Source organism: Scardinius erythrophthalmus (assembly GCF_964197995.2).
Source record: "Scardinius erythrophthalmus genome assembly, chromosome: 10".
Classification (NCBI taxonomy): Eukaryota; Metazoa; Chordata; class Actinopteri; order Cypriniformes; family Leuciscidae; genus Scardinius; species Scardinius erythrophthalmus.
Window position 1 is genome coordinate 20,485,137 of NC_138230.1, and position 72,089 is coordinate 20,557,225.

Genomic DNA, 72,089 nt, shown 5'->3' on the forward strand with positions numbered 1-72,089 from the left:
GCGGGTCCCCAAAGCCCGTCTACGGAAAGCCTGTTCACTCCAACGCCCTATTAAGTCCTATTGGTTGTAGTTCCAATCAGAGTTCCACTGGGGGCGCTCGCCATGAGTGAAAAATGAATGGGAGTCAATGGGGCTAGACGGCTAAATTTGTCTCCCTCACCCGATTGCTGTTGAAAAATCTCAGATTTGATTGTAGGTTTTGCGAGTTCAACATGGGTTATAGATCGAAAGTTGAATGAACGAGTACTTATTTCTTTTCGATTTCTTACAGGTTGAGTTGTTGTTGCCCATAACACGCTAGCATTCTGCTAATGACGTCAGCATTCTGACGTCATTGACATTTTGAAAGACTTTTTAAAGCAAATAAGTGACTCTAAAAAATCTAACACCAAGCAATGTGTAATTTCTTTGCATCCCCTTTCGAAAACATTCAAATTACTAGACAAAAAATTATATCCTAAGAAAAGTGGATTTTGAGCGGTATAGCTCCATAAACCTCCATTCATTCTGCACTCGTCATGTAAGCGCCCTCATATGGAACAAGAGTGGAACTGCAACCGGAAGTCTATTGAGTGGCACTTCTCCCCTCATTAGACTTTCTCTGGGGTCCCCTTACATTGAAATGCGCCATTTTGCGACGACGTTTCTACAGTGGCCCTAAACGGACAAACGCGTTTCGTCACTGTTGTTCTTCATGCAAAGAAGCTAGCTAAAGTCAGCAAATAAAACAGACACTATGATGAACAAATAACAATAATATTTGCAATAAACATATCGTTTTATTGAATAACGAAGTAAACATCATTTCTTAATTTATCTTGGTAAAGAAACCTCATTGCTTGACTGGCTACTCTCTGCTGTCTCAGAGGACAACATCTCCTGTCGGCCACCGTAACTTTTGACGGTTACAATTCGTAACCTCACCACTAGATGCCGCTAAAAATCACACACTGCACCTTTAAAATACTAAAATATATCTGTATATTTTATATACAGCTATATTTTAAATTTCTTTCCAAGCTAAAATTACCATTTTGTAGATTATGCAAGGGTCACATCTCAGAAATCTTTTCACATGAAATTTCATTCAATGTCACAAACACTCGTAATAGGCGTAAAATAAACTGCATAGGCGACTTTAGACAAATGACAACACTGCTGACATCAAAAAAATGAAAAATTTATTCTGAAAGTTAACTTAAACTGTAAAAACTGTAAAGCACACTGGTATGCAGCTTAAGTCACTTACAAAATTTACAATCTGGAGATGCATCATGGTACTGAATGTGAAATATTAAACAATAACAGTTTTAGCTGAAAAGTGTACTTCAATGGTCAAGACTTCAGACAATATACTTTTGTTAAACTGTCCATTAACCTCCATTTAATTAAAAACCGTTCAAATAGCCTAAAACATAAAAAAATACACATAACACTGCTATGATATCAATAAAATTGGCAAAATATGTTTTGTACAGTACTCATCTGTATAGCACACTTTTAAATGCATTATAATCAAATTGTGCTTAACAATATCAAACCCTTTTAGAAATTCTAAAACTGTTAAAGTGACTACTATGTGAATAGAACACCTTATTAAAGCATGGTTATCTTCAAGCATGAAATAACAGTAAAATATCCTAGCATATGAATTAAATGTTCAGAGACAAATCCCTTTATGGTAAACAAGCAATGTTGGGACTGAGGATTGAAGGATGGGAAATGAGAGGTAATGTTATATACAGCAAATGTAACAGCACTTCCATGAGTTTCCTTCCATATTTCCTTTATGTATATCCCTTTTTTCTCCTTCCCTCATTTTCTCCTTTCTCATTGCACTTACTATGTGCATTTTTAGACAAAGACAGAGCAAAACATGTCCAATAACTTAAATGCAAGGCATGAATGTTACTGCAGCAGCACAGTCCACATCAAACACAGTACATACATATAAAGAGGAACTAAAAAATAAATAATTACACACATTGAAAAATAGAGATTAAGACCAAAACCCTTTAGCAAAATGAGAAATCAGGCACTGATGGTTATTCCTTATATTTAGTGTTTACCTTTCTATACGTATATTTTAACATATAATCAAAACTGAGATTGTGTCTCTATTGTAGAGACATTCAATGGGCACAGTAACAAATGTATGTTCTGATGCAATGCATTAGCATACTGTAACAAAATGTGCAAGACGTATGTATTCATAATATGTATGAATTAATAATAGAGAATGATCTGTAGTGATCATGTGTAGATCTTTGTGTAAGTGTGTCAGTATCTACATAAGCCATTTCTCAATGCAGGTTTTATACACGGTTTCATTGGAGTGCCAGAAGACATGTGCAACATCTGCCATTGAACAAAGAGCCAGATCTCCTCGAGCATACAGCGTCTTCAGCCCAAATAAGTCCATTAAAAACACCTGGAAAACATGCCAGAATCATGAGGAAAAGCTGATAAATATGACCTAAGCTACGGGTACAAGAAGCAGTTCTATATTGTGAATACAGGCATGGATAAGTAAGTGATAATCCACAGATACAGTAGATGTGCATTAAACAATTTTAATGAACAAAATTAATGATTTCAATTTTAATAAGACACAATTACCTGTGACAGCAACCAGCAATTTTACACTTACGTTTTTTTTTCTCACATCAATCAACCCTCCATTCCACATAAAACATAATTGTTTAGACTTTGTAACCTTTCAGGTTTTTCTTTTTAATAAATGTATGCAAGTATTCAGACCCTTTGCTATGATGTGTATATTTAGCTCAGGTTCATCCCATTTCTCTGGATCACCTTTTAAATGTTTTTTACTATGTTTTTCTGTTACTGCCCTGTTATCTCTCACTGGCTCTAATCTGCTTGTCTGTCTGACCTCCCCTCTTGCTGACAATTTGGATTTGGTCGCTGTTTAGGCAGATTTCTGGTTTGACCCTTGCCTGGGTGATTATTCTTCTGTCTATGCTCTTGAGTTGGCCTGGAGCCAGAAGGCTTACATTGTTTCAGTTTCTGAACTTTTCAATAAAGTCTAATTAAGCATCTGTCTGCTCTTGGGTCCTTCCTACCAGAAAACCTGAAAGGAACAGCCTGCAGAGATAAGACACAGAATTGTGTCAAGGCAGATCTGGGCAAGACTACAAAAACAAAAAACATCTTCTGCACTGAAGTTTCCCAAAGTGGCCTCTATAATTACTACATGGAAGAAGGACTCTTCCTAGAGCAGGCCTCCCAGCCAAACAGAAATTTGGGATTTATGGCAGAGTGGTGAGCCAAAAGACACATGAAAACCTGTTTAGAAATTGAAGGGGGAAAAAGCACTGATTCAGTGAAATGAAAACAGTTTGACCCCAATTCCAAGCATCAAGTTTTGAAGAAACCACACACCGCTCATCACCTACACAATACTGCTGGTAGTATCATGTTGTGGGGGTGTTTTTCAGGGACTGGTCAGCGTAGAAGTTGGACACAGGGCAATACAGAGATATCCTTAATGAAAACCTGATCTAAACCTCAAATTGGGTAAAGGTTAATTTTCTAACAGGACAATAATATGACAAAGACGCTTTGTCATTATGAGGTATGATGTGTAGATTGTAAAGGAAAACATTAAAGCATTTTAGCTTAAGGCATGAGAAACTCTAAATACTTTCTGAATGCACTGTAGTTCCTGAATAGGTTAATGTTTAACACCATGATAAGAAAGAAAGAAAGAAAGAAAGAAAGAAAGAAAGAAAGAAAGAAAGAAAGAAAGAAAGAAAGAAAGAAAGAAAGAAAGAAAGAAAGAAAGAAAGAAAGAAAGAAAGAAAGAAAGAAAGAAAGAAAGAAAGAAAGAAAGAAAGAAAGAAAGAAAGAAAGAAAGAAAGAAAGAAAGAAAGAAAGAAAGAAAGAAAGAAAGAAAGAAAGAAAGAAAGAATATATACATACATACATACAGTACATACATACATTTCAACAATGTTGTCAGAGGACATTAGGGCTGGGCGATATGGCCAAAAAAAAAAAATCACGATAATTTTTTTATATCAGTCGATATCGATAATTATCACGATAAAAGTCAAATCTTTATTTATTTCAAGTTTAAAGGCAGATTTTTGCTCCTAAGTGAAAGTTGTAGAAACCAGAGCGTTAATTGTGATTTTAAACTACTCTTTATTGTCAGAACATATCAGGACAAACACTCGCCAAACTGGTGAACATTTCACAAATCTGAGGTAGAACATTCAAACATTTGTCATTTTTCCTTAACAAAATAAATATCTTTATTGGACAATTAATTTCTTAGTTTCTGCATGTGCTAATTTTTATTTGGTAAAATGTAATATTCTGACTAAAACAAAAGGAATCGCCGGTGCAGCACAGATGTCTACTGATTAAATTATTTATTAAAGGTGCATAACAATAAATAAATGACTAACGTTTCGATGTGGTTACATCTTCATCAGAGTCCTTGGAGAGAATGAGCAATGAAGCCATTAATAAGGATCATCAACAGGTGTGATTAAGGGGGCGTTGGCCACCCAAAAAAGTACATCCCTCTGAACCAAGGTGTCACACTCATAAAACAATCATTAAAGGGCAAGTGCCCACATAAAAAAAAAAAAAAAAAAAAAAAAAAAAAAAAAAATTATTATAAAGTTCACAATACAATGGGAGTAAAAATATATTAATCTTAAACACTGTATTTTAATATGCTTAGGTGTTTAAAGGAAGCATGTTAAACTCAATTCATCATTTAGACCTAGAGGTTCTCGAGTGTTAAGTGTATGTATCCAAAACGTTTCCCTGCATAGGAGTTTATTAATAATGTCACCACCTCTGGGTGAAGGTAAGATTTTCTCAATTCCCCAAAACTTCAAAGAAGCAGGGGAACCATGATTGGCCTGCTTATAGTGCCTCGCCATGGCATATGTTAAGTTCTGAGTACGAATTGCTGTTTTGTGTTCAGCTATCCTCAGTTTAAGTTGACGTTTTGTTTGACCTATGTACACCAGTCCACAGGGACACTTCAGAAGGTATACTACATGAGTACTGTTACAGTTAATAAATGAAGAAATAGAATATTTCTTACCAGTACGGGGATGTGAAAAATCTTTCGCATTGGTCGAGTTGGAGCATGATTCGTGACCGATTGGTTCATTCAGATATGAGTATCCCACCTTCTACTACTTGGCTTCCTAGCCCACCTCTGGGTTTCTATAAATGTGGCAATTGTGCGCAATGCTCCAACTCGACCAATGCGAAAGATTTTTCACATCCCCGTACTGGTAAGAAATATTCTATTTCTTCATTTATTAACTGTAACAGTACTCATGTAGTATACATGTTATACAACAGTCACACCTGTTGATGATCCTTATTAATGGCTTCATTGCTCATTCTCTCCAAGGACTCTGATGAAGATGTAACCACATCGAAACGTTAGTCATTTATTTATTGTTATGCACCTTTAATAAATAATTTAATCAGTAGACATCTGTGCTGCACCGGCGATTCCTTTTGTTTGAATTGTTTTGTCCTGCCCTGGTTGCACCAGATTGTCTGTGGATTACAGAAGCGCAGAGAACTCTCTTTTCAATTGACTACTACCAAGGCCAATAGGACAGGCCTCCACGCTCCCTGCTGCACGCTGTGAAAGAAAACAAGATGACCAGCTTTGAATCTATTAATGCAAGTACAAATGCACGATCAGAGACATTATCTTTTACTGATGAACAAGGTGCTAACATTATTGTGTCACACTCTTTATTCAAAGACACGTTTATGCCTCCAGTGCCTAATATACTGTCACTGACTAGAGAATTAGAAGATTTGAAAAAATCAGAGTCCAGATTTCTTTGGCATTCCATAACTTTATCAGAATATTGGAAAGCCAAGCGTATCCCTCGAGGTTTACGCATGAACAAAATCCCGTCATTTGGTCTGGATGATCAACCCTTCATGCAAAAATGGGAACACATTCTAAATAAATGCTCCCTTGATCTTATGCTCTTGATAATTGAGAAGACCAAATCTGAACAAGACAAAATAAAAACTGAAGTGAAACGGGTAGAAGATGAAATGAAGAGCAAAGTTAATGCAGAAAAGTTTGCTGAGGCTGCTGAAAAAATCTCTTCTACTCTATCTGGCTTTGTGAAGGACTTACAGAACTATAAGATAAGGAAATATGAACGGGACACTAAAGACTATGCAGACGGGACAGTATATGATTGGCAAGGAAGCAGAAGGAGGTTTCCTAGGAACAACCGTCCACCCATGCCTAAAACAAATAGGTACACGCCTCTTTCTACAGCGAGTGAGAGAGACTCCTCTGAAGATCTGAGTGACGTCGGAGGCGGCGCTTCACCATATCCCAACTCCACTTCTTTTTTGGATCGAGGTTACAAACGCGAAAGACAAAGACGAGGCGGGGCTCAAGGGGGAAGAAGAAGAGAAGCCCCACCACCCACGCGCTGGTCCCCGCGGAACCTCCAGAGGAGACTGTAATCAATATTTCGGACATTGACCTCACGGATACAGAGAAAGTAGTGCTTCGCAAAGGACTTTCCTTTGCCCCGTCGAATCAAAGTGACTCTTTCTCTCTTAAAGTGGACTCATTCAAATTCTTTAGACAGCTTCACCTTAAACATTTCTTTTCTAGGTCCAATGTCTTATCCAATGGTCATACTGTATGTAGAAACTATGATTCTAATACTAAGGAGACCCCTAGAGAAATGACTCCCTTTAAAAAGAAATCAAGGTTTTTACCCTCTTCTAATTTAAATCCTACCATTGTCACTTTTAGTCAGCTAGTTGAGCAAGACATGGCTAAAATAAGTAGGCCCTTTCCTCCCAAAAATAAAAATATGGAAAAAAGTGAACTGGATGCGCTACGCTCTTTGGAATCTAGACATGACATTATTATTCGTCCAGCTGACAAGGGAGGCGCTGTTGTGGTTATGGGCTTAAAGAACTACGATTGTGGTATATTTAAATTATTAAATGATGAAAAACATTATCAGCTCCTTCCTCACAATCCTACTTCCAGCACAAAAAATATGATTAATGAATTTATCGATACATCTCATAAAAAAGGCTGGATTACTGATAAAGAAAAGGCTTTTCTACTTATTGACCACCCTCGATGTCCAGTATTCTATGGTTTACCTAAAATTCACAAACGACTTGATGACCCTCCTTTGCGCCCTATTGTATCTAGTATAGGCAGCCTAACCGAACCTCTCTCACAATTTGTTGATTTTTTTTTAAGACAATATGTTCACAGTTTACCATCATACCTTGGGGATACAACTGATGTGTTAAATTTGATTGACAATTGGAAGTGTGAAAGCAATGATGTCCTTGTATCGTTGGATGTACAAAGTCTCTATACATGCATACCCCACCATATAGGCCTACAAGCCATATTGTATTACCTTACCAAACGCCCCATTGATGTTTTGCCTCCTTCAGAATTCCTTGTTAATCTTGTCGAGATCATTTTATCTAACAACTTTTTCAAATACTATGATAAATTCTATTTACAACTTCAGGGGACTGCAATGGGGTCCTCGTTTGCACCCTCATATGCTTGTTTGGTGATGGGCCTATGGGAAGAAAAATATATAGAGAACACTGAAAATAACCCGTTCCATTCCAAAATATCACTTTGGCGCAGATATATAGATGATATTCTACTAATATGGAAGGGCACACTTAGTGAGTTAAATAATTTTCTGACTTATGTAAATTCTACTACAGATTATTTGTCTTTTACTATGGAGTTTAACAAGCAGTCCATTGATTTCTTAGACCTTACCATTTCTAAGGATGTAAATAATATCTTACAATCTACTATCTACCGTAAACCTCTTAGCAGGAATACCCTGTTAAGAGCAGACAGTAATCACTCACCTCACTTGATTCGTAATATACCAGTGGGCCAGTTCTTACGAGTCAGAAGAAATTGTAGTACCACAAGTGAATTTATGTCAAAAGCAGCCCACCTAGCGCGTCTTTTTGATCAAAGAGGTTATGATAAATCTGATATTTCTAAAGCATGGGATAGGGCTTTTAACACAGACCGTGCCTCATTATTAAAGAAAAAACCTAAGCCTCATACGACATCTAAAGTATTTTTTTCAACTAGCTACACTCCAGCAGCAGGAAGAATAAAGAACATCATTCGCAAACATTGGCACGTTCTTAATAGTGACCCGACACTCAAAGACATCTGCGCTGAGCCACCCAGGTTCATTTTTAGACGTGCCCGTAACATTCGTGACCGATTGGTTCATTCAGATATGAGTATCCCACCTTCTACTACTTGGCTTCCTAGCCCACCTCTGGGTTTCTATAAATGTGGCAATTGTGCGCAATGCTCCAACTCGACCAATGCGAAAGATTTTTCACATCCCCGTACTGGTAAGAAATATTCTATTTCTTCATTTATTAACTGTAACAGTACTCATGTAGTATACCTTCTGAAGTGTCCCTGTGGACTGGTGTACATAGGTCAAACAAAACGTCAACTTAAACTGAGGATAGCTGAACACAAAACAGCAATTCGTACTCAGAACTTAACATATGCCATGGCGAGGCACTATAAGCAGGCCAATCATGGTTCCCCTGCTTCTTTGAAGTTTTGGGGAATTGAGAAAATCTTACCTTCACCCAGAGGTGGTGACATTATTAATAAACTCCTATGCAGGGAAGCGTTTTGGATACATACACTTAACACTCGAGAACCTCTAGGTCTAAATGATGAATTGAGTTTAACATGCTTCCTTTAAACACCTAAGCATATTAAAATACAGTGTTTAAGATTAATATATTTTTACTCCCATTGTATTGTGAACTTTATAATAATTTTTTTTTTTTTTTTTTTTTTTTTATGTGGGCACTTGCCCTTTAATGATTGTTTTATGAGTGTGACACCTTGGTTCAGAGGGATGTACTTTTTTGGGTGGCCAACGCCCCCTTAATCACACCTGTTGATGATCCTTATTAATGGCTTCATTGCTCATTCTCTCCAAGGACTCTGATGAAGATGTAACCACATCGAAACGTTAGTCATTTATTTATTGTTATGCACCTTTAATAAATAATTTAATCAGTAGACATCTGTGCTGCACCGGCGATTCCTTTTGTTTGAATTGTTTTGTCCTGCCCTGGTTGCACCAGATTGTCTGTGGATTACAGAAGCGCAGAGAACTCTCTTTTCAATTGAGTAATATTCTGACTGTTTGAGTTTTATTAAACTTAACCATTGGTCATCCAGTATCATGCATTTAGATCATGATAACCTCACTATCATGGCAAAATGTAACTTTATGGTTTCTATGGTATTTGAATGAAAAACAGTAGCCTAAATACATTATTAAATACTGTAATTATTCCATCAGTCCTTTAATACATCGTCTACATTAATAATATAATACAATTCAATATGTATATCCCACATTTCATGGTGCGTTTTATATTACTAGGCTAACGTCACAGTAAATCCATGGTAAATGATGGGAATTTGTAGACGGAAAAGCCTTCTGTATCGTTGCGCACAGTGTTTAACCTGTTTGTCAGCGCTGTTTCATCACATTTAAACTGGTTTAAATCACGGAGACATTGTGTTTTTCGCTGAATTCAAGCGCTTCTCACTGGATCTCGTGACGAGAGCGATCAGTAAACGCATCGGCTCAGTTTGTATACTGTCTATGATCGGCTCTAGTGAGCTCGCACTGCGCCGCCGTTTGGACTTTGTGCCGAGCGGATAAATGGTCCGTGTGGCGCGCGGTTCAAATGAGTTTCGTTCCGCTGTTGCCGCATAAACATTATCGAACATTTATCGAACTCTTGATATCGTTTTATCGAGAAAAATTATATCGCGATAATTATCGTTATCGTTTAATCGCCCAGCCCTAGAGGACATATCACTCCAGAATTAAAAAAAAGGCTAAGTAATATTTATTATGCTTACTTTCTGGTTTTTCATCTCAACGACCGTCTCATTATCATCATAGAAACCAAACTGACTGAAAAGCAAGAACATGAGACATCATAAAAATCCTTTGAGAAAAGGTAAAAAATGACCATCATGTTTCAAGCTTCCGAAAATCTGAGTTATAAGATAAAAGATTGACAAGTGATTTAAGCAACCTTGACTGCCATGGTGTGATGACCCCATCATCAGGACCACCAATCAGCACCAGCTTCTTAATTCGCAGAAAATTTTGTTTCCAAGCTGTGCAAGGAGAATATTACATCACACAGAAATCACAATTACCATCCTCTTACTGAAGATGTACTTTTTAAAAAGCTGGAACTGTGATCTGGTGTCTTACCAGTAGAGTTGGGATTTGGTCTTTCATTGTTCAGTAATGCCAGATAGTCACTGCTGTTGATGTACAAGTCTCTGTGATGAGGGTCTGAAAAAAAAAAACCCATCAGAAACGTCACGTATGGTCTTAAAGAGATATTAGAAATTTTCAACATAATATCTTTGCTGTAATAATAAATAACCACTCAGTGAATGATCAGGGCATTGCTAGTTACTATGTTGTTCTGAGTGCTTTTAGTGTGAGGCTATTTGGTTGTTCTGGGTGGTTGCTTACTGGCCCAAGTCAAAAGAGCCCACTCATTGTCTCATTGTGTGATATTCTAGATTTGCCTCTGGCCCCTAGTCCACCAAAAAAAATAAAAAAAAATAAAAAATATATAAAAATTATATCATCAATTACTCATCCTCATGTCATTCTAAGCATGCATGACATCAGGGATTTAAAGTCCCCCTGTATTCAATAATTTTATCCCTTAAAACTCATCTTTGATCACCAAAATGGCATATTTAAAGTCCCTGTAAAGGCAATTCTAAAAAAAATTTCTAAACACATTATAAATGTAAGAAATGTATTGCTAAAACATATTACAAAGACCGTGAACTGTGAAGTACTGAATTGTTGAGTTAGACTGTTAAACAATTTTTCACCGTTGCTGTGTTCCAGATTTTTTGGGCGGGGCTAAAACGGGGGCTCGATGACGCACTGGAGCCCCTGAGCTCCTGGACACGCCCCTACTTGATGACGCACTGGAGCCCCTGAGCTCCTGGACACGCCCCTACTTGATGACGCACTGGAGCCCATTCACATCAGTTTGCAACTCATTCGCGAGTTACTGTCAGTAGTACTATTAGTTACTACATCCTACAGTTTGCTAGCTAGCTATGCCTTCGTCACAGAAATGCGTATTACCTGGATGCGATCACGTACAAAACAGATCCGTGTCCTTATTTAAATTTCCGAAAAACTATCATATCAACAAGAGGTGGATTAATTTTGTGAAGAGCCACCTTGATGGAGAGCTGAGGATCACCGCCAAAACCCGCCTCTGTAGTGATCATTTTACACGGGATAGTTTTATAAACTTTCGTCGGAGACAACTGGGATTCATTCACTGATAATCCGCTGTTACTGGTGAATGTGGCCGAACCGACTATCTCCCGCCTCGGCCTTCATCCTCCCGACGCGCCGACAACTGGTGCCATCATCGGCAGTGCGTGCCCACCAATGAGTGTAAGTTGTCTTGTGTGCTTATGTTATAATTATAGTAGGTAGTCCAGGCTCGAACATGTATGGCTTTGTAAAACAAATTAAGCTGCTAGGAGCATCCTTTCCGGCTGTAGCGGTGACAGTTGAGTGTGGTGAGTCGACGGCAGCGAGCTTTCCCGCGAGTGGGCGTGGTTTCAGCGCAGCCAGCGGACACGCCCCCAGCGTTTGAGAGCAGAGACTACTGCTCATTTTTTCAAGATTTTGATCGCTTATTTTATGTACTTGTCTGCTTTTTTTATCATTAAAATTTGGCTGGGTGGCTAATAACACATTTTTTCTGTGGTGTGACAAACTCAGAACACATACTTAATTTTGACTTTACAGGGACTTTAAGTGTTTTTTCCTTGAAAAAATATTCTTAATTCCTTTTTACACTATTGCCTCATTTAGTATAAATGGTTTTATGAATATGTAAATTAGCCCCGCCTCGATTCACTTACACCAGCTCAGAGATCCACTCGAGGATCACACATTGACGTAATTGGTTACAAGGTAAGTTTGTGAAGTCAGAAACACCAGCGATTTCAAACCGCAATTTTGTGAATGTCTTTGGTTCACTGCAGTTTTAAGGAGAATATACTCAGCAATTGCATTTGGACTTAACATGAATTTGCACATGGACTTAACATGGTCTTAAACCATATTAAAAACACCACATTGGCATATAAACAACATTTAAAACTTGATTTTCACCACAGGGGGACTTTAAGCAATTTGGGGTAAAAAAATAATATATAGTTTTTTATTTAAATAAGACCAATAGCATCTTAAGGTAAGAAGATATGTATTGCCAGTTTGCATAATTTCAAAGCAGTTTCAATCTAGGAAATAAAACTGCCACTTTTTGCAATGCTTGACACACCTTAGTCATAAAAATAATCAACCATCTACATAACTTTTCAGTGCATGGTTTTTTTCTTGTAACAGCAAACAACGTTTCAAGTGAAACTTTTAACACAAAAAAATACAATGTTGTGCAAAAGTCTCTAGAGCAGGGGTCAACAGCCTATGGCACCACTTAATTTAGATAAAGTACCTTGCACCTGCATACAGATCTACATTTTAAGGTAATCATTCCTCATTGTAACACAGCTTGTTTTATCAAAGGCGCACTATGAAACTTTTGGTGCTCTAGCGATTAATAAACAACTGCATGCGTCTTGCGATAGAACATTGCAGCCGGAGCTTTTTCTCTCCGTTTATGTATATGACGAGTCACACAGGTACTATGGCTAAATCAGAATATTAAAACTTATTATAGGCTACCATAGTGATTCAGGATAAGATAAGAACACGGTTTAGAAGATGGATTCATGGTTTACTCGCTCATTATATCAATTTTACGTTTTTAAGTTAGGAGCTATAAATACTATTAAAGTGTGTGAATTAAACTGTGCAAATCAATGAAAGCACACAGCTCTGACAAACCATAAGCGGGACCGCTGCTTATTAAGATCCACTCAAAACAGGACACAGATCAAGACAGCAGACGTATCACACAAGTTAAATCTTTTTCACTGACAGCTTACAGTTTGTTCTGTTGTATTTGTTGCACTTAGCTTTGAGAATTAAGAAAATAAGCTAATAAGTTAATGCTATACATTTCTGAAGTATTCAATATAGATTCCTATTAAACATTCCACACACATCAAAATAACAGTGATGTGAAAACTTTGTTCACACGTAGTGGGGTTCAATAGGGTCACATTGGAAATCTGCGAAACTAGGAAACTTAAAAATGGCACTCATGACAAAAAGGTTGCCGATCCCTGCTCTTAATTTTTTCTGCTTTTTAGCAATGGAACCATGTTCCTGAAGCTTGGCGTACACCAAATTCCCCTTTTTAATCACTGTTATTTATTGCCCATAATATTGTAATAAAGAATATTAATATTGGTTTATTGAATAACCAGAAAATGTAATATTCTTGTGGGCTAAACAAGCAGACACAAACGGTTGAGAACTGTTTATGAATTAGTTTGTGCGTTTTTTTTGCATTAGAAAATCAAGACTTCATACTGGCTATCTTAGTTATTCAGTTATAACAGTTATTCAAACTAGAAATATATTAGACAGAAAACTACCAAAGTACATTCAGTCAGTGAGCGTGCACTAAAACTCCAGCGCTTTCAGCAGATTTCTTCTTCAAAAATGACTATACATTACTTCAAACATATCTGATTGGCCATTGCATTCATATGCTCAACAAAAATGTGTGATTAGTTGTAATGCTCAACGGCACGCTGCAAAAAAGACAAGCAAAAATAAATCTTTGATGCAACATGAGCACATCAAATGCAATGGCGCAATTGACACTTATTTAAATTAGTATATTTCACTTTAATCTTGACAGTCCTAAGCCTAGCCGATTTACTTTTATTGTGCTGGGGCTTTTTTTTTTTCCTAAACCCCCGTTATTTCTGACCCTGATCTGCACTGATATCATACATGGCCTCGTTACAATCCAATTGATGGATAATATCCATCATAATGACAGAAACAGTAAATAATATTCTTAAAAATATCTTCTTTTGTGTTCCACAGAAGAAAGAAGGTCATACAAGCTGCTCAGAGGGTGAGTAAATGATGAGAGAATTTAAGTTTTTGGGTGAACCATCTCTTTAAATTCGACCTCAACATATGTGATTTGTGTGATCATTCTAGCCATAGTACAAATGGTGTGGGCTAGTTATGTATTGGACTTTTTACTGTTTTTGCTCAAATCACTATGGAGGAACAATATTAACAGTGATGCAAGCACCATTAATAATGTAAAATAAAGGGTGAATTGTCATTAACTTATTCCTTAGCTCTTTAATATCACAGATCAATCATTTGACAAGGCAATATGCTTCCTCATTTTCCCCACAATTTTGACTGATGCATGATTTATGTGTCTATCTTCTGATCCTTCCATTCACTCACCATTCCAGTAGTTACAGATTGAGATTTTCTGGCCCACTGCAGTATAGCATACATGATACAAATTGGATTTGACAAACTGAGGGAAGAGGTACTTCAGATAGTCTGTGTCTAAAAAAAAAAAAAAAAAAAAGAAAAAAGAGCAAAAACATGAGCAAAACAGAACAATTTCTCTCAAAAGAAGTCAAAAGTTTCTAATATTGAATGGTTTCACATGACACTCGAGTCAAAGTTTTTCAATTTAATGTTTAATCAGGTCAGCAAGTTTGTAAATGTGCTCCTCAACAGAACTAAAGAAAGTGTGTTACCTCCATACTGTCCCGCCTGCGGAGAAGACAGAGATATGAAAGAGTGCACATTATGGTCTGGAAGAGTGGACAGGATTCCTCGACACACAAGGCCACCTGCAGCAGATTTAGACATGCCCTTGCTTTAATGTTTATATAAGTCAAGGTGACACACAAATGAGAGAAAAAAAATTAAAAATAAAAATGTTTTAATGAAGAAATACACAACAGAACTGATTGCACAGACTCTATAAACTATTTTTTTTTTTACTTTTACAGATAAACACAAAAGCAAGCCGTAAAAATCTGGGAAATTAGTTTATATATATAAAAAAGGTCCAGGCCATATTAATTCCAAAGAAAATTTATATTTTGCTTAATCCTCTTGTGCACCTAACTTATGGGTCACTCTAGCCCAGCGGTTTTTAATAGGTGAGGCACACCTCCCCATGGGGGCGCCAAAGAGCCACAGGGGAGGCACAACACGCAAAGAAAAAATAACTGTATGCAGCTCTATTGATATCGGTAATTGTGAGTACGAGTATTAGCTTTAAAATGCGTCGTTTCCTTGTCCCAAGTCAACAGTAGTCAGCATTAAGGGAGGAGACAGGACACAGCAAAAAATGTAGGAAAAATGATCCTGGGTACTTAAAGTTAGGTTTCACTGGTCAGGGTCTGAGGCTGCACCTCTGCCACAGTGTCTGGTCTGCAAGGAGGTGCTAGCAAATGATAGCATGAGACCATGCAAACTTCGTCGTCACATTGAAACTAAGCACACAAATTTAGTGAACAAGCCAGTTGAGTTTTTTTGGATGAAACGTGATGATTTGCAGTCACAAAAAAGCATAATAAAGTTGTTTGACACTATTAACATGAAGGCGACAGAAGCATCTTATCGCGTCGCGCTACATATAGCAAAGGCAGGCAAACCCCATAACATTGGCGAAACATTGCTACTCCCTGCAGCTAGAGATATGTGTTCAGTGATGCTGGGAGAAGCAGCTGCTGCTAAACTTGATGCGATCCTCATCTCTGACAATACCATCCAGCGATGAATATCAGACATGGCTTGTGATGTCAAAGAGCAGGTCCTGGACTGTGTTCGTGAAAGCCCCTTTCACGCCATTCAGCTGGATGAGTCCACTGACGCTGCACACTGTGCTCAATTGATGGTGTAGGTTTGGTTTATCAAAGAGCACAGTGTCCAGGAAGATTTTTTGTTTTGCGGCCCTCTACCCGCCCGCAGCTGACAAACTTTTCCAGGCCTTGAATAACTTTTACCAGGCTAATTGCCTTGACTAGGGCCGGTGTTGTGTGATATGCAATGATGGGACAAGAGCAATGACTGGCCGTCACAGCGGTCTCGTAAAACAGGTGCAGGCAGTTGTCCCTGCGGCTGTCTGGAAGCACTGCATTATCCATCGCCAGGCTTTAGCAACAAAAAGGATGCCCCAAGAATTGTGTGCCGTTCTTGATGAGGCTGTCAAAATTGTGAACATAATTAAATCGCGTGCCTTAAATGCCCGTCTGTTCTCAATCCTCTGCAATGAGATTTTGTTTGTTGTTTAAATCTGCGGTTTAATGTAGCTGAAATCATTAAAAAAATGTTCGTAAAAAATAATGTTCGATCTGATAACATGCCTTCAATGCAGTTGACTGTTAAATGTTATGTGTTCCGTGAACAAACAGCATTGTTGTTCAACGATCAGAGAGCTGTCCATTGTGCTGATTTTGTTTGAGACGATGTGCATCTCCTTCAAATGTGCGCTTAAAGCCCAGACACACCGTGCCGATTTCAGCCGTCAGGTGTCGTAGGCGGTAGCTTTGGTGCCGATTACACGTTAAGCATGTTTTGTTGACCTGTGGTTAGGCCGACTGATGTTCAGTGATTTTAAAAGTAGCCTCAATTAGACCTGCATGAAGTTGGAAATTATTTGCTGTTGCAAAGAATCGTTTATGAATGCACTTTTAAAAAAATTGTGGAAATAAAATATTTACATTTTATCAGTTGTTATTGAAACTCATCATTGCCTGGAACACACAAAAGATGGCATTTACTGCAGAGGCGTGTGTGGGTTAGGGCAGGTGGACGGGATTTTGGGGAAGGGGGGGGCTCGGCTGTCCTTACCTACTCTAAGGGAGGCTCACATTCACCCAATTTGAAAAACCCTGCTCTAGCCAGTCAAAAATGACCAAATAAGGTGTTTAGTCATTTTTGACTGCCTAGAGTGACCCATAACTTATTGGCAAAATTTTTTTTTCAAATTTTTCTGATAAAAAATAAAAAGTGCTTACACTAAAATGGCCACAATTTTTTTTCGCGATATTTCCGGCAGAGCAGACCCTCCAATTATTGGTTCTTAGGGTCAAAGTTAACAGAAAAAACATGAATAAAAAGTATGGCAGGCCATGTCAGGTTCAACCCATTTTATTGAGCTTTTGAGACTTTGGCTCCCAGACTAATACTAGGGCTGCACGATTTGGGAAAAATTTCATATTGTGATTATTGAGGTCAATAATGTGATTGTGATATGCAATTGCGGTATAATAAACAAATGGTTTCATGAGTCAACTTGCTTAACTCTCAAGGAAAATGCACACACAGATTAGTGATAATGCTGAAATGTGTATTTCTCAACTCAGTGTTTTCAAATTAAAATAATATTTTTTACAAAATTAAATAATGACTTCTTTGCATTACTGCAAACTTGTTATTGTCTCAATAGTAAAATAGTATAAAATAAATAGAACTATAAATAAGAACATTTGTATGCTCATGAAAATAAGATATTTTGAACATTCCGTCCAGACAAACAGGGACATTTAAGCAGGATGTGTATTGTGATTGTCAAAAAAAAAAAAAAAAAAAAAAAAAAAAAAAAACTCACCTAATGCTGTAAACATACAGAGAGCCCTGTCAGCTGTTATTATTAAAGGTAAAAAATAACAACTCAAATTAAATATAATTTGTTTTATACTAGGCTATAATAACAACCTTACAATATTTTAATGGTACAAGTAAAAATATAATAAATATTTAATATATTGCACATATTTAGCAAAATACTCCTCTCTAAATATAATTTGTCTAGCCAACTAGCATGCTATCAAATGGCTTTCCTGAGGTAAATGTAATGTTATGTGACATAGCCTATTGTTCTCCAGCTGTTTTAATGACCTCTTTCCGTGGTTGAAAAACACTGATTGATTGATATTATGTATGAGGAATAAACATTTCGGTAAGTTGTACTGTATCTTTCAACACACCTCTAGTTTATTCGTGTTTATTTACTATTGACTAGTAAAGAGTAAGAGATGTTCGGTTCATGACCACGATCTGTCACATTTACAAGCGCCAAAACACTATTGTTTGAATTTCGTAATAAAATTTACAGAATCTGAGAGCTGATGATTTGTTCTCTTACGAGAGGTCTCTCGTACTGCGTAAGATATCTTACGCTAGGGGAAAATCCTTTTTCCGCGAGATATTGAAGCCAAAAATTATCCTTAATTTTGTAATAATGCAAAACGCGTTGCGGCAGCATACAGACATAGGCGAGGCAGCTCGCGCGCCTATTGGCTGTTCTGCGGCAACCTATCGAGCGAGGCCTGGCGTGACGCCAGACCCAATGAGGGTGCTTCGCGCCCGCTGCGTCACATCTCGCCGAAACGGGCGTGGTTTAGGCCTATAAATACCGCTCGCAGGCAGCTATTATCTGATTTTTCATCCTTCAAGCGAAGCACACGCATCGCTGGAGCTGGAGAAGAAGCCGCGCCGTCTGAGAGCACCTTCAGCGGGACGAGTCACTGAAGTCGCTGGCTGCGCCGCCTTCCTTGCCTTCCTGCTGCGCTTTCTGGCGCTTATATCCTTTATTCTCTGTACTCTGTGTGTGTGTGTCGCCGCCGACAGCGTCGCCGGTTCGCCCGCCTGCTTCACCGGCTTCGTCAGCATCTCTTCCTGACGGACAGCAGCGTCGACATCGCTGACGAGGAAGCCCTGCTGGGAGAGGATGATTCCTGCTCTATCCTGGCGTCAGGCAGTGAGGATTGGGCGAGCTCTGAGGATCTCACGCCCCCTGCCCGCACATTGTCAGGCAAGAGAGCGTCCATCGAGACGGAGCTCATGCGGATACTCGCACAGGCCGCGGCGAGCCTCGGCCTCGAGTGGTCTTCGCCCGAGCAGCCCGCTCACAACCGGCTGGATGGCTTTTTCCTGCCTGGGGAGCGCGCTTCGCCTGCGTCCAATCCAGCGCCCTTTCTTCCTGACCTACACGAAGAAGTCGCTAAGTCCTGGAACGCCCCCTATTCAGCTAGAGTGCGTCCATCTGTTTCTTTGGCATTCTCTGCAGTTGACGATGCCAAGAACAGGGGATACCTTTCGCTGCCGCCGGTCGAAGAGGCGATAGCGGCCCACTTATGTCCGCCCTCCGCTGGACGGCGCGCTAAGCTGGCCCTACCCTCTAAAGCTTGCCGCACGACGTCAAGCCTGCTCCGCCGCGCTTTCTCCGCCGCCGGGCAAGCTGCGTCAGCGCTGCACTCCATGGCCACGTTGCAGATCTTCCAGGCCGATCTCCTCCGAATGCTGGATGAGAAAGGACCTGACGCGATCTGCGTGCCGGACCTAAGAAGCGCCACGGACCTCGCTCTCCGTGCCACTAAGTCCGCAGCACAGGCCATTGGACGGAGTATGGCCTCTCTCTCTGTGACCAAGAGACACCTGTGGCTGACGCTCTCAGAAATGGCCGAGTCCGAGCGCACCGCGTTCCTCGACGCCCCGCTTTCTCCCGCTGGCCTCTTTGGATCCTCCATCAAGGATTTTGTGGAGAGAGTCGCAGAGGTACAGAAAGCGTCACAGGCTATGAAGCACTTCCTCCCGAAGCGCTCCAGCTCTGCAGCAGGCCGTGCGAAACCGTCTGCACAGAGCTCACAGCCCCAGCCACCGTCCACTGCCGCAACTTCGCAGCGCCGCCAGGCCCGAAGCGCGAGACCAGGCTCCCACTCATCCAGCCGCTGCCCCGCCATGCGTGGCCCGCGGCCTAGGATTGTGGTAAAGCCCCGAAGTCGTCCTAGCACGCCTAGGAAAACGACGGTGTTCGAGTCCCGCTGCGGCCGGACTCCCACCAAAGTTATTCGCTCGTCCAGTTCCAGCAAATGTGACTGTTCCAGTGCTTTCTGCAGCCAACAAGCCGGTTCTGTCGCCTGCTTGCCTGCACACAAATGTTGTTTTCACGGCTACCCAGATAAATCCCCAAGAGAGTGTATTTTCTGGTGTCCCGGCCACGGCCGATGGGTCTCATGTGTAGTAAGAATGCCCACTGCCCAGTGCCCATCTCTACACACAAGCACAGCCTGTCACACAGGGCCCGCGCACATAAAATTGACTCAGATCGGTTGCGCTTCAAACGTGGTAAATGTGCCCACTACCCAGTGCCCACAAACACCACGTTATGCATGTCTCACGGTTTCTGTAAAAACGAAACCAGCGTGCATTCGCTTCACTCAAGCGAACAATGCTTTCGGTGTGATAAATGTGCCCGCTGTCCCGCGCCCACATCCACACATAGACATGACAGTCCCTATGGGACTCGCCCAGCCCTCCCCCTCGTGGTTGACCGCCGCAGAGGAGTCGAGCGCGGGCAATCTGCCCGCTGTTATCAGTGCGCCCCATGCCTCAATTGTCACGAGCGCTACGCTTGTGTTACAGCACACCGAAGCCTCTCCATCGTTGAGCGAACGGAGCGCGCTTCGTATTCAACCCCTCACTATTCATGCAGACGCATGGGCAAAGCTGCCCGGGGTTTCGAAGTGGGTGCTGGACATTATAAAAAGAGGCTATTCGCTACAGTTTCGCCGACGCCCTCGCTGCTATACGGCGCGCGTCGAGACCACGGTAAAAGCAGAAGTAGCACATTTACTTCGAGCCGAAGTGGCGAAACTATTGAACAAAGGGGCCATAGAGCCTCTCTCTCAAGTTCAGAGCGAAGGAGGGCTATACAGCAGATACTTCCTGGTACCGAAAAAAGACGGGGTTCTCAGACCCGTACTAGATCTAAGGCAACTGAACAGAGTGCTTGTGAAGCGACAGTTCAGGATGCTCACGACCAGAAAAATCCTCGCGCAGATTCGCCAAGGAGATTGGTTCGTGTCAATAGATCTGAAAGGCGCGTATTTTCAAATACAGATAGCGTCACGTCACAGGCGATATTTGAGATTCGCCTTCGAGGGCCAGGCATATCAGTACACAGTCCTGCCGTTCGGTTTATCCCTGGCACCCCGTACATTTACGAAGTGCATGGATGCGGCGCTCGCACCCCTCAGAACGAGGGGCGTGCGAGTACTGAACTATTTGAACGATTGGCTGATTCTAGCGCAATCTCGCTCAGTGCTCATAGAGCACACGACCATTTTACTCGATCACCTCGAGAATTTGGGTCTCAGTGTCAATTGGGCGAAGAGCTCTCTGTCCCCCAGTCAGACGATATCTTTCCTGGGCACAGAGTTGGACTCGCTGTCCATGATAGCACGACTATCACCACAGCGCGCGGTAGACATTCAGCGTACAGCGAACTTGTTCCGCTGCGGCGCATCTGTCCCGCTCAAGAAATTTCAGAAGATGCTGGGTCTCATGGCCTCAGCATCATCAGTGCTCCAGCTGGGCCTGCTCCGCATGCGCCCACTGCAGTTCTGGCTGAAAGCGCGAGTCCCACGCCAAGCGTGGGCATCCGGTCTGCTTCGCCTCAAGGTCAATCAGAAGTGCGTCACAGCTCTGAAATCTTGGAAAGAGGACGACTGGTACCAATCAGGTGTAAGCCTGGGGACTTCCTCGAGGGTGAGAGTGGTGTCCACGGACGCATCCACCTCGGGATGGGGAGCGCTGCTCGAGGGCAGACCGTTCTTCGGCCAGTGGTCAGAACGGGAGAAGCTCCTGCACATAAACTGCCTCGAAATGCTGGCAGTAGACAACGCGCTGACGCGTTTTTGTCCCCAAATAAAAGGACGCCACGTCCTGGTCCGCTCGGACAACATGTCTGTGGTGTCCTACATAAATCTCAGGTCCAGGAACCTGTACAGGCTAGCAGAACGCCTCCTGGTATGGCCTCAGTGCAACCTGCACTCGCTGAGAGCAGCGCACGTGCCAGGGCTCCTAAACATAGGACCAGACAGACTGTCCAGGAACAATGTTCCGGCAGGCGAATGGTCTCTACACCCACAGACAGTCCAACTGCTGTGGAAGAAATTCGGCAGAGCAGAAGTAGACCTGTTCGCGTCTCAAGAAAACGCTCACTGTCCGGAATTTTTCTCCAAGAGCAGGGACGCGCTGGCTCATGTATGGCCCTGCCGCCCGCTCTATGCTTTTCCCCCCGTCTCTCTCCTGCCTCAGGTGATAGAGCGGATCAGGGAAGAAGGATGCTCAGTACTGCTTGTAGCACCGTTCTGGGAAAACCAACCTTGGTTCCCAGTTGTGATGCAGCTAGCGACCACTGCCCCGTGGCCAGTGCCAGTGAGGAGAGACCTCCTCTCTCAGGCCCACGGCTCGATCTGGCATCCTCACCCGGAATTGTGGTCCCTTCATGTCTGGGCCATCAACGGGTACATGTTGAACTCCCTAAGGGAGTATTAAACACGATCACGCAGGCTAGAGCTCCGTCTACGAGACGGCTCTACTCCTCGACATGGTCAGTGTTTTCAGGCTGGTGCACAGCCCGTGGCGTCACCCACAGACTGTGGAGTGACGGAGGTGCTTTCCTTCCTACAAGAGCTGTTGGATAATGGCAGGACCCCTTCCACGCTCAAAGTTTATGTGGCGGCTATAGCAGCGTTCTCGAGAACAACGATTGGTCAGTCAATAGGAAGGAACGATTTAGTCATCCACTTCCTTAGAGGGGCTAAGAGACTGAATCCTCCCAGACCTCCTTCAGTCCCCGTATGGGACCTTTCTACGGTGCTGGAAGCCATGAGAGGTGGCCCATTCGAGCCTTCACAGACGATTGATCTGAAACATCTGTCTTTCAAGACTGTGTTTCTGCTGGCTCTCGCTTCAGTGAAGCGCATAGGGGACTTACACGCACCCTCTGTGAGTGCGAAGTGCATGGAATTTGGGCCTAATGACTCAAAAGTTATACTCAAACCTAAGCACGGTTATGTTCCAAAATCCCTCAACACACCGTTTAGGGCGCAGGTCATCTCCCTGTCAGCCCTACCGGTCCCTGATGAGGAAAGAGACGCGGGCCTCCTTTGCCCAGTCAGGGCATTACGAGCTTGTGTCTCGCTCGTCTGTTTTCAGACAGACAGAGCCGCTCTTTGTTTCGTTCAGCGGGCGTTCTAAGGGACTAGCCGCGTCGAAACAGAGCCTATCCAGATGGATAGTTGATGCTATAGCGCTAGCATACACCTCCAAGGGCATGCAGTGCCCGTTGGGTGTCAGAGCGCACTCCACGAGAGGCATGGCCTCTTCGTGGGCCTGGTCGAGTGGGATTGCCTTGCAAGATATTTGTACGGCGGCGGGCTGGGCCTCCCTGTCTACATTTATAAGGTTTTACAACCTAGAGGTTCCCGCCCTGCAGGCCAGGCTGCTGTCGGTCTAGTTAACCAGTATTATCTGACCTGATGCTATCAGCTCAGAATGCTGCGTCTACTGAGCACAGCTCGATGATCGACAGTGAAAAGCAGTAGCACAAAGATGTGCCTGGGCAAACTGTGTAAGACCCAAATTTCCCCATCAGTTCAGGCCGTACCCCGCCCTGTCTGTATGATGAAATTCGCGTCTAAGCGACGCTGCCATATGTGGAAGAGTGCGGCTTCGCCCCTCCCTCTTCCCGGACTCCCTCTGAGTTCCCTGGGTGATTGTGCACTATATGAACCCCGGGCTTTCGCCCTTGGGTCTTTGGTGTCAGATCTCAGCATGCACGGCGTTTTGCATTGGGTCCCCTAGCGTAAGATATCTTACGCAGTACGAGAGACCTCTCGTAAGAGAACGTACTCGGTTACTAACGTAACCTCGGTTCTCTCTAGAAGAGGGAACGAGTACTGCGTATCTTGCCGTGCATGCACACGCTCTGGTTGCTTCGATGATGAAAAAGCAGATAATAGCTGCCTGCGAGCGGTATTTATAGGCCTAGACCACGCCCGTTTCGGCGGGATGTGACGCAGCGGGCGCGAAGCACCCTCATTGGGTCTGGCGTCACGCCAGGCCTCGCTTGATAGGCTGCTGCAGTTGCCGCAGAACAGCCAATAGGCGCGAGAGCTGCCTCGCCTATGTCTGTATGCTGCCGCAACGCGTTTTGCATTATTACAAAATTAAGGATAATTTTTGGCTTCAATATCTCGCAGAAAAAGGATTTTCCCCTAGCGTAAGATATCTTACGCAGTACTCGTTCCCTCTTCTAGAGAGAACCAAGGTTACGTTAGTAACCGAGTACGTTTCATATCAAAAGTAACCTGCTCTGTCTAGTCTGTCTGTGTCAGTGTCCTCTTTGCTTCTTGATTTTTCTCTGCGTTAGAAAATCAAGCATAGCGTAAGTTCTGGCAGGTCACATTAGTCAAGCTCTCATCAGCTGATTCTCAGCTGATCCACGTCTACCTATAGGAATACGACGCCTATCACTGTATACATATATAAGCAGCTTTCGTGTTTCTTAGGAGCTAATTACCCCCCTCCATCCCCAGCTCCTCCTCACGTCAGTCAGGTTTTGGCATTCTGATTCCCAATTCTCGAATCATGTTGTACTTGAATCTTGAATTAATGATATCTGCAATAATCTTGAATTAATGATATCTGCAATACATTCATGTTGGTTCTGTTTACCCTAAGGGGGGGGGGGGGGGGGGGAGTTATTGCTGCTCTCATCCATGCTAGGCTGCATGGATGCGCAGGGAGTTCTTGCCCAGAACGGAACCATACCGCCAATCCAAACAGTATGCTAATTGTCAATCGTATTCGACGATAGTGGTCCTGACAGAAATGGATGTGTGGCGAGAGCACGTGAAGTGTCAACTGCGTGAGTCTCGCGCTGAATTAGTGAGATTTGGCAGCCCTGCTCTCTCTGCTCAGTGTCGGTTATCTTATAGCCAAAATATCGCCATATAACAGAGGTAGATTTTTTTTTCTGGCCACCAGTTCAGTGTCCGTCTGCTCGGCATCCATCTTCACCTGTTCTCCACGCTGCCGGAAAAAGTCACGACGTGACCATACGCGCCATATGTGCCACTGCCTAAACTGAAACTGACTTATCTTCTTTTTATTAGCGGTGTAGAAAATGGGCAAACAGCTCTCAGAGAGAATGGGTTGTCATGTCCACACATGCATTTATTTATTTCATAAAATCGCAGAATTTTGCGTCATATAATCGCATAGGCTTGACATCGCAATTGCACTATGATTAATCGTGCAGCACTACTGCATACATCACGCGGCAAAAGCATGAGTGACAAACTCCATGTCAGCACAATGTTAAAACAATAATTACGATATCATCACAGACGATGTGCGTAGGGCTGTGCGATATGTATTGTCTATGATGATATTGCAATTATTGTTTGATATAGAAAGAACTTTCAATTGAACTTACATTTACCCATTTTCTACTACTCCTTTCTTTTTTTCTCCAACATGATTACATAATATGCTGCTGTAAATGCCATGAATTGTCAAACAAGTAAATCCACAAAGTAAAAAAAAGAAGAAAAATCATATAATGCTAATTAGTTTTAATTTGGTAAAGTATTTAGATATCTAAGTCAAAGTGTTATCTAAAATTTAAGACCTTTCATAAGTAAAAATAAGACTTCAATTTTAATAATCTAATTTAATACTTAAGGATGTGCAGAAACCCTGAGAAATTGTTAATAAAATAATGTCACAACGCAAATACACGAAAAAAGTGGCCCAGACATGTTTTTAAGAGATTTGACCATCCAACATACATTAAAAGTTAGAAAATGAAAAGTTATGTTCCAGCCATGCATAAAATCCCAGCACAGCAACAGAAGATAGGATGAAAAGGTGTTTTTTTAATCGCTGCACAGCAAACCATGGCGGACTGTTATGTTGTTGCAACATGTGGTGCACATTGTGCCTTACAATGCACCCTAGCCATACCTATATTCACAACATAGCATGGCCTATCTTAATCTAATGCCTAACACACTATTGTTTAGGTTATAGACCTTGTGAGTAGCAGATGAGGTGGATGCCATCAGCTGCATTCTGCATGATGGGATATATGGCTTCTGCAAAGCCCTCCACTTGCTTCCAGAGTGGCTGAAGACTGGCACTGCGGTCAAACAGGTCTAGGACAGTCACATTAGTACCTGGGTGAGACTGTAACCAGATAAAACAAACACACAAATCAATTACATATGAACAGACAACAATCTGACCTCTACAACAACTAACTAACTACATACTACAATTGGAATTATCGTAAATACGAGTTTCCTAGTTAAGGAAATAGGACATGAATGCCCTCGTATTTACCACAGGCAAGCTTGGGGATAATTTTGATAGCCAAGTTCCCGAGTAGGGCGGTCCATAAACTTTAAACATGGCAGAGGGGAGAACGATTGCTGCTGTGACTGGTATTTTCATCAGAAATTCTAGAATCGTAAGAAGGCTGACCATCTAGATAGCGTAGTGAATTTATATGGTTGTCAATAAATGGGATGCTAAATTTCATTTTGGTAATAAGATTTTCCCAATAAATAGGCAAGAAAATACCTGGTATCCTTCATAGTCCTGTAATTTCCGGCAACAAAGCACTTCAATGCGATGAGCTCGTAATTACAACTCAGAAATGGGAAGTAGGACATTTTCGATAGCATGTGAAGGCAGCGTAACTACAACAATAGAACATCTCTCTATAAATGGCTCATTATTTTATTTCCGTAAATATACCTTTCACATGACAGCAGACAGTTCTATATTTATACAGTAGTCAACATTTGAAGTGGATCAAAACCTTTCATCAAAGTTATAGGCCTACATGAACTTTAAACAATACCCGTTCTTGTCATAGGACAACTTTGATGAACTTTTTTGATCCACTTCACTTCTCTGTGTATATATATATATATACATACATATACACACACACAGAAAAAAAAATAATATTGTGAAATATTATTATATTTGTAAAAAATGGTTTCCTATATAAATATATTTTATTTCTGTGATGCAAAGCTGAATTTTCGGCATCATTACTCCAGTCCAGTGTCACATGATCCTTCAGAAATCATTCTAATATGCTGATTTAATACTTTAATACGATTGACAAGAAAAACCTGTGATACTTTTTTCAGGATTCACTGATGAATAAAAAGTTAAAAAGAACAGCATTTATTCAAAATAGCTTGAACAGAAGATACTTACTTGTCTCCTAGAAGACAAATTAAGTGCAATTTACCTTGATCTTCAAATTAAAAAATTGTACACCCCCCAGTACTTAATGCATTGTGTTTCCTTCTGGAGCATCAGTGAATGTTGAACCTTTTGAAATACTAGCGTATGAGTCCCTCAGTGTGAAAGATGGATGTCAAAATCATACAGTCATTGCTGTAAAGGGTTAAAATATGCAAAAGATGCTGGAAAACCTAAGAATTTGAGGGACCTGGAGGATTTTTCTAAAGAACGTTGGGCTGTTTAACTGCTCAGGACAAACAAGGAACTCATGATCATCACAAAAAAAAGCAAAAAAAAAAAAAAAACAACATCGAAAAAAACCAGCCGTGGATCATCCATGTAACAACACACTTAAGAATCAAGGGTATGTAAACTTCAACGTTTTTATAAATTCAGCTTTTTTTTTTTTTGTCATGTGGACTTTATGTAAACATCCTTAATGTAAAATATCTTATTCAGGACAATATTAAATAAAAAATAGCATGCATTTTGTATGATCCCTCTTATTTTGTTAAAATTAACATTTAGCAGATTCTGCATGAGGTATGTAAACTTTTGAGCACGACTGTATAATTGGCACAATTATTTTGTTGATTCTCTATTTACATTCCTAAATAACAATTCATGGGTCACTTAAAACAAACAAACCACATGTTTTGTTTTTGGCATATCTTTAGAGTTAAAGTTACATGTATGGCACGTTTAATATAGCATTTATTCAAAACGATTGTTATACCATTTTATATTCTCACTGTACCATGGTACCACCACACAACTTTGTGTCCTTATTATTTAAGTTTCTGTAGAGTTATTGTGTGTATATTGACTGAGCAAATTTACAGACTTGATACTCTTCAGCAGCTCGTAACAGTTAAAACAGACTAACTGTTAAACGTTAGGTAACACATAGATCACATTAATGGTTTACCAGGTTGATGAATCGGTGTAGGTTGATAAAGTCAGCAGAGGTGTCGAAGAGCCCGTGAACGATGATCACCGGTTTATACGCGACACACACACACAACACACATACAGCAACCAACGACCACACACACTTCATCATAAAAAATAACAATAAAAATAAAACACTAAATTTTATATAGGTAAAATAACGTCTAAAACACTATTATAAAATAAAACCTTTAAAAATCATTAGTAATTCCTTAAGCTCTATTTGAGTTACTGCAAACGCATTTGCGCCATATGCCTTCTTCTTATTCTTCTTTTAGTTGTCTGGCCGTTCACTCCATAGGAGCATTACCGCCACCTACTGAATATTTTATCCACCTGGGTGATGAATCTGTATTGTTTTCTTTTCTTTTCTTTCTTTCCCATTTCCTCTTTCCTTCCTTTCCCCTTCCTTTTCCTTTCCTTCCTTAAAAAAAAAAAAAAAAAAAAAAAATTGAAGGGGGGGTGGATACCCCACCCACCCCACCCACCCCAAAGGATCAGAGCCCAGGCTTCAGCTGACGCTGCGTGTTCAGCTCCTCCAACTTCCACACTGGGCTCCTCAACCTTTAAGGCAGGCAGAGGCACCATACATCTCACCCTCAGACCCTATATTTCTATATCCTGTAACATAGACCTGTAACCTCCAAAAAGGTTAAAACATGCAGCCCTATATATCTGATTGTCACTTAAACCCTTCCCCAGAAGATCCACAAAGCTCACTGGCCTATTTTTAAAACTATTAAAAAGACTGTCACGCTGACCATCATATTTACCACAATTAAAAAGCACATGCTCAACTGTTTCTAAAATATTACATTCGTTACACATCCCACTTTCATGCTTCCCCATTAATGCTAATGTTGAGTTTAATCCTGTATGTCCCATTCTTAATCTAGATATCATTACTTCTTCTTTTCTATATCTTCCAAAAAACTGCACTTTTTTCCCTACTGATTTCTCAATACTATAAAACCACCTACCTGTTCTGCTATTTTCCCATCTTTGTTGCCATTTTTGTATTAATTTCCTATTAATCACAGATTTTATTTCACTTCTACCCAAAGGGACTTTAACTTCCACCACGTTTTTCTTTAATGCCTCTTTTGCTAATTTATCAGCTATTTCATTCTCTATTATCCCGATATGTGCTGGCACCCAACAAAAATATACAGTTATACCTTCCATTTTCAGTCTGTACAATAAAGTATAAATTTCCACTAACAAATCTTCTCTATCACTTTTTGTAGACTTTATACTTTTAAGAGCTGATGAAGAATCTGAGCAAATTAAAATCCTGTTTGGCCTAACCTGTTCAACCCATTGTAGCCCTACTATAATTGCAGTTAGCTCAGTAGAGTACACAGACAGTTTGTTACTTAGCCTCAAGCTTATTTCTGTCTTAAAATTTGGAATATACACTCCTATGCCCACTTTTTGCTCAATTGGATCCTTAGATCCATCTGTGTAAATCTGCACAAAAGAATTAGTTTTCTCTCATAAAAACATTAACTCTATAACTATTACTGCATATTTCTTCTGCTTTTTCCCGAGCCTCCAATAATCTCATTTCAACAACAGTTTCAGGAATATTCCACACTGCCACACCACTTAATGGCATGTTAGGACAAATTGCTTCATCCTCTATACCATAATCCTTGACCCACTGTCCATATTTCCAGCCAAAGCTATTTCCTCCATTCTTTTTGTATTCCCAACAGTCATTTAGTATTACGCGTGTACAATGATTCTTCTTACCACCTTTTAAGTTAGCCCAATACATCATTGCAAGCTTTTCTCTTCTCAGGTCTAATGGCATTTCCCCCATTTCAACCCTGACAGCATCTAGAGGAGTTGATCTTATAGCTCCACTGCAGATTCTACTGATGTACAGGACAATATCACAAAATATAAGAGCAATAAAACTAAGTTGCATACAAACTCGCCTGAAAAAATGATCTTCAGAACTGAGCATAGAAGCTGAAACAAACCTTATTCAGAGTAAAGTCCAAACAAACGTCCATAGTATCAGACATCGCGCCACTCATGATCTGAAAGTTCCTGAATTAAAGGACTCTTGGGTTCACATTGAGACGTGAAGTTTGTGTCTTCTCCACATTGGTGCCCTTCTCTGGGTTGATCTTGAAGAACTGAGCATAGAAGCTAAAACAAAATTCAGAGTAAAGTCCAAACAAACATCCATAGAGTTTCAGACATCGCGCCACTCATGATCTGAAAGTTCCTGAATTAAAGTAAGGACTCTTGGGTTCACATTGAGACGTGAAGTTTGTGTCTTCTCCACTTTGGTGCCCTTCTCTGGGTTGATGGAGAAAAAACACCTTGGGAAAGAAGAAAAACAGGCAACTTATTAATTATAAAATATTTTTATTAACAGAAAAAATAACTTACATTTCTTTATTCAAGATAAATAAAATATTTTAGGTATTAAAGGGTTAGTTCACCCAAAAATGCTGTCATTGATTACTCACCCTTCATGTCGTTCCAAACCCGTAAGACTTTAGTTCTTTCTTAAGTCTTTTTAAGATCTTAAATTAAGATTTTTTAATGCAATCTGAGATATCTGTCCCTACATTGACTGCTACGCAACTGAAACTTTGCTTCAAAAAGTTGAAAGAGATTGAAAAAGTAATCTGAATTGAAGTGCAGTACTGAAGTACTAAATTGCAGACACAATCGTTTATATGATGAACAAAGTTAATTTAGTCTTTTATTCACATTCATCAGCTTACACATCAGTAGTGGTAAGCTCAAGCATGTCCACTTGACATGCGAGAACCAGGCAACCTGTTTGAGCTTTCTCAAGAACCAATGAGGTTTGTTCTTGTGCATCAAGCAGGCCTGGTTGAGTTTGTTTGTGTTTGCTGACCAATGTTTATATGTGAATAAAAACCTAAATAAATCTGTTCATCAAATAAAGTGATGTGAAAATTTGGACTAAAACACTCAATACATATGGATTAGTTATTACAATCTCTTCATGAACTTTTTGATGCGTCAAAGTGGTAGTTGCGTAGCTGTCAATAGAGGGACAGAAACCTCTCAGATTTCATTAAAAAGCGTTAATTAAAAGCTTCAATTGCGTTTCAAAGATGAGCAAACGTCCATAGACGTTGGAACAGGGGGGGCTGGGGGGGGGCGCCCCCCTCCCCCTTTCCCCACCCCTCTCGGGGTCAGGCAGCTGGGGGGGGGGGTTGTTCGTTGTTTTTGTTTTCCGTTGTTTTTGTTTTCCGTTGTTTTTATATATATATATATATATATATATATATATATATATATATATATGTGTGACCCCTAGGGGGCCCTTTTTAAATCACTCACGAATGGATAACCAACAATCTATTTTAGATGTTTACAAGCAGGATATCCCAATAAAGGGAAATGAAAGGAGAGAGAGGGACTGGAGTATTATAAAAATATAAACAGTTTATTTATTTCTCAAGTTAGACACACACATGAAAAACAGACCTTAGGCCTCTGGGCAACAAATTCAGGAACGGGGACAACAAAGTGCAAAATCAAGGTGATTGAATAAATAGCACTCAATAAAAATTCAGCACAACTCAAACACAGAATAAATAGGGCACATCACAAATCACATACACAAAAAAACAAAAAAAAAATAGTTTACACTCAGCAAACAAGTGAACACACAATACAATTGTTACCCCCCCCAGGATATTGCACCAACCCAATGGCCTAAGATACAAACATTACATACACAAACATGAAACATACAACAACGCACACAAGGGAGAGACTGATGGACAACCCAGTGGGCCTCCCTCCCACACACACACACACGCACACCCACGACCGACTAAATACTAAAAACAAAGCACAGGAAAAACAGTGGCCAAGATGGCATGCAACGGTCCTCCTGCAAAGAAAACAGTTACAATACCATACAAGTAATTATACAGGTCAAATCAAAGCTATGCTTAGTTTATAGCCTGTGCATCAATGGACTGAAAGTTACTTAAAACAAAAGGTCAATTAAATACAAGCAGTCGGAACAGGACAAGGTGCTAAAGTAGCCTACTTTACCAACCTGTATGAATGCTGAGTGAGGTGTAAGGTGTAACACAGGTGTAATCAGTCTAGGCTGGTCCCTGAAGCGTACGATCAAGTGCATCACATGATCAACTGCTAAATTCAAATGTTGAATTTAGCCAGAGACAGGCGCGCTCAGAGCTGTCATATATCACAACTTTTCAGTGTTTTCAACCACATACTGTTTATTTTAGGTTTCAAACATATAAATTCACATAAGTACTAAAAAAACAATACATTTAGAGTTTGTAAAATACACACTGATGTCTATGGAAGAGGTAATAATAATCCTTTCCATTATAATTCGACACGTTTTATTCATATCAGATACACATTGTGTAAGTAACTTCAATGTTTACTCTATTCTATTCCCAGTTCACCAGCCACTTAGTTTTTTTTTTTTTTTTTTTTTTTTTCACAAATATGTTTATTATAATTTTAAATTTAAGGACATAACACACACATAACACACACATAAGAAAATGAAATAAAGACCCTCCCCCCACCCTAAAAACCCACCCTTCACTCAATTACAACAAAATTATTTTCTACAAATCAAAGTCTTTTACAAGGCGTAGAAAGGGCAACCACATGTCTTTAAAGTCCTCCAGTTTTCCTTTGGCAATATATGTCAGTTTCTCCAGCGCCAAGTTACTGGACATCAGTTTGATCCACTGTTTCACTCCAGGTTTTTCTGTGTCCTTCCATTTCAAAGCAATAACATATTTCGCCTGCACCAGGCAAAAGTTTACAAGTTTCTTGTTCTTTGTATTGCATTTGAAGCTATCTGGAAAAATGTGTAATATACAGAGTTTACCATCTAAGGGCATTTTACATTCAATTAGATCAGAAATTAGTGCACAGATTTGCTTCCAAAATATTTGAAGTTCCTCGCATTGCCACATACAATGATAAAGTGTCCCCTTTTCTTTACCACATTCGACACAATCATCTGGTATATTAGGGTTGAAATGATGGAGTTTCACTGGTGTGATGTACGTTCTGAACAACCACTTGTACTGTACTAATCGGAATCTTGTGTTGATAGTAGAGCTGAAACAACTAATCGATTTAATCGATTAAAATCGATTATTAAAATAGTTGTCAACTAATTTAGTCATCGATTAGTTGCTAAATAACTTTTATTTGCCGTAAGCGGCTCATTTCGTGCATATTTTAAATCTGCGGTGACCAAAGTGTGGCAGTAATGATCCACCGGAGTTTTTACTCAGCCAGTACAGCAGGAGAAGTAGCGAATAGCCAATAGCTGGCCTTGTTTTATGTCACGTGCTTCCCGCACAGCGTCTCTGCAGCATTCAGCGAGATGGCAGCTCGAGAAAGAAAAAGAAAAAAGCGGAAGATGAAACTAATCGAACGAAGCAGCATTCGGCAGTTTAGGATATCGCACAAGAATTGTCAACAAAGAAAACATTTCATCACTGGAGAGGTTTTTTTTTTCCGACACCATCGTATCAATTGATTTTGATTAATATGCGCGAGGGAGAGAGAGAGAGCAAGACAGCGCTCGGGTGAGTGCGCGCGCGCGCGGCCGGGGCTCTCTGTTAAACTGACAGGACTTGTCACAAGCAAATGATACACTTTAACTCTATGATGGTTAAACTCTGCAATTCATTATTTTTACTCAGAACTAATGTTTTGGTAGGAACGAAAGTTTACCATAAATTTACCAAAAAAAGCTACTTTCTGATTGATTTCACAGCATAAGCTATAAAGCTGTTTCCCAGGTATAAGCTGTGTGTTTACAGGAAAAAATAAAATAAAATGCAATTTACTGCAACTGTATTCTTTATTCTTATTCTTCGTGAAAATATGTTCTGCAAGATTCCTTAATAAGCTTTGTTCGGGATGTTAAACTACTTTACTTTAGGAGCCCTAAGGACTGCCATGGTGAAAACATTTGAAATCTCCTTTGTGAAATTTGCTAGAGTACCTATGGGTCAGTGTTTTGATTGCAGAAGAGTTCGACAAAGGATTACTAACACATAATAAAACACAACTCCAAGTATGTTTTTGATGAGGATATGACAATGCAAAATGGTTAAAATCTCTAAAAAGTCTATGTTGAATGATAAAGACCCTTTGTTAATAATTTACTTGGGGAAAAAAATGGCTAAAACTAAAATATAAGTACATAAACCGATTAATCGATTAATCGTTAAAATAATCGTCCGATTAATCGATTATCAAAATAATCGTTAGTTGCAGCCCTAGTTGATAGTTTGTTTTTGTGCAAGAATACAGGAGTTATTCCATTCCTCAACTGAAATGTCTGTTTCCATATCAGATCTCCAAGCTTGTAAATATGAAAGGCTACTTTCTTTTGAGGCTGCAATTAAAATATTATAAAATTTGGAAAGTAAGCCCCTACTGTGTTGATGGTTAATAGCCATATTCTCTATGGTGGACAGTGGGGGCTGCACAGTCGACTTCAATAAATTAGTAATAAAACTTCTGACCTGAAGATACTTAAAAGAATGTTTCTTAGGCAAGTCGTATTTGTTTGTCAACTGTTCAAAAGACATTAGAACTCCATCATTGTACAAGTCCCCTAATTTACACACACCTTTATTCATTCACATTTTAAAGCCCATATCCGCACGTGCAGGTTTAAATGTAACATTGCCCCAAATGGGTGACAGAGTTGAAAGCTTAGACTCCTCATTCAAAGCAACATGTGCCTGGTGCCAGATCGAAACAGTGTTTCTGACAATTGGATTTTTTGTGTTTTTTAGCAGCTGTTTAATTTCAGCTGAGTAAATATAGGATTTTAATGGCACTTCTATTGTGTTGTTTTCAATTTGTATCCAAGAAGGAATATCCTTATGTGAAAAATACGAAGTAGCGGCACATAATTGAGCTGCCCAGTAGTACAGCTTCATGTTAGGCAGTCTAAGCCCCCCTCGGTCGAAAGGTAAATATAGAAGAGAAAGCCGTAACCTGGGACGTTTATTATTCCATATGAATTTAGTAAAGTTTTTATTTAATGATGAAAACAAAGAGGCAGGAATATGTAGGGGAATAGATTGAAAAAGATATAGAAACTTTGGAAGAATCGACATTTTTATAATATTAATGCGACCTATCATGGAGATTGGCATCGTGTCCCATCTCTCTAATGATTCTAAAACCTTTTGAACTAGAGGGTCATAATTGATAGAAACAATTTTCTTTATGTCCGGGTTAACCTGGATTCCCAAATAGGTAAAACCTTCGTAGGTGCAAGTAAATTGTGTTTGGATAGGTGGGTTGTTTTTGTTCAGAAATAATAGGGAGCTTTTCTTCTTGTTAACTTTGTATCCAGAGAAATGACCAAAAGTCTGCAAAATATTTCCCACTGCATGAACTGACTTCTCCAAGTTAGTTACAATAAAACAATATCATCCGCAAAAAGGGATAACCGGTGCTCCGTTTGTCCTATTTTTATCCCAGTCAGCTCGTGGGAGTTGCGTATAGCCATAGCAAGCGGCTCAATGGCAAAAAGAAACAACAGCGGGCTAAGGGGACAGCCCTGTCGAGTGGATCTACAAAGTTGTATAGGTGTAGAGAACTGACTATTTGTTACAATTTTAGCAATCGGTTCTGTGTATAATAATCGGACCCATTTCAAATATTTCTCTCCCAGACCAAATCTTTTGAGGGTTTCAAAAAGGTATCTCCATTCTATTCTGTCAAACGCCTTTTCGGCGTCTAATGACAAAAAGGCGTGGTCAGTGGCAAATTGTTTTTCGTACAATATATTCAAAAGTCGACGAATATTATGAAAGGCTTGGCGGTCCAAAATAAATCCATTTTGATCATTAGAAATTAATTTTGGAGTGTGTGATTCAATCCTGCGGGCCAAGGCCTTGCACAATATTTTAGTGTCACAGGACATTAGTGATATGGGGCGATATGAACCCATTTCTGTTGGAGTTTTACCTGGTTTTAGAATGACAGAAATGGAGGCCATTCTCAAAGATGGTGGTAGGATACCTTTTTCATAGGATTCATTAAACATTTCAAGCAGGTGAGGCAATAATTTGTCAGAGAATCTCTTATAAATTTCAACTGGGAGTCCGTCAGGGCCTGGGGCCTTACCACTATTCATATGACGAAGTGCCTCTTTAAGTTCTTCTACACTCAGTTTTCCATCAAGGATATTTTTAGTCTCTTCAGGTAGGGTTGGAAATTGCAGCTGGTCTAGAAATTGATTCTGTGCATTTTCATTTTCAGGATATTTGGATTTATACAAATTTTCATAATATTTGGCAAAAGCATTGTTTATACGTGTTGGGTCTACAACATCTTCTCCATCGTCCAGTGTAATTGAGTTAATAGCTCTATCTGATTGTATTTTTTTGAGCCTCCAGGCCAGGAGCTTCCCTGCCTTCTCACCCTGATCATAGTAGGACTGTTTCAACCACAATAAGTTTGTAGCTATTTTGTTAGCGCTGAGTTCATTATATTCAGACTTTAATAACAGAAGTTTCTTATATTTGTCAGCGTCATCTTGCTGATATAATTGGTCTTGCAGTTCTTTTGTTTGTTTTTCAAGGTCCTTTAGTTTACTCAAATGTATTTTAGATTTACTTCTAGTATAGCTTATTATTTCCCCCCTTATATAGGCCCTAGGCCTTAAATGCCTCCCATTTTATCGACGCACTGGTTTGGTTTGTATTGAAGAAGAAATAATCTGTTATCTTTCCTTCTAGAAATTCTTCAAACTCAACAGATTTCAACCATTTCGCTTGAAATCGAAATGGGAGTGGATGGGAATTAAAATTGGGCATCAGTAGGGATAAAATAACTGGGGCATGATCAGAGAGTAAAATAGTTTCGTACCAACATTTCTGAACCAGAGACATCAGACTGGAGGAGACTAAAAAAAAATCTATACGCGAATAAGTTTTGTACGTGCTGGAGAAACATGAGAACTCTGCCTTATCAGGGTAAAGATATCTCCAAACCTCCACCAAATTAAGGTCTCTCATGAATTTCCCAATAGTCTTTCTTGCCTGTTGGTGGGAGGTGTCAGAGGTATTTGATCTGTCCATTGCAGGATTAATCACACAGTTGAAATCACCTCCAATGATGTACTGGCCACTATAAGATGACACAGTTAGGAAGAAATGTTGGTAGAAAGCAGGATCGTCCCCATTAGGGGCATATAAACAAACCAGATTGACTAAAGTTGAAATTATAGTACCACTGATTATAATAAACCTCCCAGAAGGATCCAAGTATTTATCTCTTAATTGAAACGGAATTGATTTATGGATCAATATGATGACACCTCTAGAATGAGAGGAAAAACTAGAGAAGAATACCTGTCCAGGCCATCTGGACCTCACCCGGTTAATATCTTTCTCCAACAAATGAGTTTCTTGTAAAAAGCATATTGTGGTCTTCATCTGCTTTATTCTACCCAACACTTGCTTTAGTTTAACAATTTTATTTAGGCCGCGTACATTCCAAGTGAACACATTTATAGTGGAGCTACCTGACATAATAAAATTAACTTTTTATTTGACTATGCCAAAAGAGAGTGGCTGTACCCTTTTCAGTTTCACATCTAAATTTTGTGGAAACCTTAAATACAAACGACCTTGAGTGAAGCTCCCAAAATAAAACCCCGCACATTTCCCCAAACGAAATGTGACCGTGAACCCTTCTAGACTAAGAACTTGGGTTAAACAAGACGTTCCATCCACAATGTGGGTAACGTACAACTGCGCACACATGACAACACCGGTGTGCTCGCAATACCAGTAGTCTCCGTTGAGAAAACCAGCACCGACCAGCAGGAAAACCAGCGGCCCATACTGGTCCCCCAACAGGAGGACTTTGACCAAACATAAAATAAAATAAAAATAAATGTTGAATATGCCTCGATGTGAAAGCAGGTAAAATGGACACTAGAAATAGAAGTAGTTCAGGAATTTCATGATCACTACCCTTGACGTCGTAGCTTTAGGGCTGTATGGTCCAATCCTATGCGCTCTCTCGATAATGGGAGGCGAAGTAAAACAATCACCGAGCGCGTCTGTGAGCCATTTCTCCAGAAATCCGCACATGTCTTTGTCTTCAGATTTTTCGGGTAGTCCCACCAAACGGAGGTTAGAGCGTCTGTTTCTATCTTCATAACTTGTGATCTTGCTGGATAAGTCGGCAACCGTTTGCTCAAGTTGTTGAACTTTACCTTGGAGAGAAGCTACATCATCTTCAGCCCGTGATATTCGCTCCTCAGCCTCATCGAGTCTCCGTGAATGCGCTTGTACATCCCCTTTCACACTTCTGATGGCCTCCAGTGTGTCAGCAGAATGTTTCTCCATGTCGGCCCGTAATGAACGAATAGCGTCGAGGATTTCACTGTTAGTAGTTGTCTCTTGAGCAGCGTCCTCAAAGTGGGTCAGATGCGGCGGCTGAGTAGCCTTGTTAACACTAGCTGTAGCAACAATAGCGCCGTTGTTCGATCTTGTTGTTTTTGTAGTTTGTTGGCCTGGTGTGGCACCTTTAGGTGGTGGCATGATGAACAAAAGATTACTAAAGACAAAAATGCGTCAAAATGATAGTTGGTCAAAAGTTAAGGATATATCTGAAGGATTTAGTTGCGAGCCACTCACACGTGCGACCTCTTACCAAGCAGCCATAACCCGGAAGCCCCAGCCACTTACTTTTAAGTACTTCGGGAGAAGTGGATGAATTCACGTGTTGTAAACATAGAGGTTGTAAATCCAACAGATCCGATTCTCTGAACTGCGTCTGCGGCACAAACTAAAGCCCAATTTATACTTCTGCGTCGAACTTACGCCGTAGCTACGTCATAGGCTGTGTGTAGCGCGCGTACCCTTCGGCGTACCCTGACGTGCACCTCTCCAAAAATGTAACAACGCGTCAACTCTACGCGGACGCAAGCGTTGTGATTGGTCTGCTAGGACCGCTCCCTCGGGTTTCACATGCTCCCTCTGCGCGCGTCAACGTGGACAACGACGCAGAAGTATAAATGAAAACCAACGCGTTGCCTACAGCGTAGAGGCTCCGGCGTAGGTCCGACGCAGAAGTATAAATCAGCCTAAGCCCAATTTATACTTCTGCGTCGAACTTACGTCGTAGCTACGTCGTAGGCTGTGTGTAGCGCGCGTACCCTTCGGCGTACCCTGACGTGCACCTCTCCAAAAATGTAACAATGCGTCAACTCTACGCGGGCAAGCGCTGTGATTGGTCTGCTAGGACCGCTCCCTCGGGTTTCACATGCTCCCTCTGCGCGTGTGAACTCGGACAAAGACGCAGAAGTATAAATGAAAACCAACGCGTTGCCTACAGCGTAGAGGCTCCGGCGTAGGTCCAACGCAGAAGTATAAATCAGCCTTTAACACGGCGGCGCCCATCGCGCATACAGCTCAACTAACGCGATCGTTATAAAGGTGTTTAAACAACAATATACTTCCACTTGCATGTATTTGACAATCGGAATATCAGATATTTCATGCCATAGCTAACACATTTGTGAATATTCTGAATAAAAAAGGAAAAATGACATAAAAGCAGATCATCATTCATTCAGCGCTGTTTGCTGCTGCGGTGTGTCACGTGACAAGCAATGACGCGTCACCATGGAAACGCCCCCCCCCACCCCTCACCCCTCACAATATAGTTCCCACGTCCCTGCAAACGTCTTATGGGTTTGGAACGACATTAGGGCAAGTATCCCTTGAACTAACCCTTTAATAATAGCTGGGCCTGTCAATCAGACATCTGCAGTTTATCAGTGACTCCAGTTAAAAATCAATGATAAAATAAAAGGCCATTTCATACCCGATTTAGCCCTCTGATTTAAATGCTCTGTTCCCGAGTAGGGTCTGCCTGCAGAGCCGGAGGCTGCATTTTCAGGACCCCACTTTTAGGACCGCATTTCTAGGACCCTAGTTTTTTAGTGACAGCGCCACCTACCGAATTAGAGGACCAGCGAAGATGGATGACAATCAGAGTGTGAGTATCAAATGCGAATAATTTTTTACAATTGCGATGCATTTAATTGGAAAGTTAACGTAGCAAACGTGATGGTGATTTGCTAAATAAATAGTCTTGAATGCATAGCCATAGTATTTAGCCTCTAATGCTTGAAAATGAATTGTTAGCACGTTCATTTAACAGAACTGTTGCGTGATAAGCCTGTGTTGACTTATTGACAGCACAATAAAACTGTAGCATGTTCGTTCTGAAAGCTTGTTAATTACTCATTGTTCTTCCATTTTAATTCAGTTAAAATAATCTTAATGTTTTCACTGTCACGTGCTCACAGTCAGCCTGTTTAACGTTACCCACAATACATGTTATGTGTAGTATGCGTCTACATGCGTCTCTTCATTTTGACATGGTTTTATAATGTGTGCTTTAAATATTATATACATATGTAAATGTGTGTGTATATATATATATATATACGCACACATATATGACCATATATATATATATATATATATGTGGTCAGAAAAAAAGTCGTGTCAATGTTATTTCTATTTAGATTTCTCAATTGAGATGGGCTTTATTGACATGAGTGTTTCTAGAACCTTTGTTCCCACAACATCAAAACCTTTTTTTTTTTTTTTTTCAAATCTTTGAACAGTATGCAATAATAGTATTATGAACATTAATTGATATGTGTGCACTGTTTGGTAACTAAGAAAAAAAAATTAAAGAGTAGAACATGTTCAACTAAATGTTCCTTATTTAATTCACTTCTCTTTCTCTCTCTCTCTCTCTCTCTTAGGAGTCAGTGATGATGTTGTCCATGAAGTTCTGTTTGTGGTCCACATCATGAACAAATTTGTTTTTGTGTGTGTTCAAGTTCAGTTATGATATATTATTTTGTAAAATATTTTGTGTGTGCAAGTTCAGTTATTATATATTATTTTGTAAAATATTTTGTGTGTGCAAGTTCAGTTGTTATATATTATTTTGTAAAATATTTAGTGTGTTCAAGTTGAGGTGTGATATATTATTTTGTAAAATATACACAATCTACCCCAAGAGTCATCCTTGTCTTCCCTCTATACTTGAAAATGTGGTCGATCTAGTGACTGAAAAGACTATAACATGATTCCTTGTTTATTTTACTTGAGTTATTATATTATGCTAGACCCAATAATTTCTCAACATTCCTAGGAACCAGGTTTAATTGCAATAAATAAAGTAGTATTTGGGTGTAATAAAACTGTAAAACTCTAATGTAGTTAAAACTGGGTGGGTGGAAATACTGCCTGGCACAACTAGGGTCCTGGAAATGCGTTCCTGAGACTGCGGTTCTCCGAGTCGGTAGGTGGCGCTGTCACAAAAAACTAGGGTCCTAGAAATGCGGTCCTAGAAGTGGGGTCCTGAAAATGCAGCCTCCGGCTCTGCAGGCAGATAATATTGCTGTTCCCAGCAAACATTTGGACGTTTAATGACCGTTGAAAAGACGTCCGACAGAGACGTCCCGTCATGGTTGAAAAATAGTTCCAAAATGGAAGTTGAACCGACGTCTTTGACGTCGTCTGGCCGTGAATTCCACGTCTTTTCTGGCCGTGAATTCCACGTCTCTTCTGCGCGTCCCTGGACGTCTAAATGCGTCGTCATATGTGTTTAAATGTATTGCTGCATAATGAATGTATATATAAGCCTGCATATAAAATAATCACACACCTATTGTATAACATCGTGAAAGGCAATCAAGTCTTGAGGTTTACACATCTTGACAAAGGTTCTAAAAAGGTCCAAAATTGGTCCAGTCAGACCTGAACGTCAATAAAACGTTATAATCACGTGTACATCAAAAACAATAACACATTATGTGTGGACATAAGCAAAAAAGAAGCATGTTCTGATTAAGCACAACATTTTATTGATCTTGAACAGCCAAAATTTCTCTTTATTTTTTTCAATGTTTAACATTTCGTGAGCTTAGAATTATAAGGTTCTATCTCCACTTTTGGTCGAAATTGAGTTTTTGACAATCTGATCCATTAGGTGTTTATTAATGCCTGTGTGGTGTTATTTTTGTAAAAAAATATTTTGTTAGTAGTTATTAATAAAATAAAAAGGTTCCATCTCACAAAACATAAACAAAGTTTAAAAACTTTGATCCTCAATGAATAAACTACAATAAACGGAGATAGAACCTTATAATTCTAAGCTCTCGATTTGTTAACCAAACTAAAATACCAATTGCAAAATACTGAGTTATTATATAAAGATAGTTCACCCAAAAATTAAAATTATGTAATTTACTCACCAAATTCCAAACCTGTATGAGTTTCTTTCTTCTGCTGAACACAAAAGAATATATTTTGAATAATGTTTGTAACCAAGCAAATAGAGCATCCACTGACTACCATTACTGGAGAAACAAGTAATAAAAACTCAGTGAGTGATTTAGCGCAATTTTCTGACGTCATGGGATCACAACACTAAGAGATAGTAAATCTTTTCCTGGATTTTTTTTGTGCGTTCCCGAGATTAGACCTTCCTTAACATAATGCTGAAAACCCGAAGTCTCTAGGTGGTCTGGTTGAGGAGTAGATAGAAGTGCAAGATTGGTGCGCACAGACAGAACAGAAATCATGAGTTAACAATCGCAATTTTGTCCGGTGGAAAATTGCGCTAAAAATGATTATGATAGTTAATGGGAAGCGACATCTGCTTGGTTACAAACATTCTTCCAAACATCTTTGTGTTTAGCATAACATAGAAAGGTATGAAACATGAGGTTGAGTAAATGATGACAATTTTCATTTTTGGGTGAACTATCCCTTAAACACATTGTTTGGCTCATTTTTTGTATCCACCACCCCCAGCTCTTCCTGGAGTGTGTTTCAGGTGTTCTGCCATTGCTGCATCAATTTCAGTGTCTGTAGCATGTGGGCTCCACCTCTTCACAGCATCTAAGGGAAGAGAATATATTTATTTTTAAAATAAATGAAAATTAAAAATTTGAGGTAAATGACATGCACTTATTTTCAAAATATTTTTATGGTCTTCAGCTAAATTTAAAAAAAAACCATGGAACAAGATGAATGAATCATGAATGAAACATTAGAAAAAGGTAATCAACATGCATTACATTTTATTTTATTGTATAAATAAAAGATGTTCTGCTTTAAATTGGTGTTAGATCAGTTTGGGGGCGGGGGGAACAGCATTTGTCCCCTGCCTCTTCAATACCACTGTGGTGCCCTTGAGAAAGACCCTTAACTAGGTGTGTAACAGTGAGAAAGTGAACAGGACATTTCTGATAAAGACAGGTGGGCTGTGATGTCCCCTGAATAGACATGTTTAGCAATTCTAAAATTACTTAATATTTTTAAAGCAGTTACTGAAAACATACATGTTCAAATCCAGCTAAACATTTCATTCTACTTCAGATAATTTACTTTCTGAAAGAAACTCTCAAAAGGCAACATTAAAGGGACACTTCACCCATTTGCATTAAGCTTTGCATTGTTAGAAACCCAGTCATACTATTGAATGGTCGTGCAACACTCTCTCATTTTCCCCTGAGATGGGAGAAATCTGTTATTTACCTCTTACACTTCCTCCTACAATGACGCAAAAATCGTCATTTTGCGTCATTGTAGGAGGAAGTGTTAGAGGGGGGGATTTCTGTTAAGACTACAGACACTAGTTTCTCATCTTTCCCAGGGTGGGGCGCGCTCACGCTACAGACCTATTACAGATCAGTGGGTGGGACTTTACTCTCTGAAACTGAAAGCAATATCCTCCATCTTGTTTGAAGCTAAGCTAACAGGCGCTGTGGAGACAGATGTAAAGTTATGACAATAGCGGAGGAGAGTGCTCAATATGATATAGAAGAAGAGGATTTCGGAAGTCTGATGCTTGAATCAGGTGTTTGTGGCTACCTTTACAAGCCGCATTATAGCGAAGAGCAGCCGAGGCAGAAGACCTGCCTGCCGCGGACGAGGAGCCCGGACTGGCTCGGGTTAGGGCGGACCGGTGGCGCCGGTGATCTCACAATGCAGCTACGAACCGCTACGAACACAGAGATAGAGTCCGTCTGCGGCAAAGAATTTCAACGATGACAATTTCTCCTGGACGAAATCTCTGAATCAGACGAGGACACGGACGTTTGTGTTGAGAACTATCCTAGTTTCGCACCGCATATGTTCTGACTGAACATCCAGGTACCATGCAATAATTCACCTTTTCGAAAGAAATACAAACGAGGAGTAATGCACTATATGAGTTCGCCAACTAACTAGACATTTTGTGTGAATGTGAAATGAATTTCAAGCTCTGGTAGTAGCTAGCCTTGTAGACGGAAGAGTGATTTCTCTTATAGGCAGATATGCGCTTTCTGGATTAGTGGGAGTGGCTTGCGGAGCTGTGCAATGTGGTGCATTGTGGGAGTTGTTGTCTTTCATACAAATGCGTTCTGAAGTTATTTTTTGTCTTTTCTCGTTCACGAAGGCACCAAATTCAAAAATTATTTTACATTTCGACTACATATATGACCCACTTTAAATAAAAAACAATGTTCAAATGGGTGAAATGACCCTTTAATAATTTACAGTAATAACTTTGACTGTATCATTAAACATACTTTATACTATGGTATACCGTTGTATAAGTTCAAAGTAACTTTTAGCCTACTAGCTAATTTTAGCCAAACTCAGTTAGCCAATTTCAGTTGACTATGTGGGCATCATTTCTTTCGGTTCATTCATGTCAAACAAGTAAAACTCTAGCACGTGAATCTAATGATACAAAATGTACGTACCCAACAGTAGATTTCTAATAATATGGGCCTCAATTCCTCCTCTCTTCGTGGTTGTTCAAACTTCAGTGTTCCGGAGTGAGTCTATGGGGAAAACGCGTTAACATCTCGTGAGATAATCTAACCTATCGCGGGATTTGGTAATGTCGGGAGATCTTTTGTTACATCTTGGCAGCACAGTTTTGGCAATTACATCCAACTCAGACATAAATGGTGACCAGATATATTTCTGTTTTACATGTATATGCATACATTCCATAAAAAAAAAAAAAAAAAAACACAACGTATCAGGTAGGCTACAGGTTGAAATAATGACTAAAATGCAGAGGCTTTGCATTCACTTAACCACACTGGGAACTGTGTGATTATAATTTATTTAAACAAGATAAAGTAAATATATTTACTTTGTCTACAAATCGTGTATTTCATAAAGATAATTCCTGTTTTTTTTCTGTCTTGCTTGACTAGACGTGTAAAAGACATCAGTGGACGTCTGTTCACAGCCTTGACGTGTAAAGGACGTCAGTGGACGTCTTCACAACCTCTTAAAAACTACTTGGGCAATTAAATTAATTTTTGCAGTATTAACCATGCAAGGATTAAGCACAGCTTTTGCATTTTCACAAGGATTCCATGATGGAGGGTCATGATGGACTATAAATGCACGTGTAAAAGACGTCGCTCTCACCCGATACACTATATATTGAACTACACGTAGCTAAAAGTCAAAATAACAATTATACATGCAACCCCAGAGAACTGTAGACATGTACAAATGTATGTATGAATGCATTTTTAGGAAATGTTCTGTGTTACATATTTTTACCGATTTATGCCGTCATACCGCGACTATTTTTGGCCAGGGACACGACGTTGCCGTCGGATCAATGTTTGCTGGGTTGGAAGGGGCAAGTCAGCTGTGAGACCATAAACACTAACTGCTATTATTGGCCAATATCTTTGTTCATTCATCAGTCATTCATACAGAGATTCTATTCAGATCTAGGGCTGGGTACCGAGTTCGACACTTTTTAGGTACCGACCGAATTGCCTCGATACTATCGAGTATCGAAAAATTACATGTTGTTCGGTACCAGATTTCGATACAAGGGGTTAACTCGTCAACGTCAGTGCTCAAATAAATACATATGAAATGCACAACAGCACACCTAAAGTCGCTCACGCACATACACGCAAACTCTACACACACGAGACGCGCAGAACTCTCCGCGCACATACTCATGAGACACGCGCGCACACACAAACTCTCCACGCACAGACTCATATGAGACGCGAGCGCACACAAACTCGCGCACATACTCAATGAGACGCGAGCACACACACACACACACACACACACACACAATACTCTAAAGATGTGGAAAAGTCGATCAAAAGTGTGGCTACATTTCTCAAGGCTCGATGCCAACAGCGCGCGATGCAGTATTTGCGGTAAAATAATTGCTGCAAATACCGGTACCACAACAAATATGATGAAGCCCTTGACAGTGCACAGAGTAAACAGAAGAGCAGAAAGTTGCTCCGTCTTCGACTGGTAAATTTAGAGATACCTTGTTGATCACTCTGACAGTGTTTATATTGCAATAATGACCTTTGTAAGTGTACAGACAATAAGAAAATACGCGAAGTGTTGTCTTTATAAAGTATCTTCTTATTAAACTGTCTGTACACTTACAAAGTTCTCAATGCTTCGGTTTGCATGTAGGGACCCTCATTATGCTACCGTGTTAGTGTGAGGCTATTTTGAGCCTTGTTAGTGTTATCAACTAGCGATTTATTTTGACTTAGTTGCTGCCCCATATAGTAGCGTAATAAGCTAATCAGTTTTTAGAGATAAAACTCTTACATTCGATTATCATGAAAACAAATCCCAGAGAACGGCCGACTCGGTACCAATGTGTTAATACACCCCAGGTTCATTTTGCGCCGGAGTTGTCCTTTCATTTTATGAAGCGACGAGAATACTTTTTGTAGGCAAAACAAACAAAAATAACGACTTTATTCAACAATTTTTTTCTAGCCTGTGTCAGACTCTTAAGGCCTCATTATACTTATGCCTCGGACCTACGCCGGAGCCTCTACGCTGTAGGCAACGCGTTGGTTTTCATTTATACTTCTGCGTCGTTGTCCGCGTTGACGCGCAATTACACTTGCAGAGGAAGCGGTCCTAGCAGACCAATCACAGCGCTTGCGTCCGCGTAGAGTTGACACGCTGTTACATTTTTGGAGAGGTGCACGTCAGGGTACGCCAAAGGGTACACGCGCTACACACAGCCTACGACGTAGCTACGGCTTGAGTTCGACGCAGAAGTATAAATAGGCCTTTACACTGTTGACGTAACATAAACAGTGCAACGCTTCCAAGTCCTCCAATAAGGAACGAATCGTGCGCATGCATCGTGGTGCTCACCTGAATAGCGTCGGCCAACGGTAAGTAACGGCATTCTGGCATTCTGGAAGCGTTGCACTGTTTATGTTACGTCAACAGCATAAGAGTCTGAGTACCTTAGTTTTTTTAAGTTCAATAAAGTGAAATTGTTGCATAAAGCCTATCCAAGAAGACATACCTCTGCAGAAACTCCAGGGTTGATGCCAGCTCTGATGGGTAATGGATGTTGAAGATATAATAGCTTGAACATCATGCACAGGGCGGAAATGAAGGAGTGGATGTTGTCAAGTATAATCCACACACAGCATGAACCATTTAGCTGAAAAACAGGATCAACCTAAAAAGAAAGAAAAAAATATTCAAACAAAGATACTACAACATTACAGTAACAAAAATAAAAACAGTCTTCATTAAAGGAACACTCCACCGTTTTTTCATATTAAACTATGTTATTCCCTTAACTAAGACGAGTTGATACATACCTCTCTCGTCTCTGGCGGCTCTGGCGCACGGCGACACTTTGATAGCACTTACCCAGCTAGCAAAAAGTCGTCTATTAGACGCTGAATAGACGTAAATCTTCAACATATAATTACGACTTTTCAACGTTGAAAACAGGTCGATCTTCAATGTCTTGATGGGATATGTAAAACTCTTTACATTTATTTGAGATAATAATGAACATGGTTTGGTAGTTTGTTTTTTTCCGTTATTCTAGCATGAATAACAGACTTATCCTGTCTTAGATGATCAGTTGAAAACACGTAGTCAAACAGTCCGGCCGAAACTACTTAGTTGAAGTCACGTCGTAAACCAGTCCAAGGTGGACCGACTTATTTTCAACCATATTTCAACGTTGAAAGACGGTAATTGTTTGCTGGGTAGCTTAGCCCAGTTCATTCATTAGGTTCCAAACATAGATGAAGTAAGCGAAACACCTCCACGTTTTGCCCATTTAAATAGTTACACTGTAACACTTCGATATTACTGCGCCGAGTCGAAGTGCTCCCGAGTCCCAAGTGCTATTACGCCATACATTATAGTTATCCTTTTTACCCGCTCAGAAAAGCGCCACGTTTTATTTTGTCACCATACTTGGTCATGTAACTACTCGTGTAACTGTATTTAAATACACTGAAAAAAATGATTCATTGAATTTACTAAAAAAAATTATCGTAAGTGGTTGCACACAATTGATTTTAGTACATTTAAACAAATGCATTAGGTTGAACTAGTTCAACTTAATGCATTTGTTTAAATGTAGATAAAATTAATTGAGTGCAACCACTTACAATAATTTTTTTAGTAAATTCAACAATCATTTTTTTCAGTGTAGGGAAAACGTGGAGGTGTTTGGTCGCTTCTAACTTCTAAACTAATAAAAATCATTATTTTTAATCCTAACGTTACTTACTCAACATGAAAGAAACTGAAACCCTGATTAATCCCCAATTCGTCAGCATCATTATTGACTAAATAACCTGAGTCACAAACATATAATTGTATAGTTACTGTTTTTTTAATAAAACGAATTGTTTGTTCACTTACCAGTGCAAGAGATCGCAATAGGGGTTATGCGGAACGCCCAACGTTCGAACCGGAAAACAGGTATAAACATTTCCGGTTTGCACTACCGTACGCATCTGCAGCGGTAGGTAATCTCTGAGGTAACTTATTTTGCGCTTTTTTTAGAATACAATTTTTATTTCTGTTTTAATTCAAATGTCACGAATGCTTAAGTATCAGAATTTTTTTTTTTATAAAAAAATAAAATGCAGTCTTCATTTGATTGTTTTAATCGTCTGCAAGCAAATATAAAAGGTTAAACTACGATGATAGCATACACGTCTAAACTAACTTACTGATAGTTAGCTAACTCTACATCGGGTGCCATTAGCAAAAGCTACATATACTAACTTACATACCTTCATAATCATGAATAGTAAATGAGGAGGCGTAAAAACTTAAATCCTTTATCTAACGGAGTACTCGGGGCTCTGGAAGTCCGTTTGGCAATACGATGTACATCTGAAATGGATAGAATGGGTAGCTCCTGTAAACACCGGCTATAAAAGGTCGCCATTCTACGCTGTGTTTACCTCAGTAGCTGACGACCGGAAGTAGTTAAACCTGTTTTGTAGAACCCGGAAGTATGTTGCGCATAACCCCTATTGACCTCTCGCCGGCCCCTCCCCCAAAACGGCCATTGTCCAATCACACATCATAGCAACCGTTACTATGTGAGCAGGTCCGACATTAAAAACCATCTATACAGGTCTAATGAGATCAGTGTTTGACTATGGCTGTATAGCATATGGATCAGCTTCCAAGACAAGTTTAAGCAAACTTGATGGTATGCATAATCAAGCAATGAGGATAATTAGTGGAGCAATTAAAACTTCTCCAGTAGCTGCAATTCAAGGTGGGGGAGGTGCCACTGCATTTGAGGAGGGACCAGTTAGCACTGGTATACTGGGCAAATATCAAGGGGCATAAAGAGAACCACATGTCTCAGACAGTGTTAAGGGAATGTCAGGAAAAAGAAAGTATGAAAGTTAAGACTGAGTTATGGATGGGTTATAAAAGATAAGGTGAATAATATGGGAATTGGTTCTCTGAACATCAGTCCAACTGTGGCATATCCAGTAGTGCCTCCTTGGATATTAGAGGAATTGAAGGTTGATTTAGGACTGTTGGAGGAAAGGAAGAATGATGGAGTGGATAAATATGGGGTAAGCAACTATATAACAGAAAAATACAAACAGTGTGTAAAGGTTTTTACAGATGCGTCTAAAAATATTGAGAAGAGAGTAGGGGTAGCTTATGTAATCCCTGAGGTGGGCATAGTAAAGGCTAAAAGGATAAATGATGACCTAGCAGTGTATACTGCTGAACTGGTAGCCATATGGCTAGCGCTTTTGTGGCTAGAGTCTAATAATTGTTTGCAGGCAGTGATTGCCTCTGATTCTAGTTCAGCACTGATTAGTATTCAGAACTCTCAGTCTGAATCAAGGGAATTGAATTTTTTTAATTGAAATTTTACAGCTAGCAAATGGAATGCAAGCATCAGGAAGGAGGGTGACATTCTTATGGGTGCCAGCTCATATAGGAGTGGAGGGTAACAAACTGGCTGATGAACATGCAAAGAGAGCAACAGGGAAAAACAATATAGATATAGATGTGAAATACAGTAAAGCAGAGATAAAAAGTATAGTTAAGGCTAAAACCATTAAAAAGTGGCAACATATCTGGGACAATGGGTGCACAGGAAGACATCTATATAGGATACAAGGGAAAGTGGGAAAAGACACACACACAACCAGATCTAGACAGGAAGAAATTGTGCTGACTAGGATGAGGTTGGGTCATACAAAGCTGAATAGTACACTGTTCTTAATGAGAAAGCATGGTGATGGAAATTGTGAGTATTGCCAGAGCCATACACCTGAAACAGTAGAGCAGTGGTTCTCAACTCCAGTCCTCGGGACCCGTTGCTCTGCACATTTTGTATGTCTCTCTTATCTGACACACTCAGTTCAGTTCATGGAGTCTCTCTTAACGAGCTGATGATCTGATTCAGGTGTGTTAAATAAGGGAGACATACAAAATGTGCAGAGCAGCGGGTCCCGAGGACTGGAGTTGAGAACCACTGCAGTAGAGCATGTAATAATTTACTGCCATAAATACAATAAGGCTAGGCAAAGGCTTGTTAATCAGCTGGAAGCAAAGCAAGTGTCTCTAGATACTAAGACCTTATTGGAAAGAAGTTCAGGAGAAATTTTTGGTTTCTTACTTTCTTTTTTGAAAAGTACAGGCCTTTTTAAAAGGATATAAACTCTACTTTATCTGATTTTTGTTTTTGTTTGTTTATTTGTTTGTTTATTTTGTTTGTTTAAAACAGTACAGAATAGTCAGTAACTCCCGTTCCTTACTCCAGTCCAGTGGTGGCGGTAATGCACAAGAAATAGTTGCTAACCGCCAATAAAGAAGAAGAAGAAGAAGAAGAAGAAGAAGAAGAAGAAGAAGAAGAAGAAGAAGAAGAAGAAGAAGAAGAAGAAGAAGGTCCGACAAAGATGGTAAAGCGGTGCGCCCACAGCGTTTGTAAATCGGACACTAGATACCCCATGAGATTGTCTGGAGGAGTTGTGTTCTTTCCATTCCCAAAGCCGAAAACACAACGTGAACGGTGCCTACAATGGATAAAACAGTGTGGACGGCCCCACTCCCAGTTAAAGGTATAGCGGAGGATTTTACCGAATTTTAGAAAAGAACCGCCCTCTCCACTTTTTGAAAAAATGCAAATGCGCAACACTCTACCTGCTCCCGAGAGGAAACGCCTATTAAACGTGTGCACGAGAGAGCATGCACGAGCTAATCATAGCTTACATTAACTTTTACTAGCAGTGATTTTAAATGGATTTCTCCAAATAGCATGCCAAATTTTACCTGTCAAGTAGAAACTTTGCGACTGAGGCATCAGTGGGAAGCCCAACCTGTGTTTTGAGCGCACGCCATCGTGAGAATCGTGTGCACGAGCACGTACGACGGCCTTACGTAAACATATCACCAGAATGCCCCACTAATAAATATTATGGTAAGTGCATTATGAAAGACAATCAATGAAAGTTATTTAGATGCAAATTAAGGCTATGTCTGGTTAAACAGTTATTGTGTGATTTCTTTTATTGTACTTTGTCAACTTGAAGCATGAATTTGAGAAAGAAAAGATTTTTGGAAGAAAATGCACCACATACTTTTGTCAATGATGTATAGCTAAAAGATTGTAAAAGCTTTCAGTTCACCCTGCCTGATTGTAGTTCACACCGGGACAAATTTCGCGCGCGATATTCGCCGACGTTTAACGCCTCGTAACTAAACAAAGGGCGCCAATGTGAGTGTGCACACCGACGCGAAAAACGCCACGCGTAAAAGCGTCATTTTTTAAAAAACGCCTCGGGTTAGTTTTTTTGGTTTGACGCGCCGCGTCAAAAACTATCCGACCAATGAGATTGGCGCTTTTGCTCACGTGTCTGGAGCTTCTGAAGTTACAGTAAAACACAACTTGGGGGCGCTCAAACACAAAACGGTCTTGCCGAGCACACATACGTAACGGCGAAGAAGATATATGCCAAGTAGCGTCTAAACACTGCCGGGAAGAAATAAGACGAGGAAGATGCAAGGCAAGATGAATGTAGAGTGCTGGTCTCGTTGGTGTCGGAACATAAAGAACTGTGACAAACGCGACAGCGACTACAAAAATCTTGATAAAAGAGAACTGCTATGGAGTGGTATTAAGCGCCATCTAATGTCAGGGAATGAATTTGCATGTTCACTCGGCTCATCGTCAGCGAAAATCGCTTGGGTGTGAACACAAAAAACGCGTGCCGATATTCGTCCCGGTGTGTACGGGCCTTTAAGCTTGATAAATGATATACTGTGACTGATAAAATAAACTACAGCATCGAGAATATACTCCCATGTGTTTTGCAGCATTTAAAATTTTAGTCATAGTGTTATGCAAAAAACACACATAAGAAATTATTGCTGACAGCACTTTTATTTTAAGAGACAGTTTTTTCTTTCACACAAAAACACAACAGTGAGTGTCTTTCAATGCTTTCAAACTAGAGCTGAAACAACTAATCGATTTAATCGATTAAAATCGATTATTAAAATAGTTGTCAACTAATTTAGTCATCGATTAGTTGCTAAATAACTTTTATTTGCCGTAAGCGGCTCATTTCGTGCATATTTTAAATCTGCGGTGACCAAAGTGTGGCAGTAATGATCCACCGGAGTTTTTACTCAGCCAGTACAGCAGGAGAAGTAGCGAATAGCCAATAGCTGGCCTTGTTTTATGTCACGTGCTTCCCGCACAGCGTCTCTGCAGCATTCAGCGAGATGGCAGCTCGAGAAAGAAAAAGAAAAAAGCGGAAGATGAAACTAATCGAACGAAGCAGCATTCGGCAGTTTAGGATATCGCACAAGAATTGTCAACAAAGAAAACATTTCATCACTGGAGAGGTTTTTTTTTTTTCCGACACCATCGTATCAATTGATTTTGATTAATATGCGCGAGGGAGAGAGAGAGAGCAAGACAGCGCTCGGGTGAGTGCGCGCGCGCGCGGCCGGGGCTCTCTGTTAAACTGACAGGACTTGTCACAAGCAAATGATACACTTTAACTCTATGATGGTTAAACTCTGCAATTCATTATTTTTACTCAGAACTAATGTTTTGGTAGGAACGAAAGTTTACCATACATTTACCAAAAAAAGCTACTTTCTGATTGATTTCACAGCATAAGCTATAAAGCTGTTTCCCAGGTATAAGCTGTGTGTTTACAGGAAAAAAATAAATAAAATGCAATTTACTGCAACTGTATTCTTTATTCTTATTCTTCGTGAAAATATGTTCTGCAAGATTCCTTAATAAGCTTTGTTCGGGATGTTAAACTACTTTACTTTAGGAGCCCTAAGGACTGCCATGGTGAAAACATTTGAAATCTCCTTTGTGAAATTTGCTAGAGTACCTATGGGTCAGTGTTTTGATTGCAGAAGAGTTCGACAAAGGATTACTAACACATAATAAAACACAACTCCAAGTATGTTTTTGATGAGGATATGACAATGCAAAATGGTTAAAATCTCTAAAAAGTCTATGTTGAATGATAAAGACCCTTTGTTAATAATTTACTTGGGGGAAAAAATGGCTAAAACTAAAATATAAGTACATAAACCGATTAATCGATTAATCGTTAAAATAATCGTCCGATTAATCGATTATCAAAATAATCGTTAGTTGCAGCCCTATTTCAAACACTTGTTTCCTTGTTCTTTGTCATATCACAGATGATGTGTATGAACACCGGTAAGCATTAGCCTCGATAGAGACGTAGATAGTAGTTGTATCTCCTTCATTGCGTATTTTTATATTTTGAATATATCCCTCCACTGCATACTGTAACCCCTTTTGCCTCGAAAAAAGGTCACTGACACGCACGGCTATACCTCTTTCCGTCATGGCAATCTGTCGCGCTGGTCGTGTATGACCATTTGTTTGTCGGGCGTAGCAACAGTAACTATGGGGGCGTGGCTCGGCGAAAGGCTAATTAGAATAGGATAAAAAAGAGCGATTTTGTTAGTTTGCTCAAAAACGACCAACTGTCGTTTCTGCAGGCAGCAAAGCAGATTTCTGAATATCACGTGATCAGCCGTTTTGACGAACTTCATAAGTGGGAGTGCCGCCATTTCTGCCAGTGTGCTAGTGGAGTTGTGTATGACATGTAAAATTGTGACCCAATTCCGATTTTTTTGCTCATATGTCACACAGATCCGATGTGTTCTATGACAGTGTAAACAGGAAAAAAACGCATGAATTCGGATATTTCGAGATCGGTTTCAGGCCTCATTTATATGTGGAAATAAATCGGATATGTGCCAATGCGACTGTCATGTAAACAGGCAGATCGGATTTTCTGAGGCGACGTCTTAGGCAACGTCTCCGCGGTAAAAGCCAATATTTAAACACAATATGCTCCCACCAGTCCTGAGATCTCTCTCACACACAATAACAAGCATATGTGCAATGATGGCACTTTTAGTCCTCCTCCGCCTCATAATCATGGTGATGTTTGGCGAACTTCGCATACATCGCAGAGCTAGGATCAAGCATATTTCGCGTCCGCCCATCTGTGCAAGAGAATTTAACCCTTTAAGCATGCGCGATGTTTCAGATAGTATGGCAAGTGTAAACACATGAATCGGATATGGGTCAGAGTTGAAAGAACATGTAAACGGACGGTCAAAAAAATCTGTTAAAGGTACAATACGGACACTCCGCAACGGTTTCCTCCATAGACGTATCAGAGTCTAATGAGGGGAGAAGTGCCACTCAATAAACTTCCGGTTGCAGTTCCACTCTTGTTCCATATGAGGGCGCTCACATGACGAGTGCAGAATGAATGGAGGTCTATGGAGCTATACCGCTCAAAATCCACTTTTCTTAGGATATAATTTTTTGTCTAGTAAATTGAATGTTGTTTTCGAAAGGGGATGCAAAGAAATTACACGTTGCTTGGTGTTAGATTTTTTAGAGTCACTTATTTGCTTTTAAAAGTCTTTCAAAATGTCAATCTGACGTCATTAGCAGAATGCTAGCGTGTTATGGGCAACAACAACTCAACCTGTAAGAAATCGAAAAGAAATAAGTACTCGTTCATTCAACTTTCGATCTATAACCCATGTTGAACTTGCAAAACCTACAATCAAATCTGAGATTTCTCAACGGCAATCGGGTGAGGGAGACAAATTTAGCCGTCTAGCCCCATTGACTCCCATTCATTTTGCACTCATGGCGAGCGCCCCCAGTGGAACTCTGATTGGAACTACAACCAATAGGACTTAATAGGGCGTTGGAGTGAACAGGCTTTCCGTAGACGGGCTTTGGACGTATTCTCCGTGTTTACTTCCTGCCCTCCATCTGAAATCGCCCCGCCTTCGCGCGTCATCATAATCACGTGACTGAAACCCAGCTATAGAAAACTTTCATTTATTTGAATAAATATTAGGGATGTTGCGGTGATGGATTTTTTCCACCGGTTAATCGACGTGTAAAAAAACCGGTAATCCCGGTGTCACCGGGGTTGCGTGTCGGGGATTTCGGGTGGCCGAAAATGCGCACGTGCACACGTCTCAATTTACTTTCACTTTAATTAGCGGCAATTCAGTAGCATTTGTTTGAATTAATCATGGGTTAATTTATTTTATTCTTAATAAAAATACACAAAACAATAAGACACTCGCTTGTATTACACACATCTTTATTGCAAAATGAATAATAACTTAACACACCATGTAAAAACTAAACAAAAGCACTTATGAAACACCTTTAAAGTGCATTTATTAACAAAACGAACCACTGCACACATCGTGCAAGTATCAAACAAGAAATTATATTAAAAAAATCACTATTCGTTAAATAAAGTGCCTGCCTTTTTCAGCTAAAAAAAAAAAAAAAACACCGCACAATCATCGAATATGAAACGAACGAACATCAAAAACTTCGTTAAATAAGGTAGCCTACCCGAATAATCACTGGACACTTAAGTGCAAAAAAAAAAAGCTAATATAAAAATTAAACTCACGTTTGCATTTCTCTTTGAAACCAGATCTTCCGCCATCCTTTGCCAGTTAGCTCGCCTCACTCTCCTCAAATGATAAATGAAATCGGACACCTGCTGCTTTACTGCGGCGCTCGTTCCGCTTACGCTAAATTAAGAAGGCACATAGTCACTAACTGAATTAAGTGCTTTATTACTATAGGCTAAAACTTCAACACGATGGGGACGGTGCCGGTGGTCAAGTGCTATGACCGGTAGGTGGGTTAAACACCGTGTATCACCGGTAACACCGACTATCGCAACAAGCCTAATAAATATCAAAAATCCAAAGGGTGTGTAGTATGCCTGACACTAAATGAACACTTTACCAACTGTTTTATGACTGTAAGTCGTTCTATTCAAATGCTATTGAAGTTAGAAACGTGTATACCAATGTTGTATAGTACACTTTAGAGACGGTCCCTAAATATGCGAATGTCCAACGTCAAGACAACTCTATGCCAGTCTATCACTGGGAAACGCTCAGCATTAAGCTTTGTGCGTTATTCTGAGTCCATCTGCTTGGCTGTGAGTTTGGTCTTTTATATCACTGTAATTAATCCATTAAGCTACGTTAAGCGTTTTATATGTCCAGCAGGGGAATCCTTAAGTATTGAGGGAAACCCTAATAGCCTGCATGCAGCACATCGCCACAATATAAAGTTAAGGCAACTAAACAACCAAGAGAAATATATGTCAACCTCAAAAATGCAACATTGGATCTGTACATCCGCATCAGGGGAATAACATTATAATCTCGTTCATGGTAGAGAAAGATGCATGTAGGCTACACAGGAAAAGTAACTGTGAAGACACTGAATTTAACATAAAACCGCCATCATAATAATCACAAATACACTTACATTGCTGTAAATGAGTTTTATGAATGAATGACTTGCTCTAACTGTTGCTGGTCTTCGTTTACAACACGCGCTTTTGCACCACCTGCTGGTGAGGTCGACTAACAGCAGATGGATAGTATGCTCGGAAATCTACTGCTTTTCCTGCAGTTCCTGGATGTCAATGTTGAATTTACTGTCGAATTTGAACCACTGAATTTGTGCAAGCAAATTTGCAAAGCGAAATAAAATGGACCGAAAAATGCCTGTTGAATATTATAGGTTGTATTTTTAAACAGTTTGAATATTTTGGAAGTGAAATATTAAAGGTGAATATGGATTATTGAATTTTTTATAATGAAAATGTGTTTGAAATGTTTTTAATTGAAATATTCACATCTTAAATATTCAACCATGTTGAATTTCAGCCCATAAAAATGCAAGCCCTAAAAATACAATGCATTAAAATGCAAGCATGGTTAATGCAATGCCTTTTTTTTTTTTCAAGTAGTGCAATTCAACAGGCTTTTTGTTTCAAAAACATTTGGCATTATTTTGCTTCCATAAATTTCTCTCTAGAAATGACATCAGAAGTGGAAAATGTTGGTTCAAAACGTATATTTACACACAAACTGACCAGAAACTGCAACTTTCAGATGCCGTCTTTCTTTTTCTAGCTTAACACTGAATGGAAGGCATCGGATTGTGGGATATCTAAGGCAACGAAGGACATCTATGCTGCCTTCAAAAATCGATCAGATGAAGCAGTAGCGTAGCCAGAAAAGAGACTCTGGGTGTGCATCTGAAAATCTGGGTCTGCCACATTTATTGTCAGATTACTGTGCAAAATTATTAACCATAACCATATAACCATGCCCCACATAACCATAAAACTATATAAAATATAACTATACATTACACTCAGGATCGCCAATAACATAGTCATAACATAGTGCCTGTTAGCTGCTTAAAGGACGAGATGGCGTGGCCTGGCCTTGAAAGCCTCAATTATATCATCCAGGTCCAGTGTCTCTGCGAGTTCTCGTTCAAATGTCAGCAACCAGAGGCTATTTAGTCTTTCTGTGAGCATGGTTGCTCTGTTGCTGGATTTGATTTGGTTCACTGCTGAAAACAAGCGCTCCACAGAACAGCTTGTAACAGGCCAAGGTTTTCTGCTAAAAAAGTTAAGCAGGGAGCTCTGCGACATATTGCTAGCTAGCAATGTGATTGTGTAATCAAAAATTCTCTGTTGTTTATATCAGGGGGCCAATGTTTCGGAAAACATTGAAGCTTCCCCGGGCGCCACCATTGATTAGCAGACCATCACCTGCTGTTAGCATTCCATTGACTCCCATTCATTTTGGCGTCACTTTGACAGCGAATAGCTTTACATCTGAGGCGTTTAAAGACTCCATTTGTCCATTATTTATTTCTAAAGAAACATGAAAATGTATAAAAGGCTCCATTACCTTGTATCTTACATTATGGCCCCGTAGGTGCAGTTTTTGTAAAAATAGGCTAACGATTGCGTCATAACCACGCGACTCTCTGTCGCACAGTGGAGAAATTACTGTATGGACAGGAGGAGAAGCTCGCGAGCAATCGGGGGGACGTGGAGGCAAAATGACTAAATAATTAATCAGAATACTTAGAAAAGTTGCTCCTTCTCCTAGCTCATGGACACCTCCTACTCATACTCTCCGTCTCTGCAAGTTTCGGAAGGGAATGATTCAGATTTCTCTTGGCACAGCTACTAGAAGACAGACGGGTTGCTCACGTCACATCTACGTCGTCAAGCTCAGTTTGAGTCTGCGCAGTACGGTCAGCCATCAGGAAGTGAGTGCTTCTAATTGACTTCACTTTTCTCCGTTGAATCCATAGACAGTATAAGAAATGGACACAGCGACCCCATTGGATTCAACGGAGAAAAGTGAAGTCAATTAGAAGCACTTGTAGCAAATTAGCTATATGAAATATTAATAATCAATAATAACTGGTTATAATTGATTTATGAATATTTGGATCAGTTAATATAATTAACTTAATGGCGTAAATTAATATTACAGTCAATTAACCTGTTTGTCCCATGAACACTCAGGATTAATTGTTTATTAACTCTAAGAAATGTACATTTCTGGGGCATGGGAAATGTCTTTCTTAATTTACAGTACTACTAAGAGCAGTAGACAAAATCTATATGATTAGTGACTCCAGTTATGAGCTTGAGACACGGACAACTTTACGTGTGACATGAACAAGATTTTATTAACTAGTCTAAACACTTAAACTACTCTAACATACACACACATACATGCATACAGCTTAACAAGAGAAAGAGAGCTGAAGCAGAATACAGGAAAGCAAGAAGTTATAGCATTGTTTGAAATTCAGCAGATCAACAGCCTTGAGCAAACCATCAGTTTAGTTCTAACACACCCTTCTTTAAAAGGGGTAAGGATATAGCCTGGGTGCCAGCCCGAACCCTGCCCACAACATTGTTTGGTCGGGAAGTTCGGTCTGGACTCGATCCATTGAGGAGTAATTATGCTCGGCTCCTAGAAGGCCGAGCCAATCAAATTGCCAGGGCGGGCTTTAATCGATGATGGACAGATGGTCTGCGGTAACGTCACCAAAGAGCACTTGATTTGAATTAGTTTACAACAAAGACGACTGCAGCTGGAGAATTGAGATTTCACGAGTTCACATTTACAAATAAGTCAGATAGAATAAATGCGTAGGCTATATGAGATGTCATGAGTTCACACAAATAAGTAAGATAGAATAAATGCGTATATGACGTGCTGTCCGAGAGGGCTGTGGGCTCAGTAGCCATACTCCCCCGTGTTCCTGGTTGTGAGAGAACAAGAAAAGAGTGAGGATTCGGGGTGGTGGAGGGACCGAGGGATGCTGAAAAACTGTCAAGGAGTGTTAGGTAAGTTGACAGAGTGAATATGCTTCCTCGGTAACGTTAGACATGGTATTGTTTGATGACAAGTTGATATTGGATTGATTATTTGTACGTGCTCCTCCCGAACTTTGTTTATGAAACATCATGTGTAGATTCCGCCATCGCGTCTGTTATAGAAGATATCGACAGCGCATTCATTTTAAAAGAGGAACAGAGAGAAGCGCCCGCGACATTTTGTTGGTTGAAAATATGAATGAAGGACATCCGTCATTTACTCCGTTGCTCTTATTGGTTGTAGATCTATCCAATTGAGTGCAGAGTTTTTTTTTTTTCTAGTTCGGTTGAGACACGCCCCATAATCAAATCTCTATGGAGCGGTATCAGACTCACATTCTGACTAGAATATGAGTATGACGAAGTCAGGCTAGTAAGGATACTTAATGTATCAAATAATGAGACTAAGTTTGATACTTGCATGTCTCGGCCATTTGAATTAAACTGTCCTGATGCAATTTGTTGAGGCTCCAGTTGACCTTTGCTGATGTGGTCTTGATGAGAGAGAACCAGTGGTAGTCAGAGTATCTTTGGTGAATGGAAATACAAGGCTGCAGCCTGGCACAAGCTTGGGGGTCCTTAGAAACTTCTAGTTCAGCATCATCTTCACGTCAGCATTCCAGGAAAGAGTACGAGAGAGCTAAGAGAGCTGATCTTGTGTTTTTAAAGTGTGAAGAAGTCACACCCTCTGGAGGTGTGTCAGCCAATGAGAAGATTTCCCTTTGGAGGGAAAGTTTTACGACCCATTGTGTTCTAGCAGGGCATTTGAATATGTAATTTGATTGGATGTTCAACAAGAATCTTTAAGATGCTTATAATACTAATGCATCACAAAGTTAGCAGAATGTAATGTAAATTAACAAATCGGGGACGAAGATTGGAGTTTATAGAGACCAAACATGCCACACATATGATTTAGTTGACCATAGTATGCAAAGTCTGAAACATTAACCCAATAGAGTTTACAAGAATTCAAAAGCCAAACCACATAAAAGGAAAATCATGAGATGGGAAAATTAGATACATGTTTACACATTTCTCAAGTGGTTATATATAGAATATGTAGGATTAACAGGGTTTATTTCTCTTCCTCTGCAAGAATTTAAGTGAGAGTCGCAGCTCTCTGGAAATTCCTTTGGGTCGTAAAACTCTTTATCAGTCTCAGTGTGTCCTGTAACAAGACACCGCGTTCTGCCAGTGTGTTAGCTTCATTTGGGATGTTAGTTTTTGGGGGAAGTTTCACAGGCCTTTGTTGGGAGAGTGAGTTTGCTGGATTATTCATTAAATAAATGAATAATTTGTCTGTGTCTGATTGGTCCAGACTGTGACAGTGCAGTAAACTATACGGCCATGTTTACTTTCACTTTTAACAGAAAGGGTGGAGTGATTAATTAATGGCGGAAAGGGAAATGGAGGTTAAGCCTATTTAATAAGGTGGAAGGAGGACACGTCACCGGGGTATGTTTCGATTCGTGAGAAGGAGAGTGAAGTAAATGGTTACCATGTGGAGTGGAAGACGGCGTTTGTTTGAAATGAGGCCTCCCGCGCACGCTGTTTGATGCGACGTGGAGTCTGGCGATTCCATAGCGACGCACCTTAAAGACTGGCTGTTGTTGGTGAGCGGTTCTCACACGAGTCCAAGGCCGTTAAACTTCCTTCCTGGAGCCAGGCGAGGTCCAACTACACTCTCCAGTTTGTGATTCCGTCCGCCAAAATTGTTTGGCGTGAATATGGACACACGAATCTGCCAGTGTTGACGCCCAGCTAGAGTGTGACCAGTATGACCTGGGATTTCGTTTATAGCGTTTATGGGACTGTGTGAACACTGATTTTGAACTGTGAAATTTAACTGTTACGTTAAGAACTATATCTATCTATTTCTTTATTTACTGTTTGTTTGGTTGTTTTTTCAAAATAAGTATTTTTTTTTATAATGTTTATGGACATTATGTAATAAATTCCAGTTAAATTGAAACTTGTTTTGAAATATTTGTTTTTTTGTGTGTAATCAGTGGTTTTCTTTGCTATCCTGGGTTGTTTGATTTTTGTCAGTTTTAGAAAACTGTCTGGCGCCCGAATTTTCCGTTAAAAAAATAATAATTTAAGTTAAGGGCAGTCACCACCACTGTTACAAGACGCTACACACTACATCTCTGGGGAGCTGCTGGGGTCACAGTCAGCTGCTGTTTGCTGATTGGTTGGCAGTCCGAATGTCGGCAGATATCTTTGTAACAAAAATAATTTAAAATGTAAATTACATTTTAACATTTTGAGCGTTATGGCACCATATATTGGATTCTTATTTCTGTGCCCCTGAGAGAATGATTTAGAATGTTCAGTGACGTCACAGAACTGCCAGATTCAAACTTTCGCGCGTTGGCTGGCGCTGAGCCAGAGACAGACGCACTCAGCGCATGTCATATATCACAACTAGCAATATGCAGTGTTTTCAACCACATAATGTTTATTTTATGTTTCAGACATTTAAATACATATAAGTACTAGTAAAACATTACATTTGTAGTTTGTAAAATACACACTGATGTCTATGGATTGGGAAGCAGCAAAAACAATCTATTCAAATGTAATTTGCCGACATCTTTTATTCATATATCAGACTGATTCATCTGATGAAGGTGCAGTGGGGAGAACAAGTACAGTATTTGATACACTGCTGATTTTGCAGGTTTTCCCACTTATAAAGCATGTAGAAGTCTGTAATTTTTATCATAGGTACTCTTCAACTGTGAGTGACGGAATCTAAAACAAAAATCCAGAAAATCACATTGTATGATTTTTAAGTAATTAATTTGCATTTTATTGCATGACATAAGTATTTGATACATCAGAAAAGCAGAACTTAATATTTGGTACAGAAACCTTTGTTTGCAGTTACAGAGATCATACGTTTCCTGTAGTTCTTGACCAGGTTTGCACACACTGCAGCAGGGATTTTGGCCCACTCCTCCATACAGACCTTTTCCAGATCCTTCAGGTTTCGGGGCTGTCGCTGGGCAATACGGACTTTCAGCTCCCTCCAAAGATTTTCTAGGGTTCAGGTCTGGAGACTGGCTAGACCACTCCAGGACCTTGAGATGCTTCTTACGGAGCCACTCCTTAGTTGCCCTGGCTGTGTGTTTTGGGTCGTTGTCATGCTGGAAGACCCAGCCACGACCCATCTTCAATGCCTTACTGAGGGAAGGAGATTGTTGGCCAAGATCTCGCGATACATGGCCCCATCCATCCTCCCCTCAATACGGTGCAATCGTCCTGTCCCCTTTGCAGAAAAGCATCCCCAAAGAATGATGTTTCCACCTCCATGCTTCACGGTTGGGATGGTGTTCTTGGGGTTGTACTCGGGGTTGTACTCATCCTTCTTCTTCCCCCAAACATGGCGAGTGGAGTTTAGACCAAAAAGCTCTATTTCTGTCTCATCAGACCACATGACCTTCTCCCATTCCTCCTCTGGATCATCCAGATGGTCATTGGCAAACTTCAGACGGGCCTGGACATGCGCTGGCTTGAGCAGGGGGACCTTGCGTGCGCTGCAGGATTTTAATCCATGACGGCATAGTGTGTTACTAATGGTTTTCTTTGAGACTGTGGTCCCAGCTCTCTTCAGGTCATTGACCAGGTCCTGCCGTGTAGTTCTGGGCTGATCCCTCACCTTTCTCATGATCATTGATGCCCCACGAGGTGAGATCTTGTTGTCCCAGACCGAGGAGATTGACCGTCATCTTGAACTTCTTCCATTTTCTAATAATTGCGCCAACAGTTGTTGCCTTCTCACCAAGCTGCTTGCCTATTGTCTTGTAGCCCATCCCAGCCTTGTGCAGGTCTACAATTTTATCCCTGATGTCCTTACACAGCTCTCTGGTCTTGGCCATTGTGGAGAGGTTGGAGTCTGTTTGATTGAGTGTGTGGACAGGTGTCTTTTATACAGGTAACAAGTTCAAACAGGTGCAGTTAATACAGGTAATGAGTGGAGAACAGGAGGGCTTCTTAAAGAAAAAGAACAGGTCTGTGAGAGCCGGAATTCTTACTGGTTGGTAGGTGATCAAATACTTATGTCATGCAATAAAATGCAAATTAATTAGTTAAAAATCATACAATGTGATTTTCTGGATTTTTGTCTTAGATTCCGTCTCTCACAGTTGAAGTGTACCTATGATAAAAATGTACCTATGATACAGACCTCTACATGCTTTGTAAGTAGGAAAACCTGCAAAATCGGCAGTGTATTAAATACTTGTTCTCCCCACTGTATTAATACGTAACAACATTAATATTTAAAGACATTAAACACATACAATTACAGTAAAACCTTACAATGAAATACAACATTTAATATTTAAAATACTGTACAGTAACAGATGAAAAGTTTATTCAAATTCCTATAAAATGTCAGCACCGACACCCTTGTGCAGTGCTCCAACACAGCGTGGTTGCGCTTTGGGCGATCCAAAATAGAGTCCCAGCTCGAGGTTCCGATGCCATCCCCTCCTCTCACCAAAAAACAAACAAACAAACAAAAAAACCTTCTCACAAAATATAAGCTTTTAATATTGTGAAATATCTTCAAATGAAAACAATGAATACAAAATAAATCATATACAAGATTTTCACTTTACAGGTCAATTACAGTGGGGTTGGAAGCAAATCAAGTACAAGTACACAAGTACACAACACTATTCATTCTAAAACACTTATTTGATGTAGATGTAAATTTACAATATCAACCAATTGTACACAAGCAGTTCTTCAGAGTCCCCAGGAGAAATAAAAAAAAAAAAATATATATAATATATATATATATATATATATATATATATATATATATTGTCCATCTGTCAGTTAGGGTTACTATCATTATAAGGTCATGATTTCATTGAAAGAAACAAAGAAATCAACAAATTGTGGTGTTGAGCTGAGGGGGTTGTAGTCTGTTGTACTTTAGCTTGTATCTTCCAATGCAGATTCATATTGTTTCGTCAATATTCGTAAATATTATCCTGACTTCTGGGGGCTCTTCTGATAATATATGTGTAGAAACATTACACTGTACTAATTAAGTAGATTAACCCTCTATGGCATGGTGTTGCCCTCAGGCAACAAACCACATTTTTGGACCTCACACCGCCCCTTTAATTTTTTTATATATATTTTTTTTTTATATATAATATCACCTGACATGTCTGTTCAATGAAATGAGGGGCTGAAGTGGGTGTGACCTTTTTTGGGGGGGTGGAGCTGTGCTTTAATGAAGCAAAACCACATGCTACAGAGTGCCACCAATTAGTAAGATAAATATCACTTTTTAACATGTTTAAGTTAAAATATTGTTTTATTAAAAAATATATGCATGTGCATCAGTATGTAAAGAAGTATGTTTGATTGTTTAAAGATTTATTTTGTTTTTATTTATATACTAAAACTGTGTTTTTTTGTTCGTTGCCTCAGGGCAACACTGTGCTACGAGGGTACTAAAACTCAAAGGTTTTCTACATAGGTGGAACAGGGAAAACAAGCAATATGTGCATTAGAAGATTTATTTTATTTTGTTTATTTTGACAAACATCAATCACAAATGGTTTCAACCTATCACAAACATCAAATAATCAACAAAAATAACACCCCCCATAACACTTTATGTATAAATGTTCATATTCATATGAACATTTACACCAAACACTACACATACATATGGGGGGTGTTAGTTGTGATTGTATTTTTTTCCTGTAATTTTAACTGTAAAAAACAAACAAAAAAAGCAACGGAAAAGACATTTTAATTGCTTAAGAGTCCCCCCCCCCCACACCACCACCACCACCCCCACCCCAAGCAATGCTGTGCGTCAGTCACGTTTGCCAGAAAAGGGAGTGAGAACACACAAACACAAAGTTTTATTAAATCATACGTCCACCAGACCACACTTTTTATTCAGACTGGGGTATGGTTCGGAAAGGGTGAGTTTTTCATCCAATCAAACCAAACTCTGATGTCAATCGAACCCAGGTGTGCACCAAAAATGCAAGTGTGAAAGCACCCTACGTTACATAAACATAGAAAAAACAATAAAAAAAACAATCACAAACATCAAATAATCAACAAAAACAACTATTACTACTAATTACAACTAACACCCCCCATATGTATGTGTATGTGTAGTGTTTGGTGTAAATGTTCATATGAAAATGAAAATTTATACATAAAGTGTTATGGGGGGTGTTAGTTGTAATTAGTAGTAATAGTTGTTTTTGTTGATTATTTGATGTTTGTGATAGGTTAAAACCATTTGTGATTGATGTTTGTCAAAATAAATCATTTTCTAATGCACATATTGCTTGTTTTCCCTTATTCCACTTATGTAGAAAACCTTTGAGTTTTAGTACCCTCGTAGCACAGTGTTGCCCTGAGGCAACAAACCCATATCTGGTTCAGGGGTGGAGGAGGGGCACATTTTATGATGGATATGTTATCAAGGACCCCCAAGCTCCCAAATAATGGGGTGAAAGATTTTTTTTCCCAAAAAACAAAAAGTCATGCCATAGAGCAGAGGTCTTCATTCCTGCTCCTGGAGAGCCACTGTCCTGCAGAGTTTAGTTCCAACCTGCTTCAGCACACCTGCATTTGAATACTTAAGTGATTCTGAAGAGCTTGATGAGCTGATTCAGGTGTGTTTAATTAGGGTTGGAACTAAACTCTGCAGGACAGTGGCTCTCCAGGAGCAGGAATGAGTATGTGGGCCATAGAGGGTTAAGTAAAGACAAATTAAGTACATGTTTATTAAATTGAGTAAAATCAAACATAACAAAAGGACAATGAATCTGTACCAAAAGTTACAACCCTCCACCAAATTGCCAGTAATCCGCTGGATCCTTGGTGAATCTAGAGGGGTGAAAGAAAAAATTATTCACTGAAAAGTCCTTCAAAAGCAGGATTCCCTTTTTGTCTGTCACTTTCAGTGTTGTGTCGAAATACCAACACTAGGGGGCGATCTTGAGAGCCCCAAACACCTCTGACACACTCAGAAAAGGTCAATGGACTTGGCGTGTGGAATATGCATGCCAGACCATGCCCCTGGTTTTGAACGTGACCCTATGCACAAAATGGGGCAGGAAACGTGTACGCTACTTCCCACGCAAAGGTTGTCTCTATAAAAAAAAAAAAAAAAACTTGATGGGAGAATGTGCACACTTGTAAACTCTGAGACATGCGTAGGCACATTTTGGGGACAAAGCAGTTTGGCAACCCTGATGGCGGTCTGAGGGACTGACTGCAGATGAAGGAAAACCACTTTAAATCGAAAACCACTTTAAATCCTCATTATGAGTCCTAATCATAAATACAGTGCATGTTCGCATGTTTACAACAGTTTAAATACATAAAAGAACTGAAAGATTTAAACTATGTTTTACATCTGATAGACACATTTAGATTAAATATGGCATTCTCATTAATGGAGTTCAGCACTTAAATTACATGAAGTCATTACAGAGGAGTTACAACATTTTTTATATTCTAATAAATATAAATATTTGTAGTAGATGCAATGCTTTTGAACACTTTTCCTGTGGAATACTGTGTTTTCATGTTTTAACTACAGTGAGGATTGCTTAGCGCATGATAATAGCAGAAATCATGGTCTGAGAAAATATTTTCATGCAAATAATGATCAATAATACACAATAAGGACTATCTGTTTCCATTAAAATATAAAGCAATTAAAAAAACTATTTGGCCAGTGGAAAAGATTGAGAAAAACTTTCCCTGAAATGTATTTTATACTATTTTGATTTATTAATTCAAAAACAAGGCAAGGAGAGGCTACTAAATGATTTTTAGTAATGTAATATGACGGCACATCCGTATCTCATATTTTCCTAATGTCTTGTACCGTTAAACATGGTATCACGTGGATGACTATGCATATGCAAATGATATGCAGATGAGGATATGCATAGTAAAACTAGGCGTTGTAAGCTCCATACTGTATATGGTTATTTCAGGGAGGAGACGGGGTGGAGACACGCACATACACTTCAGGCGCACGTACACTTTTAGTAAGGTTCCTACGCACAGTTTTATAAATAAGACCCCTGGTACTCGAGCACCTAGCCCGATTGGGACTTTGGGTCAACTGGGAGAAGAGCAAGCTCTCCCCCGTACCAGAGCATCTCTTTCCTTGGTGTGAAGTTGGACTTGATTGCCATGACAGCATTTCATTCTCAAAACTGCTTGAGATTGTTCAAGCTCAAAACAAAACTATTCAAAACTAAACTATAGCTCAAAACTATTTTCAGAGGCTCCTGGAGCATATGGCTTCCTCCACTGTGGTCACACCGCTGGGGTTGATGCATATGAGACAGCTTCAGCAATGGCTTCAGGGTCGAGCCCAAGATGGGGATTGCGTAGCAGCACACATCGCGTGGCCATCATACCGATCTGTCACGATTGTTCAGGTTTGTTGTCAAAACAGACACCTCCGAGACCGACTGCACAGGCACATCAACTGCCTTTAATTGTTGGCTGTGCTACTAGGTCTAAAGAGGTTTTGACCATTGTTTCAAGGCAAGCATGTGTTAGTGAACACAGCGATAGTGGCGTATGTAAATCGTCAAGGCGAATCCGCCTACTGGCCCAACCAGACTTGGCTCTCGGAGCTCACACTGATGCCGTCGGCCCCTCCCTGGTGGATTCCCCTGAGGAAGGACCTTCTTTCTCAGGGGTAGGGCACAAACTGGCACCAGTGTCCAGACCTCTGGAACCTCCATGTCTAGTCCCTGGACGGGACGAGGAGGAATTCATAGGGCTATCACCAGTGGTGATAGATACCATCTCTTAGGCCAGAGCCCCCTCTACCAGACATCTCTATGCCTTGAAGTGTTCACTACATGGTGTGGTTCCTGAGGTGAAGACCCAAAGAGTTGTGGTGTCGAGTCTATGCTTTCCTTTCTTCAGGATGGCCTGGGAGAGGCACCTGTCAGCCTCCACCCTTAAAGTGTACATGGTCACATTAGCAGTTTACGACACAGCGTTTGAGCTCTTGCAGTCTGTCAAACTTAGTGCCCTTTCAATGAAGACGGCCCTCCTGATTGCTCTCACCTCCGTTAAGAGGGTGGGGGACCTACAGGCCTTCTCCGTTAGTGAATAGTGCCTGGAATTTTGTGGCCGGCCTATTCTCACATTGTCCTGAGACCCCGGCCTGGATATGTGCCCAAGGTTCCCACTACTCCCTTCAGGGACCAAGTAGTGAACTTGCAAGCAATACCTCCTGATGAGGGAGACCCAGCCCTGTCTCTGCTGTGTCCAGTACGCACTCTGTGCATATATCTGGACCGGACACAGAGCTTCAGACAAGCTGAGCAGCTCTTTGTCTGCTTCAGAGGTCAGCAGAAGGGGGAGTCTGTCTCAAACAAAGAATGGCCCACTGGATTGTGGATGCCATTTTCCAGGCTTATCAGGCCGAGGATGTACCGTGCCCACTGGGAGTGAGGGCTCACTCTTCCATGGGTATTGCAGCCACATTGGCTCTAGCGAACGGTGCTTCGTCAGCAGACAAATATAGAGCTGAAGGCTGGGCCACACCCAACGCTTTTGTGAGATTTTATAATCTACGCATGGAAACAGTTTTGTCTCGAGCCTTAGGTTATAATGGGTAAAAATCAGACAAACTGCATGCATTTATACTCTCTGAGGTGATAATGTGTGCTTTTTAGTGATAACATGCTTTTTTTCTCCAGTTAGAGTTTTCCTTGAATGGTGAAACCTGGGTCACCCTTCTCTATTACTTAAGCACTATTGTGGTGGATGAGTTCGGCGGAGGAACTCACTATCAGACCCATTACTCTTGGTATCTCCCTTTTCATGTGAGCCCTTGTAATCTGGCTAGTGTTCTGTATTTAGTGGTTCCCTATGTTGACCCCATACAATGTATTCCTCCACTGTACAGTTTCCCTCTCTGTGAACCCAGTCTTCCCCTGGATGGAGCCAGCTCCATCACCAACCACCGTGAAGCTGGTAGTCTACCCCTCATTGGGTGGAGCCCACCACTCAGTAATTCTGAAATAGAAATTCTACTGCAACAGGTAAATGCCAAACGAGGCATTACATTTAGTAGTGTTTCCAGTGGTTTTAAAGCCACCAACAAAACGGAGGCATGGAAGGAGATCACGGATTCCGTGAACTCTGTTTCTGGACAACGTCGCTCAATTGAAGATGTAAAAAAGAAATGGTTTGATTTAAAATCAAAGACTAAAAAATCCATTGCCAAACATAAGAGACATATGCTGACCATTGGAGGGGGGCATGCAGGCCCTAAGTTATCTGAGATTGACCAGCGCATCGGGGCCATTATTGGTGAGATGGCAGAGATCAGCGGCGCAATTGTACACTGACCAGGGACCTATATCAACAGATTCAAATCCTCCAAGGCCAACTCCCACCTTTGAATCAGACGGTAAGCAAGTCTTTTTTTTACAAAATTTTTTACTGAATTTTTACAATTTTATGCCATAATTTAACTCAAAGCAACGGTGAAACCATTGGAAAGGAATTTTACACCAGTTTGTCAAACTAAATGTGGGCCTATGTGACTGTGAATGAGTCCTCACCTGAATTCCTAGTTTATTCAGTTTGAAATCCTATTGCTTTTGCAGTAGGCTTATATTGAACAAACTGAAACAAAAAAATCAGTGCACTGTGACTGTTTTAGTTTTAGTTTCCAGGCAACCCCTCTGTGAAGAGGAACCTGACACCATTCGGCCTTCCTGCAGTAGGCCTGCCTCTGTACATGCCCCCAGGTCCTGTCCAAGTGCACGTGTCATCGTCGATGGGGTCTTGGATAACCAGGAGTCTCTGTGAAATTGCGTCTACTCTGGCCACAATATCAGAAACACTCAAAGACAAACACATTTTAAAAAATAAAGAACGCGCACTGAAACCCGTGTCATTTCATGTGTTTAATTTGTGGTATTTAAAGGACAAAACAAATCAAAAACGAGAAATGATTTGTTGTCTGACTTCCACGCCAAGTCGGTTGTCTGGTCCCAGCAATGGGTCAGGACGCACATCCTGGTGTGGTGGCTGAAGTGGAAGTGGAACACCATGCTTCATAGCGATGTTGTGTAACACACAACAGGCCATGATTATTCTGTAAACCTAAAAACGGTGAAGAGACGATCAAAAGCTAGAAAAACTAAAACTAAATTGTTGGAATTAGATTATTCTACAACATGTTCTCCATTTTTCAAACCTGAATAAAACAAGTAGTCCTACTCATCTTCTCTGGCTTGTAAAGCAGCTTACCACCTGCTGTGTCCAAACACATCCATCGACTAGCTGCTAAAGACAGGCTGCAAAAGTGAGTACCCCCAATGTTAAAATGCCCAACCAACTTTATAGCAGAAAAAATTTTTTACAGCCTGGTGCAAAAAGTGGTTTTGGTCTATATAGCTAATTTTGCCCTTCATGAAAACTGTGAGAGGGGGGTGAATTTTTTTGTAACTCATCAGTTTAAATTATATTAAGCCTTAAAGTTCTGCATAATTAAGGGCGTGGCCACTTGAGTGACGTGGATTGCCACTGCTGTCGTTTACTAGTCGTTTGTCTGCTGTCTGTTAGCCGTCATTACACCTCAGCTAATCCCACCTTTTTGCCCATTTTCGTTTTTCCAGGAGTGAAGCGCTACCAAGATGCCGAAGGCTGGCTCCGCCTACCTTGGGCTTCAA

At 40.2% G+C, this 72,089-nt stretch overlaps 1 protein-coding gene across 2 annotated transcripts; it reads right to left on the bottom strand.

Moving 5' to 3' along the window:
• Positions 1-1,164: 1,164 nt before the first annotated feature.
• On the bottom strand, positions 1,165-28,457 carry ppt2b (palmitoyl-protein thioesterase 2b). 2 transcript variants are annotated; one of them, XM_081377054.1, is made up of 8 exons: positions 28,132-28,457; positions 25,973-26,126; positions 14,828-14,923; positions 14,523-14,630; positions 10,335-10,418; positions 10,150-10,234; positions 9,971-10,025; positions 1,165-2,431 (listed from the first exon to the last, which is right to left on the bottom strand). In XM_081377054.1, the coding sequence occupies exons 1-8, from the start codon at positions 28,264-28,266 to the stop codon at positions 2,288-2,290; spliced, it is 861 nt and encodes a 286-aa protein (XP_081233180.1). In that variant the 5' UTR covers positions 28,267-28,457; the 3' UTR covers positions 1,165-2,287. The 2 variants fall into 2 exon arrangements, with proteins under 2 accessions (XP_081233180.1, XP_081233181.1); XM_081377055.1 differs by lacking the exon at positions 14,523-14,630 and having other exon boundaries at positions 28,132-28,453.
• Positions 28,458-72,089: the final 43,632 nt, after the last annotated feature.

Bases quoted from the DNA above. Each gene is read 5' to 3' on its own strand.
- ppt2b (XM_081377054.1), bottom strand. From the start codon at position 28,266: ATGATGAAGTGTGTGTGGTCGTTGGTTGCTGTATGTGTGTTGTGTGTG. The intron at 14,631-14,827 runs GTAACACACTTT...TTTTTTTTTTAG, and splicing joins GCAGGCGGGACAGTATGGAG to ACACAGACTATCTGAAGTAC. The intron at 10,026-10,149 runs GTTGCTTAAATC...CTTGCTTTTCAG, and splicing joins ATCACACCATGGCAGTCAAG to TCAGTTTGGTTTCTATGATG.